At 39.5% G+C, this 60,948-nt stretch overlaps 2 protein-coding genes across 16 annotated transcripts; one reads left to right on the forward strand and one right to left on the reverse strand.

Annotated features, from left to right (window-relative positions):
* The first annotated feature begins 13,675 nt into the window (after positions 1–13,675).
* TM4SF20 (transmembrane 4 L six family member 20) lies at positions 13,676–26,646 on the forward strand. Its single transcript, XM_008145083.3, has 4 exons — positions 13,676–13,858; positions 20,162–20,227; positions 24,156–24,301; positions 26,238–26,646. The coding sequence occupies exons 1-4, from the start codon at positions 13,676–13,678 to the stop codon at positions 26,494–26,496; spliced, it is 654 nt and encodes a 217-aa protein (XP_008143305.1). The 3' UTR covers positions 26,497–26,646.
* Positions 26,647–29,557: 2,911 nt separating this feature from the next.
* MFF (mitochondrial fission factor) lies at positions 29,558–60,145 on the reverse strand. Of its 15 annotated transcripts, none has more exons than XM_054723572.1 (12): positions 59,959–60,145; positions 55,980–56,091; positions 55,056–55,233; positions 53,822–54,042; positions 52,420–52,589; positions 48,630–48,718; positions 45,809–45,883; positions 41,838–41,996; positions 38,380–38,412; positions 36,784–36,843; positions 33,779–33,863; positions 29,558–30,394 (listed from the first exon to the last, which is right to left on the reverse strand). In XM_054723572.1, the coding sequence occupies exons 3-12, from the start codon at positions 55,091–55,093 to the stop codon at positions 30,263–30,265; spliced, it is 1,062 nt and encodes a 353-aa protein (XP_054579547.1). In that variant the 5' UTR covers positions 55,094–55,233; positions 55,980–56,091; positions 59,959–60,145; the 3' UTR covers positions 29,558–30,262. The 15 variants fall into 15 exon arrangements, with proteins under 15 accessions (XP_054579547.1, XP_054579548.1, XP_054579550.1 ...); XM_054723573.1 differs by lacking the exon at positions 59,959–60,145 and adding an exon at positions 59,868–59,927; XM_054723575.1 differs by lacking the exon at positions 55,056–55,233.
* Positions 60,146–60,948: the final 803 nt, after the last annotated feature.

The raw sequence follows: 60,948 nt of genomic DNA on the forward strand, positions 1-60,948 counted from the left end.
GGGTCTACACTGTGAGTACAGGGTCTATATGTGAGTGCAGGGTCTATACCAAGCATGTCAAACTCAAAAACTAACACAGGCCAAATAAACAAGGCATGCAGCTCGTCGGCCGTGAATTTGACATGCTTGGTCTACACTGTGAGTGCAGGGCCTACACTGTGAGTGCAGGTCTACACTGTGAGTGCAGGTCTACACTGTGAGTGCAGGGCCTACACTGTGAGTGCAGGATCTACACTGTGAGTACAGGTCTACACTGTGAGTGCAGGGTCTACATGTGAGAGCAGGATCTACACTATGAGTATAGGGTCTACACTGTGAGTACAGGATCTACACTGGGAGTACAAGTCTACACTGTGAGTGCAGGGTCTACACTATGTGTGTAGGGTCTACACTGGCAGTGCAGGGTCCACAGCCATGAGGCGTTTGCTATCACTGCAATTACAGTTTAGTAGCAGAAGATCAAACATAAACAAGTAAACAATATGATCCTTTTAGGTACTAATAAGCGATGAGAGAAGTAGGGTCATGTGAGCAGGAGTATGGGGTGGAGGAGTAGTTAAACGACCTCTAGAAAGAGCTGATCTTGGGAAGAGGTGGGGGTGGCAGTAGAAGAATCTGCTCTTCTGGTCAGTTTCCTTCGCTCCCATGCCTCTGGGCTCCCCCTGCACCAGGGCTAGAAGCCTGGGAACTGTATTTCCAGAACCACTCACTGAAGTGTTTTTCTGTCCCTGAGAAGTGGTGGTAGGAGAGGAGGCCACCGTTCCTCCTCTCAGGTGCAGGTGGATGTGCGGGCTGTAGCAAATGCAGGGTTTGGTGTTGCAGGTGCCACAGCTCAGACTCCCCACAGGTCAGCTGCCTGAGCAGCTGTGCCCATCAGCAGCGGTTTCCAGACTCCCTGATTATCTGGTGCTGGGCTGTCCCTGCGAAGCTAAGATCAACCACCTCTTCCAACCCTTTCTTGTTAAGCATCGGATTCTCTGAATTAAATCTTTCTCTCCTTTAAAACAACTGTTAGTGTGGTTTCTCTTTTTCTGGTCCGATTCCAACTGGTACACACAGTGAGTGCAAAGTTCTAAGCTAGGAACACATTTATTGGAGAGAGAGAGAGGCAGCTGTGCTGGAGTGGGGGAAAAACGGTGAGAGAGCGGGGAGATTGAAGCCAGAGAGCATCTGTGCCCACCTCAGGGAGGGCCTCCTAAGGCACCCTAATAATTCTGGATTTTATTCTGGAAACTCTGGTAAGGCACCAGGTGTTTAAGGTGAGAAGGAAGCAAACAGGAAAGGGAAGAAATGAGCAAGAGCAAAGCAAAGAAACAGACAGAACTAATGAAGTGTAAATAATAATAAAGTTTAGAATAAACTTGCTCTGGAAAAGAAAAAATAGCTAAGAGGTAATTTGATAACTATTAGTCAATACCTGAAAGGCTCTTTGATTTCTTGTGTTTGCCAGATTTTTGGTTTTGTTTTGTTTTACCTATTCTGTGGTCAAAGGAGGATCAGGCTCAAACTAAGCATTCGGGTTCATTACATGGGGTGGAAAAAAAATCCCTGACTGCAGAGAGAGGTTAAGTAACTTCTTGAGAATCTATAATGATAAGATAGACAACTAATGGCTTCTGGTGGATGAAACCTAATTGGAAGACAATGTTGAGTGTCCCTAGCAATTGGATCCACACATAATGGAGAATTGGGTCTCATGTTTAGATCTACTCCATGAAAATTTGGCCTTGAACCTAATGCTGTATGGTGATTTCCTTAGGGATGCTCAGGAAGTCCAGTCCCTGGAAGGGCACAATATACAATCTGCATGTTAAGGAAACAGAAAGTCTGGAAATAATATACTTTATCATTGTCATGACTACATTATAAATTACACTAATTATGATAAGAAGTCACTAGTCATCACATATTAAAAAAGTATTTCATGACCATGTGATGGTTCTGTGGCAGGCAACAGGTAATAGGCCTCTGGGTAGGCAATGATAAAGGGAACAGGGCAGTCACAGAAGGCACTGATGGCTCAGCTGTCCCACTGATGCAGGCTCTCAGTTGGCCAGGTCAAGGTTTCAGCTTCAAGCTAGTCACAATGATGTCACAGGAAGAAGATATGAGACGTGACCTCCAACACCCTCATCTGTCATCTGCCCAGGTGGACACTGGCCTATTCGCTTCAGGTCCCACCAGACTGTTGGTCTCTTACCGGGCGTTGGGTGGTGGGACCTGTTAAAGAGTGCGTTTCTGCTTTGAAGGTGGAAGCCAGGGAAAGCAAACCCAAAACCCCAGATCCTAGGGCTAAATGCAGCAGGAGACCCAGGTATGGGAGAAAGGGCTGAAAACAAAAAGTGGACCAAGCAAAATGGGAGGGGGGCTGGAGCAATGCCAGAGGCGTAGACCACGCCCTTTCTGTCTTCTTGCACAAAATGGACAGAGCATGCCGCCTAATGTCACTGTGACCCGGCTCAGAATCCCAGCTCTAAGTCCCCACTCGTGGGACCTTGGGCAAAGTGCTTTACCTAATTGAGTCTCAATATCTTCAACTTTAAAATGGAAGTACTGGAGGTGTTCATTATTGAGGGAAAATTGGTACAGGGGAGAGAAACTTGGAAGTGAATCCATTTAAACAGGTACTAAAGTTTCACAGCAAATGGTTTAGTAACAGTTTGATCATAATCTTATCTTCAAAAATGAAACTAAAAATTATGCCTGCAGATTGTTTTGTTTTATAGTGAATAAAGTATAGGTTATAAATGCCACTATGTGATAATTTCTAGAGCAACCAATGGCTCCGATTTGATTGCAGGGTTTGGGGCAGGTTTTCCTGAGGATTCTCTCCACGCTGGAGGAATCCATCAGTTTTTCTAAGGGACCCTCCTAGTACTTTGATGGGCAAAGAATTCCCTTTCTATGATGTGCATTCGGTTGTCAATATAGTCCTTTCCAGAACAGATAGGGAACAAACAAATATAATTTAACTTTATATATCTTTAAAAAAATATATACCTCATTTTCATTTCAGGCAATATGGAAGACCAGAATACCCAAAAAGCCTTCCCGCTCTACAAAACATTTAGAATCCTGCCCAAGAGACCATCAGTTCTTCTTTTTTTTTTTAAAGAAAAAAAATATTTTTATTGATTTCAGAGAGGAAGGAAGAGGGAGAGAAAGATAGAAACATTAATGATGAGAATCATTGATTGGCTGCCTCCTATACACCCCCTACTGGGGATCAAGCCTGAAACTCGACATGCCCTTTACTGGAATCGAACCTGGGACCCTTTATCTACAAGCCAAATCGGTTAGCGCCAACTAGTTCTTTTTTAAGTGCAGTTCTGGCTCCGGAGAATCAAGGCAGTCCCAGGGGAAGAATGGAAGGGACTGCAAGTTCCATGTGCAGCTGCTTTGGGCCTGGGGAGGAGGGGAGACCTGAAGCAGAGACCCCTGTGGGAAGTGGGGACCCTCATAGGGTCACCCTCAGTGAAAGGAGGCCTTAGAAAATCCCTCCTGAAACAAAGTAACATGTTCAGTGTGGTGGGTAGGTGGGGAATTTGCAGAGCGTGTTTGGGTATGTATCTTTTCAGACACGTGCACACATGCATGTCTGAATAAGTTCATGTTGCTCTGTAACTTGCTTTTTTTCCTCTTAATTTGCCCAGATATTTCAATGTGTACTATATACATTTATCTCATTTTTTAAAAGCTGCTTCATGGCTCCTATTGTGGATATAATTTAATTTGAAATTAGAAAACCATCCCACACTTCCAATATTCCTTATTTAGCTTTACTTTTATATTGGACTTACCACTCACTCAGTACTCAATATTTATTCTTTGTATTTACATTGTTTCCTCCCATGAGTGTGCGAGCTTCGGGGGCAAGAATTTGTGTTGTGTTCGTTCACAGAAATGTCTCCTTTGTTCAGAACAGCCTATCACACCAGAGATTCTCAGTAAATGTTTGCTGAATGAATTGATCAATGAGCTACATTTCAACCAATTCCCCAATGCCTTACACGTTTTCATGACTGTAACCAATACTGCAGACATCACCATCTGTGCTCCCACATGCACAAAACTGCAGTCTAACCTTCTATATCTAATGAAGGATGGTCACCAGATTAGAAACTACGGGAAACTACCTCTTATGGCAAGACAATCCTTATGATTTCACTCATGTCTATTGCAGGTATAAGTGACTATCAGCATTGCCACCCAGATATTTTCCTTTCTTTTGTATTTTGTTTGTTTGTTTGTTAATCCTCACCCGAGGATATTTTTCCATTGATTTTCAGAGTGGAAGAGAGGGAAAGACAGAGAGAAATATCCATGTGAGAGAAACACATTGATTGGTTGCCTCCTGCACGTGCCCCGACCAGGCCCCGGGTGGGGGAGGAACCTGCAACTAAGGTACATGCCCTGGAGCAGAATTGAACCCAGGAGCCTTTGGTCTATAGGCTGACGCTCTAACCATTGAGCCAAACCAGCCAGGGCTCCTGGAGTTTTTCAATATTGCTCTGCCACAGAGAAGACCCAAGACTCCAAAAGAACCCATGTTAATTCCCGATTCTTCCTTCATCCTAATCCATGTCCTTCCTTCAGATGTCTACTCCTCTTTCCTCTGGGACATGAAGGTGGAGAGAGCAAGCTCTTGTCTCCTTTTCTGATTGCTCCAAGTTGAGCTGATGGGCAGCAGAGCTGAGCCCAGGTTTGTGTGGTGACGGTGGACTAAAATCAGGATCTCATTAAGTTAACAATGTTCATTTTCAGGGTGTGATGTTTCCAGACAATGAAATGTGGAAGGTGATACAGGATCAGGAAATGACCACACAATGGCCACCTAAGACATGAGAAAACTATTTGTGAGAAAAACACATGAAGACGGAGGGACCAGCATAAGCTGAAGTCTGGATGGGGCTACCTCGTACCCCAGTGCATCTCCTAATACATCCTAATAGTCGCTCCCAGTTTCACATTCAACAACATTCCCGAAATGATATTCTATCCTATAGCATCCCATGAATAAAAGGAAGGACTATTTATTCCATTTTAAAGAACATGCTCATGTCTTTCTTAGTACTTTCCTGCCTCAGGGAATTTGGGATGAATAATAACCAGCCCCCATTTTCTAAAAGGGGGCAACTTCCTATGAAAGCAGGTTTGAAATGGATTTATCCAAACCTTACCTCCCATCCCTGGGGTGAAGGAAAGCAGCATCTTGGGATGCTTCATCCTAGAAGATGTGGTTTTGAACATCATCACTAACTGCCCTGCAGGAAGGATTCCTCGCCTGTTCCCTGGGCTGTGGGGACTTCTTCCTCCCCGACCTGACCATTCAAGGCAGCCAATCACCATAAGCACAGACATCCGAGAGCAGTCTTCAAGCCTCCTTTGAGGGTGGCCCCTGTCTTCCTGAAGTGACTCATGCCTGCTGGCCCCCCACTGCTCCCTGCACTCAGTCCCTCCACACCCTTGCTGTCCAGAGCATGCCCTGCTCTCCGAGCTGGTGAGCCTCTTTTGTACTCGGCTAGGATACCGTCCACTTTTGTTTGCATGCAAGCCCAACCCTCGCATGTGCAGGGCCGAGATTTGTGTACAAATGGAAGCCTGCGAATCGTATGACTCAATAATAAAACGATAAATCAGAATAATAGGTTGTTAAAATGTGCTCTATACTCTTTCTTATCAAATATACCTTCATAACAACCAAATGAAAATATGCATAAATATGTGATTTTTAACAAAATATTAAAGACTGAACTTAGTCACTGTTGCATTATGTCTGGGTATTCTGTTGACGGGTCAGGATGATGGGATTAGTAAAATAGAGATACACATAATTCACAAGTTATTATATATTTATTTAAGACTGTTACCATCATTTCAGCAAATTATTAACTTTAGAATAATAAATGTTTAAAACATAATTTGCAATCCATTGACAGTAATGATCTACAGAATTAAAAATGAACTTTATAGTATTCAAACTAAAAATTTGCATATATTTTTATCAAAACAACAAAATATAGAAAGTGTGAAGTAAAAAAATATATTTTTTAAAAATCTTCAAAATTATCTACAAAATTAAAAGACAAAATTTATAATTAATAAATGTCTACATTTCAAATAAAAATTATTTAAGTAAAGCTGAAATATTCATTTACTTTTTAAAACATTTAATTAAATTTTAGCAAATATATTATGAAAGTGAAAGTGTTCATCAGCCCAGTGTTTGATGTCCATTTCCTGCCAATGTGAAGGATCAATAGCCTATTCCATGCAAGTTATGTCTAGACCCACATGTAAACAGCCTGAGAAGGATATGTTTAATACTGTAAACATTGCTCAGCAGCCACATGCACTGTTGTGAATTCCACAGGAACATGTGAGCACCTGCAGAACAAGGAACTAGGACACCAGGAGACGCAGGAGAAGGACGCTGGCCTCTCCTTACTGGAAATGACACTTTGTTACACAAGGATATTGTGTATTATGCTGAGAGGAAGGATGCGACCAGTCCACTGTCCTTTCTCCTGCCTACAAATCCTTGCCATACAAGGCCACCCCCACAGACTCTGAGGCCATCAGCCCACAACCCGCCAGGACAGGCAGAGGGTTCAGCTCCTGTTTCCAGGACACAGGACAAATGCTGTGGAGAAGCACTTCCCGGGGCCTGAGCTGTCACCCCACACAGCAGATGTTTAGGCTCACAGGCTGAGCTCTGGATCCTAAGTGGCAGAGGGGCCCTTGTGTTCTTTTATTTTCAAATATGTTTTTACTGATTTTTAGAGAGAGGGGAAGGGAGAGGGATAGAGAGATAGAAACATCAATGAGAGAGAAACATCATCAATTGGCTGCCTCCTGCATGTACCCTACTGGGGAGGGAACCTGCAACCCAGTCATGTGTCCTGATCGAGATTTGAACCAGTGACCACCTACTTGGTTCATGGGCCGATGCTCAACCACTGAGCAACACCTGCCAGGCCCCTTGTGTTCTTTAACAGATTTATTTTTGTGTGCTTATGATCTATAGGACCCTAACGTGCAGGGCTCCTATTGCCCAGATCTAAGAGTGCTTCTTGGGTGCATGGAAAACTCCCATGATTATGGAAGAACTAGAGGCCCGGTGCATAAAATTTGTGCATGGGCGGGCAGGGCGGTGTCACCTTAGCCCAGCCTGCACCCTCTCCAATCCAGGACCCCTTGGGGGATGTCCGACTGCCGGTTTAGGCCCAATCCCAGGGATTGGGCTTAAACCGGTGGTCGTACATCCCTCTCACAATCCTGGACAACTGGCTCCTAATTGCTCACCTGCCTGCCAGCCTGGTTGCCCCTAACTGCCCCCTGCTGCTGGCCAGGTAGCCCCCAATTACCCCCTCCCTGCCGGCCTGGTTGCTCCTAACTGCCCCCCCCCTGCCAGCCTGGTCACCCCTTACTGCCCACCCCACCAGCCTAATTGCCCCCAATTCCAATTGCCCCCCTGCCAGTCTGGTTGCCCCCAACTGCACCCCCCCACTGGCCTGGTCGCCCCTAATTGCCCCCCCCCCACTGGCTTGGTCACCTCTTACTGCCCCCCTATCGGCCTGGTCACTCCCAACAACACCCCTCTGCCAGCCTGGTCTCCCCTAACTGCCCCCCCTGCTGGCCTGGTCACCCCCAATTGCCCCCCCCCCCCTGCCAGCCTGGTCGCCCCTCACAGCCCGCCCCCCTGCTGGCCTGGTCGCCCCACGCAGCCTGTTGTTCAGTCGTTTAGTCATCCCTCACTAACCCCCCTGCTGGCCTGGTCACCCCACGCAGCCTGCTGTTCAGTCATTTGGTCATTCCTCACTAACCCCCCTGCCATCCTGGTCGCCCCACGGAGCCTGCTTGTTCAGTTGTTTGGTCATCCCTCACTATCTCCCTGCACTGCTAGCCTGGTTGTAGGCAGCCATCTTGTGAGGGCATGATGGTTAATTTGCATATCACCTCTTTATTATATAGGATTATGCCCCCTGGGAAGGAGGGCCTTCCCTGGAACATGCCTCTAAAACAGAGCTTAGCATATGCCATTGAAATGATTAGTTTGTACATGTCCTTCTATGAGATAGGATCAGGGTCTCAAGGTCTGCATGGCTCTTAGTAAATGCTATTCTTGTTAAATGTTAAAATGTAGCCTAGCATTTTGCAGATGCAGCTGTAATTAGGATGAGCTTGACAAGAATTCAACCAGATAAATGTAGCCAACTGCAAAGAAGATATGATATGCAGTTAACCAAAGAATGCATATAAGCATGCTCCCTTCTGGGAGACGGAGCTTTGGGTGTGAATTCCTATCTCCTTTACTTGCTACAAGTAAAGAAAACTACCTAATAACAATCATGTCTTGTTCTTGAATGGAATAGCCCAGTGGTTGGCAAACTCATTAGTCAACAGAGCAGCAAACCGCAGCTCCTGAGCTGCATGTGGTTCGCGAGCCGCAGTTTGCCGACCACTGGAATAGCCCAAGTCCCAGACCCCCTGAGTTCGGTAACACTCACATTCTAAACCATTCCAAAGCAGTCTCTTGGTGGGCCTTTACCTTACAAACAAGATTTATCTCCACTTCACACTCTGTTGTATTTTAGAGGTAATACTTGCTTAAAGTGTCAAGTAAAAAATTATATTGAATATGTTTTTCCAATTGCTCCTACTCTCCTGTTTAGGTGTCCTGGTGGAAAGTTCTGGGCAAGAACCATGGTTCGCATCCTGGGTCGCACAGCCTGGCAGTGGGCCCATCTATGCACCGTGGGCCATGCTGTGGGATTGCACACGGCTTGTGCACCAGCTGCTCCAAGGTTTGACTCTGGCACCCAAAGCCTTGTGATTTTTATAGTTCTTTTTGCTACCTTTTGAGTGACTCTCACCACAGCTCCTCTTTTATTTGCAGAATCTGAGTACTGACCTGGAACAGTGGAAGCTTTAAAAAGGATGGGAAAGGCCCCCTAGACTCTTCTCCTTGAAGCTGGGACATGAGAGTTTTGGGAAATGTTAGTCTTGAGGCCTCTAATTGTTAGACAATGCCACCCCGTGTCTTTGTGCCATCTCTTACAGGATCAGTGAAGACTTTGAGTAAACATGAAAAAGATTCCATCTCACATGCTTACAATTCACATTAAAACTTCAGAGTCAACCTTGCATTGGTTGTGCAGAAAATGACTAAAATATTTCAGACTCTCATAGTTCTGTTGTGAATATTTCTTTAAACAAAGCAATTTGGAAGTAAGCTACCTTAGGTGGCCAAAAGTCCTCAAGGAAGTAAACCAAGGACACTAAAAATCGCCCAGGGAAACAGATAAACAGGGAAGTAGTCATGTGCTTGAGTCAAGCCCAAGCCAAAGGTAGTATTTAAGGGCTCCCCAGCAGAGCGGGTATCAGACCTCCCTCACCTTCTGAGTCTCCCTCCTCACCTCTCCTGAGTCCTCTCTACTGACACCATGGGGTGCTGTGGTTGTGGTGGCTGCGGTGGCTGCGGTGGTGGCTGTGGCTGTGGTGGCTGTGGTGGCGGCTGTGGTGGCTGCGGTGGTGGCTGTGGTGGCTGCACCACCTGCAGATGCTACCGGGTCGGCTGCTGCTCCAGCTGCTGCCCCTGCTGCCGTGGCTGCTGTGGGGGCTGCTGCAGCGTCCCCGTGGTCTGCTGCTGCCGCCGCTCCTGTGGCTGTGGCTCCTGTGGCTGTGGCTCCTGTGGCTGTGGCTGTGGGAAGGGCTGCTGTCAGCAGAAGTGCTGCCAGTGTAAGTGCTGTTGTCAGAAGCAATGCTGCTGCTAGGCGGCCCGGCCTCCTGGCAGGTGCTGCAGGGGGTGGTATCACTCCTGTGCTTAGATGTTTAGACATCCTGAACTTTCATCTCTCTGGTTCACCTACCTATTGAGCTTGTGATTTAATAGAAAGATACCTGATTAGAAGTCAGAAGCCCCCAAATCAAGTCCTTGCTCTGCCAGAACAGCCTGATTATGAAGGTCACCTTAGCTTCCCTGAGCTTTACTGTCGTACTTACTCATCTGTAAAATGATAAGCTTGAGCTAAGAATCTCTAAAGACCTTTATACTTTTAGTGGTATTTAAACTGCTGAGTTCTCAAAACTAAATCCACAGGTTCTCTACTCAATAGACACTTTTATATATGTTGGCTGTAGTGGGCATTTATATATACACAGTATTTATAAAGTATATATATAAACATCTCTCAATCCAACTCGATCTATCAATTGTATTGCAATAAGAACAGGCCACAGCTTGCTCCTTAGGGTGTAACAATTCACATTAATGAGCTCAGTGGGATGAAATAATGCTTTTTAATGTATTTAATTCTTTTGAAATATTTACTTTTCTGTTTGTAGAACTCCTGCACTTGTGTTATTCCTGACCTTGGTTGTATACTGTATGCTTCTTACTGTTTTAGTATTCTCTAATACTCCTAAATATAATTTCTGAATAAAACACCAGGAAAAAGAATTTCACTGTCTTTGATTTGTTTTTTATGTTGTTTTGAGGAGGGGTGGGAGTTGCAGACTTTAGGAAGGTTCTAAGGTGAAGAACAAAAGGATACACTGAATGTATTGAGGTAGGTGTGCAGGACTGTGGTGTGCAGGGAGGTAGGCGGGGGAGTGATGGGCTTAGGGAGAGGATAAAACAAGATGCTTTTGCATCACCTCTTGTTTTCACCAATGGTACAAATAAGACTTGTCCGGGACTCCATTCTTCCTCAAACGAATTCTCTCCTATCTCTTAAAGAAACAAATCTTTCTAATACTCTTGAAGTGTTCTCATTGTAACGAAACAGGTAGTTTCAACTTGTTTTTAAAATGTTACATATCATTCTAGACATGCAAGTCTAAATGTCCAGACATTCTAGACATCTAAGATATGTAAGAAATACAAACATAATTCAAATTATTTTAAAAGGACCTATTACATGGTCATCTCAGATAACTTAGAGAAAATTTTCTTCATACAGTTTAAATAAAATCACTTCGGTAAACTGTTTTGCTCAATATCCATTTTTATGTCCTTCTAGTATGCCTTTCTGTATGGCAGAAGCAAGAATGATGGACACTACATTTCCTAGAATACTCTACATCTAAGCTCTGGATATTGCAACAATTAGATCCACCCTTGAGAAATATGGAAGACAAAAATGAGGTCCAAGTCCTCTTTCTGCTACTTTTGTCTGTTGCTGTTAAGAGAGACTGGAGTGTTGAATTTTCTGCACTGCAGCGATGTCCCTGGGTCCAGTTACTAGTTTTACGGAAGTGAAGAAAACAGTTGTAGTGTCAGCAGACATCACAGGCAGTGCTCCAGAGTTTAGTCAATAGCCTTGAAGATGTGTAAGGGCAGGAGCTGCAACAGAGGCAGTGGCTTCCTGGACTGTAGCTGCAGTGGTGTGTGCTTGAACTTGACCAATTTCCCTGCCTTTCTGACTACTGCAGAGGCAGCAGCAGCCCTGGACCATTCAGCATTCCTGTCCTGTAAGGCATTCCCAGGGGACAGCCTAGAGCCTGCCCCACCAGCCCTCCGAACAATTATGTATCCATAATCCCCCAATTACATCTCTTCTTGCTTAGCATAGCTAGGAGAGTTTTGGTTTTCTGCACCTGTCAGAAAAACCCTTCTGACCATCTTTTTTTGTGTCAAATTCTAGCCATCCTCCTTTTCTGAACTCCTTTTGCTGCTTCAGTGTGGTAGGGGACAAGATATTTGTATATTTCTATCCTTGATTTTAGGAACTTTCAGTTTTAGCATTTTTGTTTGCAAACAAATGGAAGCCCACGTACAGTAGTATCAAGGCGATAATTTATTGTAAGAACGTAGAGGCATCTCACAGAAAACAAGGACAGGACCTGCAGTCAGTAGGTGTCTACCTGGAGTTATCTACTCCAAGGAGTGGAAATAAAGAAGTAGAAAGCCTTAGAGAAACCAGGCAGCTACCTTTTCTCTGCCTCCATCTAGAGCAGGGGTGGGGAACTTTTATCTGCCAAGGGCCATGTGGATATGTATAACATCATTAGAGGGCCATACAAGGTTATTAATTTAAAAATTAACCTGCTCTATTTGGTCCAACATTTAGTTAACTCACCCCTAATGCCTAGGCAGGGCCAGACCAAATGATCTCGTGGGCCTTAAACGGCCTGTGGGCCAGATGTTTCCCACCCCTCACACTTCTTCCTGCACACCTGCGTCTTCACCATCTCCTCCTACTCATTTTCTGCAGACTGCTTGTTTCTCCTGGTGCAGCTCATTAATTTATGATATGGTAGAATCTGCAGGTTGCCTACCCAGTACCCTCTGTCTCCTACTTTTGTAGGATGGGGCACTATCTCTAACCCCATTGTACCTGAACTTACAGATGGACTCCACCCCTTCTTTCCCTTCCTCCCTTCCTCCCTTCCTCCCTCCCTCCCTCCTTCCCTCCTTCCCTCCCTCCCTCCCTCCCTCCCTCCCTCCCTCCCTCCCTCCCTCCCTCCCTCCCTCCCTCCCTCCCTCCCTTCCTTCATCATTCCCAATAGCATTTGCTGAATCCGTGCTATGAACTGGGATGGGAGGAAGGCATGGTAAATATTAGAGCTGCCTAAAGTTCATTTTGCTTCTGGATAAAAGTTGGTTTGTATTTCATCACCCATTTGAACTCAAACATAACTGAGTGACTTATTTGGCCAATAAAGCATGAACAAAAATGCTCAGACTCAGTATGTGGCTCATCGTGTCTTTTCACTCTGCTTCTACAATTATGGAAGCCAGAATGGAGATGATGGGTGCCTCTGTGAGTATGGGACTCTCAGTAACTACCATGAGCAGAGCCTCCTTGTCAATTCATGATGGACAATTAGCATAAGTGAGAACTTTTGTATTTAAAGCCTAGTCCACTGACAGACCTTTGCTTGGGAAGCTCACAAACTAGTAGAAAGACAATTAGGAAGCTTGGTCTAAAAATATTCTGTAAATGACCAAGTAAGTACTTAGGGTTTAAAGAAAATAAAACATCATCTCTCCTCCAGCCTCTCTCCTACTCCTATGTTTCATTCTGGTGTCCATACTTGAACACTTCCAGTCTAGTAGCATTGACCAAATCTCCCACAAGTCTTAAGTGGGTTACCTCTAAATGAGTTAGTCTGCAAGACTGGAATAATATGACATGAAGAAATTTAAAATTTGGTGTATTCCCTAAAATTTTGATTAATCAAGAACATTTGCAGCAGAGGAAATACTTTACCCCCAACCTCCTATTTGTTTTCTTGTTAAACAATTTCAAAGTAAAGAACTTCACTATTTGGTAATAATGTCAACACAACAGGAAAAAATAGTTTATATTAACTGGGTATTCTTGCTTTCACTTCTATAAGGTACACTGGTAAAATATGTTAGAGGAGCATTTCTTAACCCCTTCTTCCTTGTTCTTAGTTACCATCTGCCTATTTTCATGCATACATTTATCTAACAGAAACAATAGACCTTTTCCCCGCCTTCCTTTCCCAACCTCATCATAATATAAGCTTATCCTTACTTCCTGTCCTCACAATAAGGTCTGCCCTCTTGGACTCTAAACCAATTCTCGAAATTAATTTTCATAAGTGCTAAACTTTAACTAGGTCAGGAGGCTCAGGATAAAGGCAACACAGTGCCACACAAACAACCACTGGAACAGCATTTCTAACTGAACCAGGGGTGACCATGACCTGCTGTGAAGGATGGACATCCTGCAATGGATTCAGCCTGTTGGTTCTACTTCTCTCGGGAGGAGTTCTCAATGCAATACCTCTCATTGCCAACAGAGTTGAGGAAGGCAAATTTTTTCAAAACCCCATCTCTTGCTTTGAGTGGTGGTTCCCAGGAATTATAGGAGCAGGTCTGATGGTGAGTAACTTTATTTGACTTGATGCTTTACCAAAGGTGCTTTACCAAAGTCCTACAGACCATCGTTCAGACTTACAGTGAGCTGAGCTGTGTCTTGACTTAAGATACAGTGAGATGTGGTGGTATGGTATTCATTTATATTGGTTATCAGTGAGGAATGATAACTTAAATATGTGGTACAGGCTAGGGAGCTTGGGCAAAAAAAAAAAAAGTTAAATTTGATAAAAGTTGGTTGGGCTGCCCTGGCCAGTTTTTCTCAGTGGTTAGAGTATCAGCTCAAGGACAGAAGGGTCACGGGTTTGATTCCTCGGTTGCAGGTTTGATCCCCAGCCCTGGTCGGGGCTCGTGTGGGGGGCAACCAACCAATGTGTCTCTCTCATGCTGATGCTTCTCTCTCTCTGTCTCTCTCCCTTCCACTCTCTAAAAATCAATGGAAAAATACTGAAGATTAAGAAAAGGAGTTGGTTGGGTTATTACCTAGCACATTTCTTTGCACATGGGGCTCCTCTTCCAAGTTTATAGTTAGTGTTAGGGAAGTTTTGAATGAATTCCCTCAACTTTCCTTTGCTGATGCCAAGCTCAAGGTATTCACAGGGAATACAGCAGGTGTGGGAAGAGCTCAGTAGGAATGAGAAGAAACATTCTGGATGATGATATTGTGCGGCATGAATATGGCGTTGCCTGCACCAAAGGGAGTTGGCTTAAGAGATTTGGGACCTGAAATTCTGGCTCTCTGACCTCAATAACGTCTTGACCCAGGTCTTACATATACCAGGACATCATGGTGCTTGTTGAATGTTAAGTTTGATAATTACTGGTTGGTCTATCTTTGTTGATATCTGCAGCAGAGCAGTATAATACATAACCCTCCAATGCACCGATCATGAATCACCCGATAGATTTATAGACCTTCTCCTGGGAATTCTGATGCAGTGGCCTGGGTAGGACCCACCTGTGGAGAGGAATAAATACTGTTTTTGGACCTGGCAGAGAATCTCAGCTCTAGTTCTGTCTCCAATATATTACTGTTTGCAAGTCACTTATCCTATGATTTTGTTTTCATACTCATAAAATGGGGGTGTGGATACCGAAGTTTGGAAATTCAGCATTCAAGAGGCTGCTTTGTTTGTTCTACCACTTGGGTGCTACCTAATGAGACTGGTTAATGTCAGAAAAATGAGCCTTTGTTTAGATGTGTGTTCATGTGTGTGTGTGACAGTTCAATTACCTATATTATCGTCCTTAATGATGATCAGTGACTGCTGCTGGTCTTATCCCCAAACTAATGTGGAAACACTCTTGAGTGGTTATACATTCATCTTTAGAGAAATGTTTATTCTTCGGCTCACACACTGGATTTGAGAACACTCTGGCCTCAAAAAGCCACTCCAGTAAAGCACCCCCCAAAAGTTGGTGGTTTTTGTACCTTTAATATCATGAGCAATGTATTCACCCTGCTTGGTAGAAAGGGGTTCTTACAGGAAAAGCTTTGGGGAAATTGTGGGCTATTTCTTCCAATTGCCACGAACGTTCTCTTTCAGGCTGAGAGAAAGCACAGAGCCCAACACAGTGACGAGACTACAAATCTTGTGTCTGCTCTGCCCTTCTAGATGCTTCTGTCTACTTGAATAGTGTGAGCTTCCTTTGCATCGGCTTAGACAGAAGCCAGGCACAGCTGGCCAAGACTTATCAACAGTGACACTTCCCATGAAGCTCCAATAAGTCCCCATGTTAAAACAATCCATTTAGAATGACTTGTGTAGCTTTAGATACTAATGGACTTTCCCACAAGAAAAATAAATTTCTTGCCAGCATGAAAGGAGCCTGATGAAGAAGGCAGGGGAGCAGGGAACAAAGAAGGAGAAAGACATAGAGAAAGGCACAGAGAGAGACCACTGCTAAGTGCTAACTATTGGGTTCATGCTTTACAATGTTATCTCATCTACTCTCTATAATAATCTGGCTGAGTGGTTATTAACAACTGTATTTTAACAGACAAGCAAACAGAAGGTTAGGAGGGCTAACAAGATCACACAGTAGTTGTGAGACCCAGTTCCAGACTTATCTGACTCACAAGTTCTGTTTTCCACCAGGATTAGCACCATAATCCACCTGTTTCAGGCTAACCAAGGGAGAAGGTGCACTTCATAACTTAATCCATAAATTTAAGTCACCAGGAAACTGAAGCACAGAAAGGTTCTATAAACCTGTGAAAGTTTCAGAGAATCTGTACTTCCTTGTTCCGTGACTAAATTTACTTTATTGCCCCCCATAAATACTAATGAAGTCTATCTCTATTACTCAGTGTGGCAGAATGCCATCAAAGCATCAAACAACTCTTTGAAAAGTTCAATAGGCACTTTACAGTGAACCTCAAACTCTAGACTAGGTTCACAAGCAAACAGGTGGGTGACAGAAGGGCTCAAACACAGGTGTATTTTCCTGGTCCTCAGCGATCTATACTGTATAAAGTTTTAATGGTCTACAGCTCTTCTGTCCTTCATTATAACAGATACATCTTTATTGATGTACTAGTATAATGTGAAAGAATACCTTTTCAAAGGGAATTGTGTCCTTTCCAATATCTGTCAAAATACTGAACTCTCAATATACTTGCAAGTACACAGAAAAGTGAATAAAGAACTGTCTGTGTGATAAACACTTTTGTTGTAGTTTTTGAAATCTTTCCAAAATTGCTTTAAGATTTTAAATTGGTATTGCTTCAAAAACAGATTTTGTGGGAAGAAGTGAACAACTATGGAATTAATTACTGATTACTTCACAAAATACATTCACTGTGTTTTTATGACTTACCCAAAACAGGTGAATCTTTTTATCTTTTGAAATCATGACTAAGAGTGTTATGCAATTATCTTCAACTACTTTATGTTAAATGAAAAAAATCAATAAATATCATTTTTCAAAGCACTAAAAAGAGAGTTAAGATGTTCCTAAGAAAACACAGGGGTGGGCAAAAGTAGGGTTATAGTTGTAATACAAATAAATAATACATAATCCTATAAAAGGGTAATACACAAATCTACTGAACAGTGGAACGACTGGTCGCTATGACACACACTGACCACCAGGGGGCTGACGCTCAACGCAGGAGCTGCCCCCTGGTGGTCAGTGTGCTCCCACAGGGGGAGCATAGCTCAGCCACAAGCTGGGCTGATGGTTGGTGAGCACAATGGCCCACCTCCACGGCAGCGCTAAGGATGTCCCCCAAGGGCTCCCAGACTGCAAAAGGGCGCAGGCCAGGCTGAGGGACGCCCCTCCCCCCCAACCTCCCGAGTGCATGAATGTTGTGCACCGGGTCTCTAGTTAATGAATAATAATACAAAAATAAACTGTGTTTTGCATACTCACAAGTACAAACTTGCTTTCCCATCCCTGTATTAAGGCCATTTGATATAAGATTAATTGTAAGCCTGATCTTAATCACGCTTATTCATTGAGTACACTTATTATACAATGGTAATTCATCAATTATTAAAGTCTTAGAAAAAATGTTGAATGTTAAACTTAGGTGTTTGTGTAACAAGCATTTGCAAAATATAGTTTTTATACGTGTGATGAGCTGTGGCTTTGGGTTGCTCTCAGGGTCAGGCACTTAGAGGATCCCTAGGGTTTGAATTGTGTTACCGAGTTTCAATGGTCCACAGCTCCTCTGTACTGCATTTGTAAGTCATACACTCACTTCTATGACTGCATAGAAGGATGGATTTCTCTAAGGAAGAATGAACAATACTACTTCTTTATAAAAGCAAATGACTGTCAGGGCTGTTTCACAAAAACTCTTATGCATTCAAATGTGCTTAGGAATTAAAAAAAAGAGAGTGTTCTCATAAATACTAATTTTGACAGATTATCTGGAAGATTTATGACTCAGTCACACGTATACCTACACACTTTCTCATATTTTAATATCCATCCCTTAAAGAGGCCTTCAACGTCTAAAGCTCTGAACGGGCAAAGGAGTTGAAAAACAGTGAGTTGTGATGTAACAAAGATGTGTTGACGTGCCATGAAGTTGACTGGAAGGGGATTCCCATAAGTTATTGTTACTTTATAAAACCCTTTGCAAGGGAAGGGAACTATCAAAGTAAATATTCAGCATCTCTGAAATAAAACCTAAAAAGTCAGCAGAGTTTAATTTACATCAATAAGCAAAATGGGATGATTCATCCACTTAAGCTGTAATTTAATGTTGATCTAACTTTCTTCTAATAGATTAATTTTCTAAATCAGCGACTGACAATTTTTTTCTGTAAAACAAAACAGATCATGAATATTTTAGGCTTTGAGAGCCAGACAGTCCCTCTCACAGCTATTCAACTGTCTGTTGGTGTGAGAGCAGTCGTAGACAATATAAGTGAATAGGCATGGCTGAGTTCTAATAAAACTTGATGACAAAGAAGTGGTGGGCCATATCTGCCAGTTCCTGTAAATAACTGTTTCTTAAGCTCAGAAGGCAGTATAGCTTATGTGTATGACAAAAGAGATTTAGTCCATTAACACTGACAACCCATTTGGGGGCTATATTTTTCTCCCTTTTCTTCTGGGCTCTTAGCTCCACCCCAGAATGGCTGGGCTGCCCTACATACATGTGACCTTTGAATGATAAAGGTGTTGGAATTCAAGGTAATATGTAAGCCAAGTTTGATAATAATACAAAGTGTTGTCCACAAGTGCCATGGGGTCAGCACATGGTCAGAGGGGGTGAAGTTTGTTAGAAAAGCTGCCTTGTCAGGCATTAAATGTTAGACCTGCTCTGGAAAAGCAAAGGTAGATGTGGTCTTGGGAAAAAGAATTTGGGGAAGGAACAGAGGACAATGAGATGAGCCAGGGTGGTGGGGGGAGGATGAGAATGAACCAACGCTGTGAAGGAACAGAGGCATTGTCCAGTGTGGATAGCGGTGAAGAGTCTGGGCTTTGGAAACCAAATGCCTCGCCTCAAATCCAAACTCTTCCACTTTCTTAGAGAAGTTACTCAAACTTCCTGTGCCTCAGTTTTCTCATTGTAAGAGGAGGATAAAAAGAGGCCTGCCTCACAGGATAGTTGAGGCTGGAATGAACTGAAACACGTACAGCACCTATGACAGTGCCTGGCATGTTGTCAGAATTCAATAAAATGTTAGAAAATAAGGACAGAAGGAAAGAGAGAACTAACTACTCAAAGGCAGCTGTGCTGAGGTGGCAAAAAAACCCCCACCTTACGGCTAAAATTTCTTAAGTGGAAGGGAAGTAATTTACAGCCCACTCTTCAATGATACAAAGCTTCTTCCAGTAAGAATTTCTAGTCATAGCTGCTGACTAGATAGGACTAAACATTTAAACTAAGTCCTCAGAATGTGAGGTTGCTTCTTACAGCTTTCCTCAGCAGAATATATTTCCCTTGATACAGAATGCAATATGTACACGATTGCGGAACATCAACGTAAAGGCAGGCCATTGCATATCATGTGTAAAGGTGTAGAAAGCAGAATGTGGAACCAAAAATATTTCCCAAATCCTAAGCTGGGAACCAGCGAGATGGCAGTGACCTGGCAGTGAGAGGAACGTTAGGGAAGAGAAAGGAGTGGTGATGGAATTCTTAGTTCCCAACTGCCAAGCAAACAAAACCAGCAATTTCCTTTCTGGATGCTTGCCAGATTCAGACAGTTTTTGGGAAATTAGACAGTGGCTGCAGATTATAATAACTAAAAGGAAAAAAAAGTGAATTTTAGATGACGTAACCAATTCTTTCAGAAATACTCCTTCCAACATAATGACTAAATAACTAACTCAATTTAAAATCCAAGTCTCTCTAGCCCAGCTGGTGTGGCTTAGTGGTTGAGCTTCGACCCATGAACCAGGGGGTCAAGGTTCGATTTCCAGTTAGGGAACATGCTGAGGTTGCAGGCTTCATCCCCAGTAAAGGGTGTGCAGGAGGCAGCTGATCAATGATTCTCTCTCAAGATTGATGTTTCTATTTCTCCTCTCATTTCCTCTCTCTGAAATCAATAAGAAAATATATTTAAAAAAATAATAAAATCCAGGTCTCTCTAAAGATGACCCAGAGTGAAGTGATGTAGATGGGAGAATTTGAAACTGCTCTTCTGAAATCCCACCATCCCTCCTGGCTCTTTAATCTTTAGGGTTCAAATGGGGATCACAAGATCAAGGACGTTGCCACATTTCCTTCTTGTTCTCTTGAGCCTTGATTTCCCACAACTGCTGGTAAATAGAAGGCAGAGATAACTGCTTTCTCATCTGATGAGAAGTAGTAAGACTCATCTTTCCTGTTGATGTAATTTCCAGGCTATTCCAGCAACAGCAGTGTCTTTGGCAGCGAGGAAAAGAGCATGCTGCAACAACAGAGGCGGGGTGAGTACCAAGCGGCGAGTGTGTGTGTGTGTGTGTGTGTGTGTGTGTGTGTGTGTGTGTCGGGGGGGGCGGGGGGGGGAGGCAGAGTGCACCAACAGTACGGACAGCTGAGCAAAGCCACTTGGGCTTCGGAAGCTACCAAATCTCTGTGTGGTTCCAGTGGTAGGACCACGTCTTAGGAACGTCCTACTAGGATGCTTATATGATGATATAGAAAGTGTGAGGGTTTGTTTTTTTTTCTCCATAAAAATGTAACTTTGGAGCCAGCCTCACATCTCTCCCCAATCTTCAGTTTCACGATCTAAAGGTTTTCAAAGGAAGGAGATTTAGAAATCACACCCAGAGCTGCAACCAATTTCAGAATAACAAGACTTGTTATTTTTGTGCTGTGTATAAAATACTTAAGGAAAATGGAACCTCAGTTCTCTCATGCATATGAAAGATTGGTTTGCTAGGCTCGGAATGCTCATTGCTTGTATGTGATTAAAGAAGACACTAGTTATTTTTTCTAACATTTAGTACATACCTACTATGAATAAGATTTTAACTAAAAGGAAAATAATGAATACTTATTAACCTTGTGTCACTATGCTCAGAACAGATTCAAATATGTTATCTTATTTCTTTCAAAACCCTTTAGTTTTGAAATATGATCCACTTTATTGACCGAGAAACTGATGCTCAGAGAAAGCACATAACTTGCCAGTGTAGCACAGCCAGGAAGTGAACTTTTATCTCAATCCATCAGACTCTCAAGTCACAATGTCTACACTACTGATACCAAGAACATTGTTAATAACACTGTGTGAGGGCTCATAATTCTCTAAGGAAGGCGTAGACGAATAAATGAGCACTCACAGTGAGTTCCTGGCTGAGCTTGAGGTTTTTTGTTTTTTTTTTTAAATATATTTTATTGATTTTTTACAGAGAGGAAGGGAGAGGGATAGAGAGCCAGAAACATCGATGAGAGAGAAACATCGACCAGCTGCCTCCTGCACACCCCCTACCGGGGATGTGCCCACAACCAATGTACATGCCCTTGCCCGGAATCGAACCTGGGACCCTTCAGTCCGCAGACCGACGCTCTATCCACCGAGCCAAACCGGCTTCGGCTGAGCTTGAGGTTTGAAAGCGATAGTTCTCAGCCTGATGGGGACGTTAGAATCACCAGGGAGGATCTTAAAAATATCTCTCCCCCTCTACCCACTTCCCCTGAGATGCAGCATCAGTATTTTTCAAAAATACCCTAGGTGATTCTAATGTGTTCCCAGGGGTGAGAACCACTGTTTAAAGAGATTCATATTTAGATTAATATTACACATTTATATTTTTAAAAATTACCCTTTTCTGTCACTTGATATCTAGGGTTATAACTACTTTGCTAATTATTTATAGTCTCTCTTTGTTCCTGATACATTGCAGGTAGTCAGTCAATCTTAGTTTTTAGTTTCCCTTCCCTGTGCTTTTCTTTTTAAACTATTATCCCTTGGAGTTTGACCTTGAATTACCTCTATGTTGTACTTCAAATATTCTTTTTTTTAAAAAAAAATATGTTTTTATTGATTTCAGAGAGGAAGGAAGAGGGAGAGACAAAAACATCAATGATGAGAGAGAATCATTGATTGGCTGCCTCCTGAACACCCCCAACTGGGGATCGAGCCCACAACCCAGGCATGTGCTCCTGACCGAAATAGAACCCGGGACGCCCCAATCTGCAAGCTGACACTCCATCCACTGAGCCAAACCAGCCAGGGCCAAATATCCTTGAGAAAGATATCCTGAATTATTTCTGAATCCTCAAACTTAAAGATATCAGAATACTTATATAGATTTTTCTCTCAGATCATATTTCCATTAAGAATATCTCCCTGCCCCCCGCACATATCCTTTCATGTCAAATTTGTCATCTTTTCAATGACCATTTTTCTCTCTCCTTTGAGGACAGTGAGTTGAGAATAACCAAACCACCTTTTCACGCGGGTGTTGGGCTTGACTTGCTGGCCGAGGGTGGGGGACATCGTGTAATAATAGTGGTGCTGGTCATTAAATCACCAGTTTATACTGATTAGGTGCAACCAAGTTTTTAGACACTTTTCTCACCAGCCATGTGAGGACTGGTGTTTAAGTCATATATTGTATCTTTTTTAAAAAAATATATATTTTATTGATTTTTTTACAGAGAGGAAAGGAGAGGGATAGTCAGAAACATCGATGAGAGAGAAACATTGATCAGCTGCCTCCTGCACCCCCCCCCCCCCCGCCCACTGGGGATGTGCCCGCAACCAAGGTACATGCCCTTGACTGAAATCGAACCTGGGACCCTTCAGTCCGAAGGCCTACGCTCTCTCCACTGAGCCAAACCAGTTAGGGCCATATCTTGTATCTTTCAAGTAGAAACCAAAGCATCATAAAAGTGGCAAAGGCTAGATCTTGGGAGGGAGGGAAGAGGTGGTCCCCAAGACTTGTCCTCTATCTTAACTGTTCCCACTATTTCCCCTACTTGAACTGTTCCCTGCTCCTTCCCTTTATCCATTTATTGATTTTGCTTCTGAAGACTTAGGTTTTCCTGAGTCATTTAAATGAACCCCAAGTCTAGGGGAAATACAGATGTTGGAATCACTTTCTAAAGCCAGGCCTCTCTGCAGTGATGAGAAGTCAGAAACAATAGATGACCAAAATATAAACACAGTGACGCTTCTTGATGAGCAAATTGAACAGTAGTGTGGGGGAAGCAGGATTTGAATCACACTCCAAACCCATCATTCTGGGCTTTTGGCTGGAAGAAATGTAGGTTAGTGATTAGACCTGAGCACTGACGTTTACCAGCTGTGAGGTCCTGACACCTTGCCAATCTCCCTGAACTGCATTTTCTCATCCATAAGATGGGAATAATAGCATCCATCTCATGGGGTTACTGAAAGGATAGCAAAGCCCAAGCTCCCTCGACACATACTATATGCAGTCACTCTGCCTACCCTTTAAAGGCAGGTCTGAAGAATGCAACAGGTGACCCCTCTGGGAGCTGCAGTATTACCCCATCAAAGGAAAAGAAGTCCTTCCCTTCATTTCTGCAGATTTACAACAGTCATAATTAACAGAGACTAACACAACACTCCGTCGAAACAACACAGAACTTCTTTTTTGGAAACCAGCTTTCATTTGGACCATAACACTTCCTATCCCCAAATCTCATGCTTGCTTTCCTGTGACTGATTCACAAAATGAAAGATGCTTCCAGTCTTTCCCTCTGACTCAGTGGTGCTGCTGCACCAAAATCAGGTGCATGCACCCTCTGCCCCACACGCCCCTGCTCTCAGGGGGACATTTGCAACGTCTGGCAACATTTCTGGTTGCTACACCTGGGTGAGTGTGTGTTACTGGCACCTGGTGGGCAGAGACAGGAATGCTGCCAGATACTGTACCATGTACAGGAAAGGCCCCACCAGCAAAATGCCCGCAGGCCAGTTGTGCTGAGACCGAGAAGCCCTGTTGTACCTCGATGCTGGACCAATCACTGCAAAATGCTGACCTCAGGCCACTTTTAAGATCAGGGCCACGTCCAGTCTAAAGATTCAGGAGTCAAGAAAGTGGACATCAAAGTGTGGGTGCTGATGATCTAGTCAAGGTTCTATGAAGCAGGAAGTACACAGAATATGACAGAGGAACCAGACCTCAATGCTCCGTTAAAATGGACAAGGTTCAGAATTTTCAGAAAACACGGCAAGACCAACACTCCTTTAGTGAGTCAATAAAATGGCAGAGACTTTGCCCTCTGCCTTCTTCTATAATTCACACCCAAACTAACTGTGATCTTAAGATCTAGGGCTACAAGGTGGCCAGAGAAGGGCAACCGTAGATCTGATGCTGAAACTTGAAACAGACCAAGAACATGTAATAACATGTGCACATGAACTACCTTATTTTTCAGATGTTTCTTTCATCATTTCTGAATGTAATCACAATCATTGGTGCTGTGTACTGCGTGCTGGTATCCCTGCAGGCTCTCTTGCACGGTCCTCTCATCTGTAATTCTCCAAGCAACAGAACCTGTGAATTTTCAGTAGACAGCTTAACGTGAGTGACCTTTCCCTGATTGTCTTACACCGAAGCTACTTAGATTAGAAGTGTGGTGCTCACACAGCGCCTTTTTTTTTTTTTTTTAAATGAAACTACTGGGACAGATTCTTAGGGATTTAGCACATTAATTCCAACTGGCAAAAGCTCATAAAAAGTGGAGGAATCACTACATTCAGAATGTTTTGGGTATGGTCTTGTTTAAAAGGATAATTGACTCAGATGGCTTATCCTTGCCTTAAAAATGTATGGCAATACACAGCAGAAGCTTAACTTTCACCTTTGGAGAATGGTGATGAGGAAGCCCTGGGGAAGCACTGACTTCCCACAGTTCTGTACTCATGAAATGTGTAAGCCCGAAGCACAGATTACTTCCATACTTTAAAAAATTGAATAGAAACCAAATAAATAAAATCTAGAGCCTTACTTATAAGCCCTAAAAGAAACCAAGCAGCAGATGGATTATGGGGACACACTATAAATAGATGTATGGATAGGAATGAATTAAAAGTTTATGTCACGTAGGAACAATAATGAAGAGTTACAAGTAAATGGTTCCTTTCAGTCTCATAAGATGGTTTTGTGCCTGCACCTCAGCACAATGTGAAAAACGGGAACAAAAGAACAATCTAATTCATTACTTCTCTCTATATTAGAGAATAACCAGAGATCCAGTTACATAAAAAGTTTTCCCCTCCTTTTCCTTTATCTTACTACATTAAAAAAAAAAAATCTCTCAAAACTTTCATACCAGTCATTAAGATTCAAAATCCAGACATTCCCTTTACTAACGGATCTGAAGCCTAAAATTAGAGAGATTTCAACCACAGAATGCCGCACATGTTCATTCAGTCTGTAGCAGATGACAGCTCACCATCAGGCTAAGCTCTGGAGGTAACAGAACTCAAGGTATTCCCACTCTAGTTGGGGTGATAGACAGTTACAGAGTGAACAGTTACACAAGAGGGATCCTAGGCTTGCTGCAAATTGCAAGGAGCACTCTCATATTCCATTTGCTCAAACACTTGTTTTCCCAGGTAGACTTGCAGTTGCTGGTACCCAAAATGCAAATTCACTAAGAATACTTAGTCTACTGTATAGTGAATAAAAAAAAACATCACCTCAGGGCAAAATATTGTTTTTCATAATCCATACCTTGTTACAATGGGCACAAATCACTTTAATCAGTCATATTATTTTTCTTTTTATTGATTTACTAGGGTGACATTGGCTGATAAAATTATATTGGTTTCAGGTATAATCAGACATAGTATTTAACATGTCTCTTCTGAGTGAAAACGGTACCTCTGCTTTAAGAGCAGATGCCACTGTGGTTTTGAACTAAGAATCGAGCTCCTTCAAAGGGGGAGCTCCTTTATTTTCACATCTTCAGCAAGTGGAAGAACGACTGCATAGTCTGAACCACATGCAATTGTTAATATTCAACCATTTTTGACATAGAAAACATTTGTTTTTTGTTAATCCTTACCTGAGGACATTTTTCACATTGATTTTTAAAGAGAATGGGAGGGAGGGTAAGAAGAGAGAGACATCCATGTGAGACACACACATTGACTAGTTGCCTCCTGCACATACCCGGACCAGGGCTGGGAATGAATCTGCAACTGAGGGACATGCCCTTGACTGGGAATCGAACCCGAGACCCTTCAGTCGAGGGCCAATACTCTACCACTGTGCCACACTGGCCAGGGCTACACAGAAAGTTTGTTGAATGATGGGATAGTGGGATAATGAACAAAAAGCTTTAACCTAGTAGAGTACATAGACACATGCTCAGAAAGTCTGATCTTATAATTTCAAGGCACATTTCAAAAGTACTTTGTTTTACCATACTTTCCCTTTCTTGGGCACAATGTTGCATTCTTTTGATGGCCACAGAAATTCTTAAACATCTTATCTTTTATTTTTCTGGAAGGACTCATCCCCAATCCTTCGATCTACAGTGGTTCTCCAATGCATCTTGCGTAGCTCCTAACAGTTTGAATTCTTCCACCACGACCAGTGAACTGCACGTCAGTCCTAAAGAAAAGAGGCACAGGACTATCCATTTCTCAACATTTGTAGGCCTACTGCTTGTGGGGATCCTTGAGCTCCTGTTTGCACTCAGTCAGATTGTCATCGGTTTCCTGGGCTGTCTGTGTGGAGTCTCCAAGCGAAGAAGTCGAATTGTGTAACAAAATGGAAATACAAGCAGTTTGAATCATCTGAGAATTACATTTAAAAGATACCCTTTTAGAAGTTAGAAGTTCATTAACGGAACATTAGCTAGAAAGCTGTATTAATCCTCTAGTCCAAAAGGGTGTTTTTAAGGTGATTAAAAAAAAATCGGCCTTTTACATTTAATATTGGTAAATGCAAACCACTTTCATAAGAAAAAGTAATTATCACCAGTAGTTGACTTTGGAGTGCAGTGAAGAGAATCTTTCAATGTGCTTTGAATCCTTTTATGCTGTTTGAATTTTTTAATTCTACATTCTTGTGTGGAGAGGAAGAGAGGGAGGGGAAAGGAGATGGGTGACGGAGGAAGGGAAGACGAGAGGGAACAAAGTTATCTTGGAAGTCAAAGTAGGGGACCTTTTCCCTGTATTTCTTTATACTTTAAGAAAAAATAACTATCTAACCTGAACGTAATCAAGATTTTAGACCAAATTTCTCACTTACTGGAAATCGAGGGAAAGAGATAGATTGAAATTCTAAAGGTAGGACAGTAAATAGACAATAGCTTTCTGTTTTCAACAAGAAAATGTACAGGGAAAAAACAAGTGGAATGTATTGAGGAAACTATTCTATATTGAGAACAAAGAGATGTTATTCAACTAAATGTACTATGCAGACCTTGTGGGGGTAATAGGGCAAAGTTGTACAGGATTGGTTTAATATTAAGGACTTATTGTGAATATTTACGGCTGATAATGGCTTTATGGTAATATAGAAAATGTCTTTATTTTTTAGAAATGCATGTTTTTGTGTTTGGGGGAAAATGTCATGTTTTTAAAATACATCAACCAAAAAATAAAGCAATGGAAAAATGTTCATTGTCATATATAGGGACAAGAATATAGAGAGTCATTATACTTTTTTATTTTCCTGTTTGCATTTTCCACAATAATTAAAGAACTATAAATACCTAGAAAAAAATCAGTGTTTCAAAAACTGGTTTCTATATATCATAATCTTTAAAAGACATAATAAAAGTGTATTTACCATATTAAAATGATATAAAATACTAAAAATCTACAATTTTCTGAATATAGATCATTCCTGCATTTTCCCCCCATTCATTTATGTTCACTGTGCCTCAGGTTGTAGAAATAACTTACAATACTTACATTGTAGCTGCTCCTCAAAATTACCGTATTTTCCGGCGTATAAGATGACCCCCAACTTTTCCAGTTAAAATATAGAGTTTGGGATATACCCTCCCTATAAGATGACACCCAGCGTATAAGACAACCCCCGACTTTTGAGATTTCCCTGGGTTAAAAAGTCGTCTTATACGCCGGAAAATAAGGTAGTAACATACAGGCACTTTTTTTCTGAATCCATTTGCTGTGCAAAGACCTCCTCATGCTCTTATAAATTCCAATTTATCCTTAAAGTTTAACTTACATTATTTCCTACTTGAGAAAGCTTCCCAGAGTGCATGATTCCAATAAATCAAGTTAGCACGTACCCAAACGACTATTATCATACCTGTCACAATGTAACATAAATGTTTTTGCTTGTATGTCCATCATTATAAGACAACAGGGACCAAATAATGCTTCTCATCCATTAATTCTTCAGCTCCTTCCTGCTTCAGGCCTCTCCTTCTATCCAGGCCCCCCAACACCCCTCCCCGCAACAAATTCTAATCTCTGGCTAAGTCCTCTTCATCTTTCAGCACAAATATCCCTTTTTCTGAGAAGCCTTCCCTAACCACCTAATGACAAGCAGGTGTCCCTTTACCCTCCCTTAGCCCTCTTTCATTGATAGTACTCACCACAATGGTGATGGCATTTTTATTTGTACTTGCTTCTTAAATTTCACTTTCCCCCATAAGATCATAAGCTCCATGGGTACAGGGATATGTTTCTTTTATTCACTCCTGGTATACTCAGTACCAAGTACAGTGCCTGACACAAAGTAAGGCCACCACTAGAAATATTCTGTGGAATCAATGAATGAATTCTATCTTGGCTACTAGAAATATTCTATTGAATAAACTGATGAATTCTATCTTTAGTACTTAGCTTTCAGCGAAGATTCAATACTTATTAAATGAATGCCAAACTGCTATAGCCATAGAATGAAAACACAAGTGACTAACAGGACAGCTTACACTATGTTGCTGAACAACACCAGGGGCAGCGACAGTGCACACAATCTTCACATCACCCTAGATCAGTGGTCGGCAAACTACGGCTCGCGAGCCACATGCAGCTCTTTGGTCCTTTGAGTTTTTAACGAAGGCCAGCTTAAGAGTACCCTAATTAAGTTAATAACAATGTACCTACCTATATAGTTTAAGTTTAAAAAACTTGGCTCTCAAAAATTTCAATCGTTGTACTGCTGATATTTGGCTCTGTTGACTGAGTTTGCCGTCCACTGCCCTAGATGACCCAGTTCTCCACAGTCATGAAGAGACAGACGTAAGCCTCCCATTCCAGAGGGCACAGAAAGGATGGCTCGAAGTAGCACCATCAGCTTAAGGAGCTGGTCATTTCCTTGCTATTTTACTAGTAGTTTGCTGACATGAATTAAGTCCCTAAAAGCCTATGGACCACCTGTGTTTAGGTATCTTTTGGGGACATGCCAGCTTTGCCCTGGCACCTAAACTTACAAATGCATATTTGTACACTCCCCCTTCCCCATGTACTTAGTCATTTACAAACTTTTTTATTTCTCACTTCCACCTCCATGTTCAATCTTGTTTTGAAATCTTTACACTTTAATTTTTTACTGTATCCGCCATGTGAAACAGTCTCCCCTCTTCCTACCTTTCAGCATGTATCTCAAATTGCTTTTCCTCAATAAAGTTGTTTTTATCACCCTCTAATTCTTTAATAAACATATTCCCAGCCTCCTCCATTGATCTGTCAATTCCTTAAGAGCAGCAGATAGAGTCTTGCTCCTGCCAAGCCCTTAGCTACATGACTCGAGCCTGAGACAGAGACTTAGGTTCATATAAGATAAGAGCATGTGATAGAGCTCACAGCACAGTATGATGAAACAAAATCTTCCGATCAACAAATATTGCTTTGGTTGACAGTTTATTAAATACACTGCAATTGTACCTTATTCTGTAGTTTTTTAAATCATTCACACATGAACTTAGTAAAAATGTCCCTTATAGAAAACCACCTGAAAAACTAAAATAAAAGCACACATATTTTACACACATATTAGATAAGCTGTTGAAAATATCAGGACTTATTTTAATAATAAAGGTGAAACATGAGGTGACTTGATTTTATTAATTCTACCACCAGACCATGACTTTCAGATGTGTTAATGCTGAATGTGGATGCGAGCAAGTTTATTAACAAAACTGTTTAACAATGTTTGGGAAACAGATCAAAGTCAAGGACTTTTCTTTTACAGATACTTTTCTAAATCTGTTCTCTACCCTCCCCCATTCAGAGAATTACCTGTGCAAACTGATGTGGCAAAAAATTAATTCCTTTAAAAAAACAAATCAGAGCCTATTTACACAACATGCAAAGAGAGAATTTTAAGTAGGCGTTATTGCAGGACTAGTTACAAGGGAATACAGCTAAGTGACAGAATATACCTTTACCTCTGCAAATATGAGTCTTTTCCTTCCCTTCTGGAAGAAGTACATTTTTAGGGCGTGGACTATAAAATGGCATATTCAATGCAAACACAGAAACAAAGAAGTTTGCAAATTCTTTATATTTCCAGCTGTTGAGACAGTATTTTTTGAGAGCTGAGGTTACTCTAGCGGCGAAACCAGAGCCAGCTATTAAGCAGCCAGAATGCTACCGTAATTGAATACATGACCATTTCTCTTTTAGCCCGTTCCTTGTTCTCCTCTTCTAGAAGTTGTAGACGTCGATTTAATTTGATTATCTAAGTGAAAAACAAAACCAACAAGACAGAAGCTTTAATGTAAGGAGTGATCAAATTCTTATAAAGTAGTATAATTTGTCAAAATAATTATTATAAACATAGGGAGTTTTATTTGGAGCAATATAAAAATAAACTATATAGAAAAGTTACCTATGACAGCTAAGATGCACTTAAATACTCTTCTCCCTTTTCCTTTTCCAAATTTCTGAGTTAGAAAGGGTCTATTTTCCTTCCCTCTTTTTTTTTTTAAATCCTCATGCAAGGATGTTTATTGATTTTAGAGAGAGGCAGGGAGAGAGTGAGGACGGGAGAGAGAGAGAGGGAGGGAGGTGGAGAAAGAGAAACACTGATGGGAGAAATATCAATTGGTTGTCTTCCACATGTGACCCCACGGGGATGGAACCTGCAACCCATGTAGGGCGGGGATGGCCATTCCAATCATCTGATTTATCAGTGCTAAGCAACCACTTTTCTGTTAGGGCCAATTCAGTAAACAATAAAAGTGTTTAAAAATTACCTTTCCCACTACTCAAATCAGTAGTTTATTTGGTTCCATGGGATACTATGTTCTAACACTACCAATCTTATTTTACTGTCAATAGAAAAGTGGCACTGCTTTGAATCATTAAGATATTTCTATCTGAGCATTTCTGAGTAGCTTTTTTTTATTTTTATTTAATTTATTTATTTGAAATATATTTTACTGATTTTTTACAGAGAAGGGACAGGGAGAGAGAGTCAGAAACATCTATGAGAAACATCAATCAGCTGCCTCTTGCATGCTCCCTACTGAGGATACACCCGCAACCCAGGTACATGCCCTTGACCGGAATCGAACCTGGGACCCTTGAGTCCGCAGGGTGACGCTCTATCCACTGAGCCAAACCGGCTAGGGCCTGAGTAACTTTTTTTAAGAACATTTTTATTTATTTCAGAGAGGAAGGGAGAGGGAGAGAGAGACAGAAACATTAATGATGAGAGAAAATCAATGATCGGCTGTCTCCTGCACGTCCCCTACTGGGGATTGAGTCCGCAACCAGGGAAATATGGCCCTGACCAGAATCAAAACTGGAACCCTTTTGTCTTCAGGCCAACACTCTTACCCACTGAGCCAAACCGGTTAGGGCCCAAGGCAGCTTTTTAATACCCCCCACCCCAAAAGTGGGTTACATTTTGTATCCTGAAGCTAGTGACCCCTGAGCTGCTCATCACTACGCTAAATGGACTCCATACTGTTGGGTTCCCAAACGAGCAATGGAGCAAAGAGAGCTGTAGAAGTAGCAGCTTCCCTTACTGCCAGGTCATAAAAACAAATATAAATTCTGTAGAATCTTCTGGTGACTCCATTTATGTTAATTATCTTAGAAACTCATAGTTTCCCAACTGGCTTTCTACTCCTTTTAAAGTCTCAAAGCATATGTGCGAGCTATTTATCCTATATAATAAAAGCCTAATATGCAAATCGACTGAACGGGGAACAACCGGTCAGCGGGGGGCGGGGCTAGCAAGTGGGCAGCACCAGGCCAACCAAGGCAGGTGCCAGTGGGCAGAGGGAGGGGACTTCAATTGGGGGTGGCAACTGATGGCAGTGGGGCAGAGCCAGCCACTCACCGGCCGGTGCTATCTCCCTATCAGCCTGCCGGTTGCCTCCCACTGAGGACAGTTGTACCATCAGTTGGACATTCCCTGAAGGCTCCCAGATTGGGAGAGGGTGCAGGCCAGGCTGAGGGACCCTCCCAAGTGCATGAATTTTCATGCACTGGGCCTCTAGTCTATAATAATAAAAATGTAATATGCTAATTAGAATGGACATCTTTCTGGACATGAAGCTGGGGCTGAGAGGGAAGCCCAGGTACCGGGTGCCTGCTGGTGGCCGGAGGGAAGCCTGGGTCTTGGGTGCCAGAGGGAAGCCGGTGCCGGCAGCCGGGGGAAGCAAGGCCTACTCTTGCATGAATTTCGTGCATTGGGCCTCTAGTTTATAATAAAAGGCTAATATGCAAATCGACCGAATGGCAGAAAGACCGGTTGCTATGACGTGCACTGACCACCAGGGGGCAGATGCTCAATGCAGGAGCTGCCCCCAGGTGGTCAGTGGGCTCCCATAGGGGGAACGCTGCTCAGCCAGAAGCCGGGTTCACTGCTGGCGAGCGCAGCGGCAGTGGCGGGAACCTCTCCTGCCTCCATGGCAGCGCTAAGGACCCCTCGGGGTGGACATCCATCGAGAGGTCCCAGACTGCGAGAGGGCGCAGACTGGGCTGATGGGAAACCCCCACCCCCCAGCCACGGATGTCAAGCCTTTAGTTTATTTATAACAACTGCATCTTTGTCTGTCCTATACTCTAAGTTAAGGCTTAAATGAACGCTGTGAAAACATAAACTCAAATTACACTTTCAGAAAACAAGGTTGTTGGTATAATTGTGAAATCAATGATAAAGGTCAAAGAAACCACTTTCTTCAATAGGTGAAGTATAAATAAATATGAAATATGTAAGAACTTATGATATAGCTTCCATTTAGGTTTCAACAAAATAAAAAAGTATTTGCTTCATATTAACTTTGTATTATATTAAATCTTTAAAATGATATTGATTTATTCTTATGCTAAAATATTTCGTTTATTGATCTTTACTTAGAAATATTTTACTTTGAATTCTTTCCCTTCCACATCTATTTGGCATAGACACAATTAGAATATTGAATATGCTTTCCCCACATGTGCATATCTGTATGACTCTAGAGGCTGGGAGTACATATTAAAAATATAGATATTTTTCTCTCTCATCATTGATGTTTCTCTCTCTCTTTCCCTCTCCCTTCTCTGAAGTCCATAAAAGTATTCAAAAAATACATATGCAACTGTAGTTCTAAGAAAGACCACAGAAAATGAGAAATAGGCATACAAAGACCCTCTGCACACTGAGAGCAGTTTCCAAAACGCAGTTCTCAAACACAAAAACACAGGCTCAAGTGACTGTTCCACATTTCCAAAAGCCAAGCAAGCCTTTATGGCTTTCCTGGTTTGCTAAAATGTCAAAATTCTTTGTTATTCAGCAGAACTACATCAATCCATTCGGGCAATACTGTTTTATGCTGATCAAAACATGTAAATGGTGGTTTAACCCTTTGCACACGCTTGCTTTTTTCTCGATTCCTTTATTCTAATGCTAACCGTGTGGAGTCACACTTGACATCCGAGTGCAAAGGGTTAATATATCTTTAATCAAAATGGGAAATTCAATTATGGTTTAATAAGTAATTTGACTGATAAAATGTTTCCATTCATGACTTCCACAGGAGAGAAAGTGATGAAATGTTTGGAACTGTCACTTTAAACATTATATGAATATCACTTAGGATTATATCTTATTTAATATATTAAATACCTGTCGTCTTAATGAAACTGCATCTACAACATTCATGTCATCTGCAGTTCCTTCAACTGTTGCATCTATATTTGAAATGCCATACCTAGCAGATAAAAAATAAAAATACAATTAAATATTAGAACAGAATTAAGAGTACCTGACAAGTCATGTAATGTAACGTATAGTGTTCAAAGAATTGTTCAAAAGTTTGGAATTACAATATAAACTCCTAAAGTATTTTACAATCTGAGTTGTTACTAATAAAGGAAAGAAAACAACTTAAGATAACAACTACCTTAAATATTGGCAAATGTCTTGAAACTTTGAGAATAAGAAGAATCCTGACTAAAGATACAAAAAAGGAGACACTTTTCAACTCAGAGGGACTGGCATTGTTAAAATAGGACCCGTGGGTGAAAAGACTTGAGGGCTGCCACTCTAGAATATAACAATATACAATACTTAGACAAACTTATGTCCATATGTGGCTGCAAGGAGCCCCTGCTGAGACTCACTGGCAGGGACACTAACTCCAGCTAGCAAAATAAGACTGATCATTTTTATTTCTCTTCCTCTTCTCATTGCCTTTTCTTGTCATTTCTACTCTTCTTATTTTCCAATTACTCTCTACTGTAAAATCGCCTGAATACATCTTGTCACTACAATAAGATCCAAAACTAGCTCAATAATCAATAATTAAGAGGCTGTGTAAAAAATAATAATACTGGAAAGCCACTAAGACAAACTCCAGAAAAAGCACACAAAAAAGTACTTCTTGTTCAAATGCAGTTACTTCTAAAAGGACACTGATTTTTAAATGAATGACAATAAACTTCTGAGAAACAAATACACACAACTACTCTTCCTCTTTGCCTGGATTTCCACTTTTTAAATATATTTTTAATGAACAGTTTTATTGAGATATAATTTACACACCTCACATGTTTATATCCTATTTTAATCCTGTATGGCTATTTCAGTAAAATGGCATATTAACTGTTCTGAATGAGCAGAATATAAATAAACTGAATTTAAAAGTTACTCCTATGCAATCTACAAAGTTGGCACATAGATATTTTCTAATATACCAAGTAGGTCTCCATTATAAAAAGCACCTTACCACACAAATAGGTATAAGGAGAAATATAGTTCTTATGCAGACATGTTAAAAACAAGTCTATTCAGAAAATTCTTTTGTTTCAAATACAATTTAAAGCCATCCAAAAACACCAGACAGGATGCACTTTCAATAACATGATAGTACTAACTCTAGATAATATAGAACAATCTCCAAATGTGCCTTTGATGGCTAAACTAACTTGCTTTCTCATTAACTGCCCCTTTCCTCATGGGGACAGAATGAATGTCCTGGAATACTGAGAGTAACTGCAGTAGTTAGAGAAGTAAGCTGTAAAGTTAGTAGATGCTACAACTATGGGATTACAAACGTCTACATTAATCATTCCTTTGAACATTATAACAGAATTAAATGATTAGTAGAAAAAATAAGGGCTGGAGACACCTATTCTCTACATTTTATCCTCAAAAAACAAACAAACAAAAAAACCCCCACAAAAAACCCCACAACTGTTCTATTTCTGTGAGGTCATGCAAGAGATGAATAATTGGGGAAAAATTCAAACAATTAAAAGGTCAGGGGACCTGGAATGAACATAGAACGAAGTACAACTGAAAAGGATTACTCAAAATTTAAATCCTGAATTTATTAAGGGTTTCAATATCTGTAAAAAAATCTTCATTTGCAAATAAATTTAAGGATATGGCAAAAAATTTATATAATTTAACTTAAAACCAGAAAAAAGTGTAAGTCAGATCACTGGTTGAAAATAGAGACAAACTTAGGAGTAAATTGGAAAACTTACAACGGATGTGGTTAGTGCTGTCAGAAGAAACAGGTCGGCAGAGTGGGAGAATCCCTAAGGCACTTCCAATTCTTCTAACCTGAACTACCTACAGTGGGAAACTGCCGGTTCCCTCTTCTCTTGCCTAAAAATGAATGTGCCAGCTTCCTTTCATCACAGAAATAATGCTGCCAGTTTTAAGTCTAATGCTACAGATAATGTATTTGTGCTTAAATAAACAAAATAAACTCTGAAAAAATTACAGTAATGGTATCTGTGAACACTAACCAAATTCCTCCCCCCTAGAACAGTGGTCGGCAAACTGCGTCTCGCAAGCCACATGCGGCTCTTTGGCCCCTTGAGTTTTTAGCAAAGGCCAGCTTAGGAGTACCCTAATTAAGTTAATAACAATGTACCTACCTATATAGTTTAAGTTTAAAAAATTTGGCTCTCAAAAGAAATTTCAATTGTTGTACTGTTGATATTTGGCTCTGTTGACTATTGAGTTTGCAGACCACTGTCCTAGAATATGGGAAATGGGGATTTTGGCATGTGAGAACCTTAAGTATTTATATGTGCTATTCTATCTGCCTTGTGCTTAACAGAAGAAATTATTACTCAGATTAAGCATGTGTGAAAGGGGCAAAAATAAGAGAAAAGCTGAAATCAACAGATGATAAAAATTCTTAAATTCTCTTTATGTTTAATTTACCCAAACGGTCAATGCTGATTTTCCCCAATTTAAGATGATGCCTTACCGACAGCTTTCTCTATACATGGAAGATGATATTATAGAAAATTAAATAAAAAGAAAACGCTGGACAGAAGCTCAGGCAACAATGAAAAGGATGCATATAAGACAAGATTTAAGGTGACATTTTCCATTTTAGCATGATCTCCTATAAGTTAATGAAACTGGATTTAAATAAAAACATGAGGATATACGATACTGTAGTACAATTAAGTGTTTTCCTCACTCTGGTGGCCAAATGTCACGAGTGACTACTCACTGTTCTCAGAGAAAAGCAGGATGTACTCATTGATAAAATTGTAGAGGCTCAAGCTACAATATCAAGGCATGGCTACTACATACATTATTGCCTGCGAAATACAAATTCAGCCAGCTATTCACCCTGGTAGGTACAAAGTCTCAAACTTTACCTGACGTTGTCATGATGAGGATTAGAAGTGGCGGCAGCAGACCCACCACGCAACACGGGTCTAAGGCAGGTTTTTGGAGAAGGCACAAGATAGAATCAGGAAACAGAGAAGTAATAAAATAAAAGCAAAAACAAGACAAATAAATGTCAAATAGGATTATATTGTATGTTTCAATACAATATATTTCAAATACTTTAAACATCTTTGTCTCCCAAGTCCTCCATTTTCATAAATTTAGTATTTTCAATGGGTTAAAAATAAAGGAAATCTATAGTTAACAAAATAGCACCAACATATAAAATAATTTTTGGGTGCTTGTAATTTATGAAATTCAAGACAGAGGACAACTCTGTTTAAAAAGTATAATTGCTCTCTTCCAGTTGGAAAAAAGTCACACCAACTTTAGAAGCATGTCAAGAACCGGTTAGAAGCACCTGAATGATCATGGTTGCTCATCGATAGCAACAGCCCATCACGAAAACTAAAAATTTCACATTACTCACAAATCCCACAATTGCTTCCTTCCCGCCTCTTTAATTTTGATTAGTGCCTGATATCTTAACGTGGCTGTGTCTCATTCAAACCCTGAGCTCTCCAGAGCAACGCTGCAAGCCTCAGTTCTGGAGCTGAGACCGGAGCCGTGCTGTGAGGGACATACTACAGCATATTCTAGAAGCCACAATACTGAGTCTGATCGTGAGACAACCAGGAGCGACATACAGGGCTGTTGGAAATGAAGACTAAGGTGCACTGGAAAACTTTGTGGGGATTGTCACTTAGCTCAGTACATACTTGGTTTCCAGAGGACAATTAGTTCCTTACCTAGGTAAGCAGAAACCTTTCCAAGAAATCTTATTTTTTAAAATCAGAAAACAAAAGTTCCACAAGGTCACTGGTCAATTCCCCAAAAAGTAATCAGCAATATTTACTGAACACAGAGAGAAGGTTGGGGTATAGGATCCATATAAGGATTTTAGGAATTCTTACATTCTATTTTGAATGTCTCATTCTCTAAGTACTGATCAGGTTTAGCCTGAATTTAAATACCAAGGCAATTCTTAATTATAGTAAACATTTAATAGCAAATGCACTAGTTTTTGTTTGTTTGTTTTGGTAAGTTGACTTATTTGTAGAATTTTGGCTATAATACAAATCATTGTCAGTTCAATTTATTAAAGAAAGTTTTAATGGTTAGCTTATACTCTTCCTGTTGCTTTAATAAATTTCTACTGTTGCTTTAATAAATTTCTGGAGCCTAGAGGATAAGAGAGTCAGAGACTTCTGGGGAAGACCTGCTAGAATTCTAATTTGTTCACTAAAGAACAGTGAGAAATCACATACGGCTTGAGACAGGTTTTAAACCCATCCCATCCTACTAATATATTTACTCTGTGGCATTAGGAAAACGGTTACTAGTTAACTACAATCTTACATTATACTAACATGAGAATGTTTAAATAAAGCCAATGCTATGTGCTACCTAAAGTTTTGAAAGAAATTCACACTAACATGCTCAAATGGATCTGTCATATTCAGTATGTTCCACCACAGAGATTTCCCTTTTATAATGCAGAGCCAGAAGATAGTTACAGTTACCTTTCACAACGTATTTCATTTTGTCTTCTTACACTGGCAATTGACACATATAATATAAGAGTAAATTAGACAGGCATTTGGCATAGTACCACTTTCTTCCATAAGTATAATTTAATACATTACAAATCTTTTGTAAGTTTGATAATATGTTCAACAGTATATTTTGTGATTAATGTGACAAAAGGGAATGAGACTCAAGGCTCTCCAAGTTCCAGCATTAACTTGGATATTGACCATCTTGAGTAAAAAATAATCTGACTTAACAGAATATGTGTTTCTTGTTTTAAAAAATGAAAACTGCTACAGTAAATAAATAATTTAGTTGGGGGACCAGGAATTATATACATATCTTAAAAAGATAAATTATAAACAACGAACACTATTTCAACTACATCTTTGCATTCTAGGTTTTCCAACTAATATATTTATACGGACACTTGCAAAAAATATAAAATTATGTACATGGTGGTTTCTTACATACTCAAAGCTTATAGAATATACAAAAGAAAACTGTATAAAAATAATCAAGCCCCTTCTAAAAATAAAACTTAAACATGCTAAGCATGGCTAACTAATATGTCAGTGTTTAAATAATGTTCTTACATAGAAAGTCTCTTCTTAAAAATGTTAATATTTTGCATTGGAGAATGAGATATGGCGCTCTAGCAGATGTCAGAAGAGTTGAGCATTTCCTAACCAACCAAGGGCTAAGTCATAATAGCATCTAAAATCCAAAGAACATACCTTGTGCTTGTCTGAGGTGCTTTGATAAGTTAACTTTGTTAATGTGTATATATATTTTACCTTTGTCTTCATGTTGAGCTTGGTTTTAGATCATATAAGTTCTCATAAGATGAGAAAATGAATATGTAATACATAAACCTTTCAACAGTGTCCCTTCTTATGTTAAGCAACTGTGAATCTGCATTATTTTATGATAGTAAGGCAGACTATCTTCTTCCTTCTTCCTTTCCCCTCCCTCCCTCCTGACTGTCAAATAATTCTAGCTTAATTTAACTCTACCTAATGTGATGGCATAAGACCAAAGATAAGATATTACATTAGCGTAACAGCCAAGAGAAGTAAAATAGAAAGGAAAAAATGATGCACAAAGCAAGGAACATAAAAGTGCTTGAAACTTTATAAGCAGTATCATTTTAAAACCATGCAAGTAGACCATTATCCAAATTTCACATTCCTAGTGTTTATATCTGAAAAGTCATATGAGACAGTTCTTATAGTAGAGATAAATACTGATTTGGCACTTAACAATTCTGATTAGATCTTGTTCAGCATTTAGATTGCAAGAGATTAAAATACAACGATAAAAAACAAAACAAAACCCTTTCAATAATGAAAGCATCCAATAAGACTAATAAGAATCTAACCTGCTAGGCTCCAAGGTAACAACAATGGTGTGTGCCCAGGAGCAAAAAATTAATGCAACTACTTTATGTATTTAAAAAAAAAAATCTCATTTAACTGAATAAAAAAAACATAATTCCTTCCCAGAAAAGGGATTTTAAAGTTATTTCATTACAATGAAAAAATAGATAAAACTTAACTTAGGGCTCAAAATAGTTTTTCATAATATAAAAATACAAAGTAAATTTTACATTAGTAAGATTTCTGATTTTGTACTTGTGAGCTGGAGTCAAAATGTTTTTCCATTATTAAGAAAAAAAATCCAACTTTTTTACAAGTTCCATATAACTGCATTGAACTGTGTGTATGTACGGGGCTTTATCATCTAGCTATTATTATTTAATTTACATAGGATTTATAAGTATCTTTCTCATTCATATATTTTCACTGTAATAGCATCTGACATGCTATAATTTGACCTAATAATCTGGTCTCTTCTAAGGACCGACTGTAATTAAAAAGTTAAAGAGGATACCAGGTAAAGAATGAATTTATTTTAAGGAGGGTGGAGAAAACAGGCCTTCGGAAATACTAGTTCTTAAGCTCCAGGTACTTTATATTCAGTCTCTTTTGAAGGATCTCCCACCACACTGAATAAAATTGGAGGCCATTATCCCTACTGTGAAATAAAAGTGGTGGTGGTAGGCGATAGGGGAGAGATTCCTCACAAGAATCCAGAAAACTAGGTAATATTATTACCCTTCATATTTTCTTAATTTAATAGATGAGAAAAATAAGGACTAGAGAAGATAAACAATCTATCAAGGGTTATCATGAAGCTAGCTACTCAGTGGGGTGGATCAAGTAGGAATCTGAGTGACTCCCTAAATATATGCTTTTTTTCCAAACCATACTGCTTCTTCCAGGCCTCAACTATTCTAAGTCACATCAACTTTAGAAGCATATCAAGAACCGGTTAGAAGCATAACCTTGAAGCTTCAAAGAGCATAAAAGGGACTTGAAACCCTTGGGGAGATTATATATATGTGTGTGTATATATAAAATTTCCCCCCTTTAAGCTCTTTAAGTCACTGGGCCCAAATGTACACTACTAGACCACCCTGGAAAGGTTCAGAAACTCCTGTTGAGCAATATGGACAACTTGCCTATGAAATATGGGAAAAACCCAAGGGCTTGTGTGAGGATCAAAGCACTCAATAAGAAAGTTTGTCCAGAACAAGCCATACACATATCAGTTCCTCAGGTAGGAAGTCAGGTTTATGGAAGAGCCAGAGGAATTCACTGGGGTTTCTTCAAATTGCAAAAGTCAACACTGACTCTCAGAGTTACTAGATAAAAAGTTAGGAGTGAAAAGAAAACAGACTGTACCTTTCCCATACTTTGCCAGAAAGCTTCTCAAATTTCAACTTTTAAAAAACACTATGTAGTAATGAAGTAAGGACAAAAATAGTGGCAAGAAATTTATTTGTATGAACAAGTCTTAAGTACACTACTAATGATTTTACTTGATGTTCAAAAGTTATCAATACGGAAAAAGTTCAGATTTTCAAAAAGACAAACAGTACCTGGGATTTTCAATATAGGCCTAGAAATCCCTATTTAGAGGAATTAGAAAAAAAAAGTCCTGGCAGCTACACTGACATCAATGTTTCAAATCTGTTTCATTAATCAACCACATTAGTACCATAAATGATGAAATCAAAAGACTTACTAAAGAAAATTAATACACTCCCATTCAACATCCTACACTCAATCCAATAGTATCCCTAGCATAGCCAAAATGGACTCAAGTACTTAGAACAAGTCAACAAAATCTTTGGAAAAATTGTTATTCTTCCTGTGTGTAGTTATTAAGTAAATACTTTCCCTGACTGAAGAAAAGCTAACAGAATCTTATGAAATGTGAATTTTGGACAATAATTTCAAATTAAAAGAAAGCAAAGCAAACTGTTTAAACCACTGCATCTTAGAAAGAGACGAAGGTGCAAACAAAAAAGAAAGACACCACAATCCACTAGAAGGAGCCAAAAAGTATGCAACGAAGCTGGCGAGAATCTCTGATGGCCAGTCACCTGCGGTTTTCATCCAGCACATCCAAGATCTGCTGGTAAGCCCTACGAGTAGAAGACTGGATAAGCGACAAAATGCCACGAGCAGAGGAAAGATTAGGTCCATCTTCAGGTAACATTCGGGGAGGACAGACCCGAACCTGTTGTGGCGATGGTGTCACACTGTTTATATAAGCACAGCAAATGAAGAAAAAAAACAAAAAACACTCAAGTCAGATTTTTATAAAACTTTAGCTAAGTAGTTTCCCCAAACACTTATATTTTAAGAATCATTTTAATTTTCTTGCCCTTTTCTCCCACCCGTCATTTCCCCCTAAGAAAACACAATCAAATAAGTTAATATTTCAAACTGTCTTAAAAGACCAGCTATAATGCAGCATCTGTAACTGGGTAGCCTTAAACATCAAGTTTAAAAAAAAACACGAATTATCAAAGAACAACTTTGGAGAGGGAAGAGCACTACAGCAATGAGTGTGCTCATCTGCTGGCTTTGGAGAGGCAGTGTTCTTTATGGATGTATATTCCATTTCAGTAAACCAAACCGCTAACGAGCAACCTGCAGGAGACTGGGTGGTCGGACAATAGATAGAAAATTCTGGTATACCGATGTCAGACAAGTTTAAACACATGAATTGAAATTGATTCCATGAAAATGCTATTTCAATTATTTCAAAGACAATGAAGCAAACTGAGTTTATGAGTAAATTTAAAGATGAGTTCAAGTTTTAAAAGTTATAATGAAAGTATTTTAATTTTTGGGCTTCTCTTTGCCAGTAATCTTAAAGTCTTTTCCACATGAGCTACGATTCAGTTTCTGTGGCTCCACTGCCAGTGTGTCCCACAAGCTGAACACATATGAATGAAGCAGTTTTACAGCTGTAACCTGAACTCTTAAGATTGGTGTATTTTCAGAGACTTATTTAAACCTCATTCTGTGATTATGTCCAAAATAAAACAAAATAAAATGGAGCACACAGTGAACTGAAAAGAGAAAATCTTGTATTTTGACTTGTGTAATCTTTTCTAAATTAACATGTATTTATTTGGAAACCACAAAATAAGTGTGGGATAATTTTTGAAAAGATAGCTGTCATCTAATATTATTCCCACAGTCCCAGGAAATTAAAAACAAAATCTCCACAATTTTGTGAATAACTTTGAAAGTCTTAATAATCCAAAATGAGAAGTACAATAAATATGAGAACCATGTTTTCCAAAGACTGCTTAGAAGAGAAAGATCTAAGCCAAATCTTGACATATTGAGAAACTAATGTCAGGGCTGATTCACCATAGGAAGTAGGCCTAATGATATCAAAAGAAATGCAAGTTTTCAGATGCAAACTCATGGACAGTTACCCTAAAAGTCTGTCCAGAGACCAGAAATATTCTGGAATGTACATAAGCCAACTTAGCAACTGCCCCATTGTACTTGGCAAAACCCATATCCGACATCCCAGAAGAGTAAAAAGAGCAGTCTGCCTGGTCACAAAGTCTAGGCACTAGTCTGTCACTCAGAATCCTCTAGGCAGCCCGGGAACACCTGCAGCTCTTGCTCTTTGTGAGAAACCAGACTGAATTCATGTTAGAAAAGTGTCACAAGAGGCAGGAATAAAAAGGGACAGTTCCGTGAAAGAGCTGCCAACATACCTGGCTAAATTTACCTAAGCAAGTTTTAAAAGACCAATTAGTACAATATTTATTGATATAATTAAAGTTTTTGTCTTTGCATTTTGGTGCTGAAATTAAATACTTCTGCATATCATTCTATATTAGTAAATAAATTAGTTACATACTACTATATTAAAGTCTATAATAATGAATATTTAGAATAATCTTATAGCAACAATGTCAATAAACTAAATGCAAATCCATGAAAAAAGTTTGATAGATTTTTGCCCATTAAAAATTAAAAAGAAAGTATTTCCTTTGAGAGAAATCATTTTGTCAGTAAAAGCAACAGGAAATTAGGTGTATTCATAAAGTAGTCAAGCATAAACTATTTTAAAATTAACTGCAAAGAATTCTTAAGATAGAATGCACAGAAGGTAGAGTTCTAAAAGTCTGTAGGATCTCTTTCAATTCTAAGATTCTATGATCATATGAAATTGTAACCTGGTAATAAGTGGGAATTAAAAACCTTATATGATCCTCAATTGTAATTTAAAAAATATGTAGAAAGATAAAATATAAATTAAATCTATCATTACTAGTAAAGATATTTCATCAAAGACCAACATAAAAAACCTATTTGGATTTCTGATGGTTTATCAAAGAAATTATATTTTCAAAGATTAGTAAGAAATATACATTTTTATTAATTTATACTGCAATCCCTCATAAACAGCAAAAACAGAATAGGAAGTATTTTTTAAACTGATGATCACCTTGGGCAGTATTTTGTATAGATTAAATGCCCTTGATTGTTAAAATTTATTTTCATCTATAGATGAACAGAATTAGCCTAATTAGAAGCAATAAATACTGCAGCAATCTTTTTAAAGCTTTGAGCTGTCTTGCAAATCTTTTTTAAAATAAGCAAATATAAGAACAAAAAGAATTAATCCCCATTTTAACTATCAGTCTGATTCAAGCTGGCAGGCCCACCACCTAGCATGGGTTGGAAAGGGAAACAGTGAGTGCTTTTAGAGTTAGTTCCATCTCAGTCCACTCATCCACCCAACCAAGGAAGAGTGACTTTTTGGTTTTTGGGTTTGTTTGTTTTTTTGACAAGTGAACTACTGTGAGAAATAAAAAAGTAAACATATTGCAAAGGCACTGAGATTATTTAAGCAAATGTTATAATATTAGTAATTTAACAAAAATGCACTTTGATGATAAACTGATCTTAGTAATGTGATAAAACAGCAAAATCTCACCTTTATCTTTTTCTTTTATGAAAGATTAGACAATTTTGAAGAAAGCACCCATGTTTACCATGCTATTTCATTAGTAATAGCTCTACCTCATGCTTACATAAAATCGTATGACACGAGTGTTAATAACACTAGCCAATGTCAAAACTCAAATTTAAATGAAAATTTACTTGGCATAATTATGTCATCATTAAAAGGAAAGTCCAAAGTTAAGTACCTCTTTCCTGATGGGCTTTCATAGTAATAATGTTTCTCAAACTGTGAGGATAATCTCTTTGGGGAGGCTCTAGCCTCTTCCAAAAATGAAAGGTGCAATAGGAAAAGGGGGAGAACAAATTTTCATTGGAACATGAATCTTGTGTCATTTCTCTTGAAATTTTATATACAGAGAACACTAATTTGTTGCCACTGTTTAAGGCAATTTACTAGTTCCTAGAAGCACAATAAGAGAACCAGAATAAGGGAAAAATCGTTGGTTGCCAGAGTGGCTTTTGTTGCTTAAGAACTATATTAGTTTTTAAATTCTTGTAACTAAATGCCAATATTTTCCTTCGCTCCATGGGTCTAAATGATTGCAAAATATTCTTTCTAGCAGGATTTTAATCTATGATATACATTTTTAAAAACCTCAATGATAAACCACACACTCCATTCTTCTGACTCAAAATGAAACAAGATAGTATGCTAAAATAAAATTTAAAAAATTGGGATCACTAAACTTGGTTAAAATTGAATCAACAGAGACTATTCCAACCAAAGCAAAATAAAGAAAGTGAAAAAGGATGCTTGGTCCTTAAGTGTAATTAAAAAAAAAAATTGAACTTATTGGGATGATACTGGTTAATAAAATTATATAGGTTTCAGATGCTTATGTGTAAATTTGTCCATTTCACTTTCACCATTATGCCCCAAATCACACATAACTTTTTTAGTTGGTCTGGTTTGTTTTTCTATATAAAGTGTATGATCACAGTTTGAGAAATCCTGTAACAGAGGTACTAAAAAGCCAAACATATTATATGCCAATTATATTAGTATGACATAAGCCTGCAAAATAAAAATAACTCCTACTCGTGAAAAGCAGAGCAGATAAAATCTTACGTGTATTCCGGTGCAGAAATCGGTGCCTGGAACCTTGAAATTTTATTTCTTGGGGCAGAATCTGATCTGTGCCACCTTAAATAATAATTATGCTTCTTTTACATATTCAGTTTTTATAACACAAAGGAAAAGCTAGATACGATTCTACTGGTCAGAATTCATTTTTATATCTATGGCTGACCACACGCAACCCTACTGTCTGTTGAAAGTAATTAAGAGAACAGAGGCCAGTGCTCTTGTTCTTATACCCATATGCACTTCTATTCTTCAAGCCAAGGAATAAAAGTAAAGGTAGGCAAAGGTTCACGCACAATGACACATAATTACTCTCATATTACAAAGAAAAGACTAACTTAGGTAAAGACAGCAATAGTCTTTAGCAGAGGTAAAATGTAGCTTTATTAATAGTTTCTTCCTGACCACGTTACCAAGTTAAATAAAGTTCCTAAGGTTAATTAAATGTAGATTCTTAAAGATGAATTCAATTATAAGTTGCAAAAATTAATAATGGTAGAAGAAAAGGCAAGGTCACATTATTACTAAGAAGATAGTTAAGTAACTTACTTAAAATGACATGGTAACATATATAACCACCATAATAAAAAGTATGGATAAGTAAAGTAAGCATTTCAATATTAAATTTATAGTTAAATATTCATGTTGTTTTTACTACCAAAAATTAACACATGAGGTTTTCAGTTTTATAAAACATCTAGAAAATGCCATTAAGGCAATTAAAAAAAAGAAATAAAATATTAGTTAAGTCTGTTAATCTTTTCTTTTATGAGGAACTTACGTTATTGGCAACTGCAAAAATATCTTATGATTTAATCATCTACTCTAAATCACAGAGTAGGCTGGTTTTTATACATAATACAGCTGTTTCCTTTCTTTTTAACTGAACTCAGATACCAATAATATATATGTTGTGAGGAAAAAGACAAAAGTGATGCTAGACTGATGCTTTTATTTCATTAGTGTGAAACTTCAAAATATTAAACACCTAAATAAGCCATATCTTTATATAACAGAAAAGTTTATTAAAACCTTTGCTGCCTTAAAAAACATTACAAATAGAAAATAATAAAAGCTCTGAGGTTATGTGGAATCATTCTGAGGGCACAAAATATCAAGAAGCTACCTTAGCCATAAACTATGTAGCTTTTTCACCATTTGTATAATATGCTAGAAAAATGATTTCATAGGCTGGTTGATATCCCTGCCAACCAGACACCTTCAAGGAAACATACAGTTATAAAAAATTTCACATTAATAGTGGTTTAACATTTCAGATCAATCTTCCCTAAAGGATATATATATTAATTTGAACTTACTTTCCTCCTGTGTCAGAATAACTATAACTATTCCAGGGGGCATTTAAAGATTCCCCAAGAAATCAGAGAAGTTACCATTCTGGCACCTAACATAAGAAAAGAGAAACCCTATGCCAGTGGTCCGCAAACCGCGGCTCACGAGCCACATGCGGCTCTTTGGCCCCTTGAGTTTTTAGCAAAGGCCAGCTTAGGAGTACCCTAATTAAGTTAATAACAATGTACCTACCTAAATAGTTTAAGTTTAAAAAATTTGGCTCTCAAAAGAAATTTCAATCTTTGTACTGTTGATATTTGGCTCTGTTGACTAATGAGCTTGCCGACCACTGCCCTATGCCCATCAAAGACCATCACTCTTCCGTCAGGTTCAAACTAGAACTTGATATGTTTAATATAAATGGTGGTACTTGTATTGTACTCTAGTTATTTTGCATAGAAATTTAAATGTTTTGCTTTTACCTAGATTTGCAAGAGAGAAATGTTTCATTTCCTAATTCTTTTGCAGTTCCCAAAGAAGCTAACATTGTAATGCTTGGCATCAAATTTGGTTCACAATGAATGAGTTCTTAATAACTGACTGAATGGTTACTGAGGAAGACATATTAATTTACATTAAATATCTAAATCACCTATTTTAAAAAGCCAAATTACCAATGGCTTTTAGATTTAAAATACTGACCAGCAAATAAAGGGATGTTTAATTTTATTAAAAACCCATTAGTTTTGATAAAACAACAAAAAAGCACTTGCCTGATTTAAAGCATCTTATAGTGAGGGAGCTTTAAGATCAGGGTGTGATAATTTAGCCAAATGAGAAAGAGTTTTAAACAAATAGTCCTTTAAGCAATATACTTGTATTTTTGGAAAATAAAAGGAAGCTAATAATTCAATAACTTGGTAGGCAGGAAGCCAAAAAATAATCCTGGAAAGGAAAAAAATCTACTCACCTATGGTACATTGTTTACCACAGCTCATTAGAAGCAGAGCTAGAAAGGGTTAATTAATTCACAATCTTATGACAAACTGAGTAACTTGGAAATAAAGATTTTCCTTATATAAAGTGTTTACCTTTTCTTTATTTTTTAACCTACATGCTAAACAATTTTAAAGGATGCACAGAACTGCGCACTTAACATTTATCAGTTTTTCTTAAGTATACTTTATAGAAGATTCCCCAAATAGGCAATTCATTCTTTGCTAAGACTACCATACACATAAAAGATAACGCTGTTGAAAAATGTTTACAACTAACAAATGGTCAGGTTTTTAAGGTTATTACAAGTATTGCAATTATGTAAAAGTAATGCAAATGCAAAACAGATTTTAAATGCTATTAGAAGTAAATTGTTTCTTAGGCATAAAACACATCCTTTTCTTTTTTTAAAAAATAGTTGAGAATTAAAAAATGTAAATTATTTAGAAAAAGATGAGACAGACAACATCTATGGAGAAAACTTAAAGGAGACACAGTACTTAGTGGTTGTACTCACATGGAATCAGTTCTGACCAGCTGTCCATTTTGGCGAACAGCATTTTCACTCATAGAGCGCTCTCTTTTTAGCCTGCCAACTGCACGGACCTGTTAGGCACAGACAAAGGTAAGGGAATGGGAAATATTCTTAGTAGACTAATAGCTGCTTAGCATCAAAAGAACCTTAAACAAGGCTACTCACAAAATTTACAAAAAAGAAAAAAAAAGAAAAAAGAACAATTGCTGCTAGGCATGTGTAATATAGACAGACATATTATTTAAGAACAATTCTCAAAAGCTTTAAAGGCACATATATTATAGAAAATTTATATTTTTATTATAAATAAATGTTTCTGGCTTCTGGGGTTTAAACAAATTCAGATTTGGTTGGATATCTGAAAAGTAGACTAAAAAAAATGCAGGGGCCTGATGCGGCGGGGGCCAAACATGGCAGGGATCTCCCCTTTTCACGTCCAGCTCGGAAAGAGAGATGAACGAACCGGTTCTAAGTGGAGGCGGCCAGGGATTGAGAAATAATAGAAATAAAGAGAGAAGACACAGAGATAGATTTAAAGCTGGGAGCTGGGTGGGACGCCGCCATTCTCTCTGATGGAGAGGCAGCATGAGGATGACCCGAGCCACGTAGCGCGTTTATTTTTATAGGCCCAGATTTACATATCTAGTCCCGCCCCTGCCGACACCTGGGCTGCTATGAAGTCAGAACTGATTAACTAACATGTCCAGCCTTATTAGGGAAGCATGTTCCCAGGGCGTGGCTCTGCCTACGCCCTGAGTTCAGCTGATGATAATTAAGGAAAATGCCCATGTGCCTTCCCAGGCGGCCCTCTACAAAAACAGTCTTCCTAGCTTAAAGGCTTTGGCATTCCAGAAATAGCCACAATTTCCCATCCCACAAGCTCTTCTTACAAATGTATCATTGACCTCTTTTCATTAGGAATGGGATCTATGTCCACTTCTCTTGAAATTGGAAAGATGGATGCAATGTGGCTGATGCTTGGTCATAAGCCATAGTAAATTTCTGCCTTTTTTCTCAAGACTGTTCATGTTTGCAACAATGGCACCATGATGTGAGGAAGCATAAGAAGTCATATGAAAAGGCCTAGCTGAGATCCCAGACACCAGCTACTATTAAGTGACATGCGTAAATCTCAGATGATTGTAGCTCAAGCTGCCAAATCATCCCCAGTCTATAAGACTTCCTGCCTTAGTTCCACATATTGTAGAACAGAAACAGGTTTTCCCTATTATGCCTATTGCAAATTCTTTACTCACAGAATCCATGAGCAAAATAAACAGTGCAGCTGCCACTGTTTCATGGCCCCCTTATAATCATTATCATTAAGCAGTTACTCCAATTTTCCTCTCCCACAACCCCCTTAAAACCACTAATCTGCTTTCCATATGTGGAAATTGCCTATTCTGGATATTTCATGTAAGTGGAATCATACAACATTCAGCCTTTTCTGTCTGGCTTCTTTGTCTTAGCGTGTTTTCAATGGTCATCCATGTTGTAGCAGCTGTAAGTATTTTATTCCTTATTATGGCTAAATAATATTCCACTATATGGATATACCACGTTTTGCTTATCTATTCATCAGCTGATGAACATATGGGTTGTTTCCACCTTTTGGCTATTAGAAACCTTTTTGCTTTTCATGACTTGAAGGACACTACTGGCATCTAGTAAGTAGAGATCAACAATGCTGTTACAAAAGGACAACCCTCAAAATAAAGAATCATCCAGTCCAAAATGTCAATAGTGCTGAGGTTGAGAAACCTTGGCATATGCTGTAAAATGACTACTACCGAGTAAACGATTCAGGGATTTCACTTGATAGATATTGAATAGCATCTAAATGAATCATCTATGATACCTGCACATAAGGCCTTACTGCACTTTTATTTCAATCCATTTTCAAAAAGCTACTAGAACTCTGGTTCCTTCCTTTTTCCTTTGCTCACTGGTTAATTGTCTATTGAGGGCTGCCTGACTCTTCTATGGAATTGAAGCACAGAGCATCATCATTGCTTTCCTTCAATACACAGCTGGTACTGAAATCAGAAACTCCTCTCTTGCATCTCAGGATCTGGCTCCTGTCACAGGATTTTAACTTTCATAACAAGATTTACACACTGTGCTTTTAACATAATAGAACAGATGTGCTAAACACATTACATGCACTACTATATTTAATTCCCACAAGAATCTTAGGCACTTGGCATTATTTCATCTTTATTTCAGAGATGAGCATTGGAATTGTTAAATAACTTGCCCCAAGTCATGTGGTTAATAAGTAGCAAAGCAGGTCTTCAAAATTAGATCTAATTCTCAGCCAAAGTTTTTCACCCTAGCAATAATGTACTCTGTGCACTTATCACATTTGACTAAATATCAAAATTAATGCAAAAGCAAACCCATATAGACTTAAAATCTAGATCTACTGAGGGTAACCCTAGTGGTACTTTTTTCCTCACTCAGGCATAAAGTAATCACTCAGCAGAGTGGGTGGCTTGTTTCCAGTCAGTTCTTTATACCAACTAGGCATAGGTGTCTAAAATAGTGGAAGCAGGAAGATCAAAAGAAAAACAAAACTAGAAGAACATTAAAGGGAGGGTTGCTCTCCTGGCAGAATCCTTACTCCAAGATAATACTATTCACAGGTGTAATTTCTGGTGGGAACTTTGGGGAGCCGGAAACTGGGCCTCCAACTAGGAGCATGCTGTGGTTATCTTTTGTCTTGTGTAACGATCTTCATAACTTTCATTATTCCTTGCTATTAAAGAATCTTTGTGTGTGTGGGTATCTTTCCCTCACTCATACCACTATGCAGGAACTATGTCTCACAATGTAGTATCTTACAATAAAACTCAAAGAAATATTTCTTAAATAAATACAATTCTGCAAATATCTTAGTGCCTTTTCCATCATGTGAACACTCAAATTTAGTGTCTTTCACCAAGCAAATACCTAGAATGTCCACAATAATATTTTGTATATTTTACAAGTATATTTTCTCTATTACCTCGGCAGAAACTTCCAACTTAAGAAAAGACTATACCTAGTACTAGGAAATGCCACTTCCCTATGTTATATAGGTCCTTTATCCTCCTTGGAAAGGACTCTATGAAAGATGAAAGACAGGTAGTTCCATTATCAATAAAAAGATGTTTCACATTGTCTCCTACTAGCCTCATAGCACAATTTCAGAAGCTATAATGAAAAAGTTGCAATTACAGAAATCATCACAGAAAATAAGTTTTACAAACTGACCCTGAATCAATGGCAGAGGCAAGATCTGAATATGGCTACTAACACCTTATGAGTCTATATTGCCATATTTAGGTCAACATAGCTATTAATGTTATATGGCACAGTAATTAACTCAGTAGAAACTTTTCAGCAAGCAGGATAATAGGTAGTATCAACGGAAAAGGAGCCTTCCGGGTTGCTCTGTATGCCAGACTGCTTTTGTAACAAAGTGATGCATTAGTCTCTTCCTATGATAAACTTCCCAGCTTTTTCTGTATCACTGAAGGTGTAGTGCCTAGGTTCATGATTTCCCCAAAATTTGCTTTCTCCTGAGACATGATTTAAATTAAAAATAACACAATAGCAGAATATCTTATTTGGGATATCTACAGACCAGAATTTATAGTAATTAATGGTCCATGCAGAAGGCTTTCATTACATGTTGCTAATGATATGATTTATAGCCTCTTATCTCCTCTTTAGCTTTTGCTTTTTTCTCTATTATTTCAAATTCAGTTGATGTTAAAACTCTACTTACTTCTTCATTTTGGGGGGTTGAAGGAGGTCTTTCTAAATCCAGAAAATCTAGTGGTCTTTCACTTAGTGTAAGTACACGAGGTGGTGTTTTTAGTGCCAGAGGTTTTAAAGAAGTTGACTGGATGAGGTCAAGATCTCCTGGCCTTGAAAATGGAATGTCTTCATTGTTTCCTGGGAGTAAAAATATAAAAAGGTAAGAAGGGAGGTTTTAAAAAGCTAGAACTTACATTAAAAGAATAAAATATTTTTGTATTTGCCACTACATACCCACTAGAATGGCCAAAATTAAAGACTGACAATACAATATGCTGACAAGGATGTGGAGCAACTGAAACTCCCATACATCACAGATGGGAATATAATTGAGCACAACCAATTTCAAAAATAGCTTGACAGCTTTTTATAAAGTTAATCATAACTTATAATATGATCTAGCAACTCCACACCTAGAGATGTAAAACACATGTCCTAACAAAGATTTGTACATGAATATTCATAGCAGCTTTATTCCTAATAGCCCCAACAGCAACAACAAAAAAAACCCACACACAAAAAAAACACCCAACTCATTGTCCCTCAACAGGTAAATGGATAAACAAATCATGGTATATCTACACAATAGAATTATTACTTAGTAATAAAATGGAATGAACAAGATAAAAGCAATAACAGGAAAGAATCTCAAAAACATAACACTCAGCCAAAAAAGCCAGACCCAAGAGTATACAGTGTATAATTCCAACTCTAGGAAAGACAAATAAATCTAGTCTCTGATTATACAGATTATGGTTGCCTGAAATTGAAGGATAAAAATTAAATGAGATGGGCCACGGGGGGATCTTCTGGGGTAATGAAAATGTTCTATAACTGGACAGTGGTAGAGGTTACATGGGTGTATACATTTGTTAAAACTCATCAAGCAGTGCCCTAGCAGGTTTGGCTCAGTGGATAGAGTGTCGGCCTATGGACTGAAGGGTCCCGGGTTCGGTTCTGGTCAAGGGCACATGCCCAGGTTGCAGGCTTGATCCCCAGTGGGGGGGCGTGCAGGAGGCAGCTGATCAATGATTCTCTCATCATTGATGTTTCTATCTCTCTCTCCCTCCCCTTTACTCTCTGAAATCAATAAAAATATATTTAACTCATCAAGCTGTACACTTAAAAATTATACACATTATATATAATAAAAATTATACACATTTTACATTATATATAAAATGTATTACACCTCAATAATTAGTTGATTAAAAATATTGTTTGAAATTTCACACTATTGTAATAAATAAAATTTTTGAAAAAATTGTAAGTTGCATTTTCTAACCCCAATGTTTTGAAAAACCATAAAGTTTTCCTAAAAATATATAAAACAAAGATATGCCAGGCACTAATACCCAAATGTAAAATACCTGCTACGACAATCCTCTCTGGAACCTGCATAATCACACTGGCATTTGGAACTCCTTCTTGGAATTCTTGTTCCAGGTCAGCATTTGGTGGTGCTACCTTTAATTTTTCCGGGACCCTCATTCGCTGACTAATACCTTCGGTGTATTCCATTTCATATTGAATTCGACTAATTTCCGCCATCTCGGCAGCAGTGGGAGAAGGAAATGCTGCCCCACTCACTCTGTGGGCAAAAAAAATTAAAGACAGTGTGACTGAGTGTGAAAACGTTAGTCTTCTCTGCATTGTGAAGTTAGATGACAATACCTTATTGAAAGAGCAAAAAGAGACTTCTCATTTCTGAGTACTGAATACATAAAAAAGAAAAATAAAAGGTGAAGAAAATGTTTTCTTTAATTTAATGCCTTCTCTCCCTTATCAGTTGAAACTGCATCTTGAAACTATTGTTTGGGAGTAAATTTTAAAAATTATTGTATAACCACAACACACATTTGTGCATGCGCACGTGTGTACACACACACACACACACACACACACACACACAGAGTATAGATATGCATGCTGCTTATAACTAAAAAATGCCTGAAAGAAAACTTAAAATTAAAATTTCCTAATCAATTATTGGAAGAAAAGCTGCTGGGACTTAACAAAAAGGAAATTTGAAATTGCTGTCATGCATGGAAAAAAAAAAGATGAAAATCAGATTTATAAGGCAAATGTACTAAAAAAGATGCAATCCCTTGAAAATCACAAAATACAAATTAAAGCATCTCTTGCTGAATGTATATCTGATGACTGGGATGCAATGAATACCAATATAGCATATGCATTAATAAATCCTTAATGTATACATTCATTTTGAGGGATTGAAAGTTTCACATTATTAATTTGTATTTAACCCTTTGCACTCGCTTGCTTTTTTCTCGAGCTGCTACCGATGCTAACCATGTCGAGTCACACTCGACATCCGAGTGCAAGAGGTTAATATCACATTTACATGTATATTATTTTAAAGCATGACATGCCTTTAAGTGGAAAGGTGGTACAGATGCATTGAGTAACCTGAATTAAAGAAGGATCCATGCTCCAGGGAAATGCAGTAGAAAGAAAGTTGCCCCAAAACACAAAATGCTGATAAAAATGTAAAAGAGCATGGTTAGCCTATGGCAATTAGCTTTAAGGCCACTATTGCTCAAGCCTATTAATACCAGCTCAACTGAATAAAATGTCACTGACCTTCCTATTGGTGGGTCACAGGTTTTTCTTTTACTCATTTTTAATATAGTTAATACACGTCTATAATAGCTATTAAAATACTGCTACCCTGTAGTTCAGTTTACTTTACACAACAATTCCCCTACAGATCTGAATTTTTTTGGAGGTGTACATAACAACACGGACACTGCTTTTCCAGCTGTAAAAAAGAAAGAATAAAAATCAGTATTTCAATAATTCATTTCTTAAGAAAACTATGAATAAAAGAAATATCTACTTAAAATAATTTTTGGATTTCAAGAGGTTTGGGGCTTAATCTGAGAAACAAATTTTCAAATCCCTTTTAAATAAGTTATTCTATATGGTATTAAGTACAGTTACTATTTTATGATTTTGCCAACAGGATAAAGAAAAGCTAATCCAATGTATATACAAATGAGAAGTCAGATTAGAAAAAAAACCACTTTGCTGTACAACTCTACTCATTACATTTTGAAGGGAAAGAATCCTCTTCATTTTATTGACTAATGAAGAAACCACAAAGAGAATGTAAAAGGCAGAAATAAATGTATTTCAAGAAGCTTTAATATTTGATGCATAAGTAGTGTTGTTTTTTTAAAAAAAAATAACTCTGAAAACAAAATCATACTAAATTTTCAGCAAAAACATTTATACCCAAATCAAGGGCAATAAGATATAAAGGACAGTATAACTTTAAGTCATAGGTGGGATATTTCTTAAGCTCCATGTCAGAGATGTATTACACACCTTAAACTCCACTTCACTGAGACATTTAGGAGAGTTCTTAGAGATTGCTCAACTGGTTAATTACGACTGTGAACTTGCTTTTTTATTCTTTACTCAAATGTATGAATTTGAAGGATCTGACATGCAGATGTTTTAAAGGCTAAGAAAAGAGAGCTAAAAGAGAAAATCTTTACTCACAAATGTGTACCAACTACAACTTGCTACTTGGCACTATCTGCTTCTGTGCTTCATAGTAAATCCTTTAACTTGCTTCAGTGTGCACGTGCTGGATATAGAGCCCCTTTTGTCCCTGGGGGAGAAAAACAGGAGCTAATTGAGAAACTAGATGATACCACATTAGGAATTCATTTCTGGAAATTCTCCAAATGATAAAAGTCATCAAAGATGCACAACCTTATATTAAAAAACCCCACAAAATAAAGAAACACTTAAAAAGCTTACAACCAATTTTATAATTTTTTAAAAATTTATTGATTTTTAGAGAGATGAAGGGAGGGAGAGAAGCGGAAGAGAGAGGGAAGGAGTTAGATGGAGGTAGGTAAGGAGGGTGGGAAGGAGGAAGACAGACAGACATTGATTCACTGCCTCCCGAACATGCCCTGACCAGGAATGCAAACCGCCTCCTTTTGGTAAACTGGATGATGCTCTGGCCAACTGGGCCACCAGACAGGGTCCTACAACCATTCATTAGTTAAGCAAGATAAAATAATAGACTAATTATTTCTGATTTGAATTTAGAAAAATGTAGCAGATAAAAAATATATATAAATTTTAAAGAATCTTAATACATATATATATACATATAAGTGTATATTATACATACATACACATATATATCTTAGGAAGTAACAAATGTTATTTAAATTTTATTTAGAATTTAATTCCATACATAACAATTATTTAGTATTTAATTTAAACCAATATTACGTGCATGCGGTACAAAGCACATAAGAACATACAAAGAAAATAAAGTGTCCACAGATCCTGTCCTATCACCACTCAGGTCTCCACAGACAATCTCTATAATCAATTTTTGTGCATCATTCTAGTTGAGATACTCATCCTATACTTGCATGAATCAGAAGCACAACCTTATATTAAAGGTTGATTGTATTTAGAAATAACACTAAAAAGACGTATAGTCTTGGGACATGAAAAATTGAAGTTTTATAATAATAGTCTTGGGACATGAAAAATTGAAGTTTTACAATAATAAACAAGGCTCACAAATTGTAGAATATTATCTCCCTGAAATGTGCTATTCTCTACACTCCATTTACTGAATTTCAGTCTAATTAACTTTTCACTGGGACATTCTATTCTATAGCAACAGCTCATCTTACGAGAATCTGAGTTGGTCAAGTATTACAGACTTAGATCATAAAGGTGGACATGAAAAAGACAACTTCTGGAAAAAGCTAAATTACTCCTGTAGCCAATCGGAGTTACTTAAATTAAGATTAAACGAAACTTTTCTACAAAGATTTAACACTGAACTGTCCCAATTACTAGGATTCTGCTTATGTAAAATAAATCAAAATCTAATTTTTTACTTTCCCTCATTAGACTATGACATTTTTGGTAATACATTTTGACAATAAATAAAATTCCCATTTGGAGTTAAGATATTAATTCCCGAAGTTTTCTCCCTTAGAATCTACTAGGTAACCAGTACTGATATCCTATATAATAAAACCCTAATATGCAAATGACCAAACTGCAGAACAACTGGTTGCTGTGATGCGCACTGACTACCAGGGGACAGACGCTCAACGCAGGAGCTGCCCCCTGGTGGTCAGTGCGCTAGAAGCCGGGCTCACAGCTGGTGAGCGCAGCAGCGGTGGCAGGAGCCTCTCCCACCTCTGCAGCAGCTCTAAGGATGTCCGACTGACGGCTTAGGCCCACTCTCTGCAAGCCCTCTCCCTCAAGGGCTCCCAGGCTGTGAGAGGGCACAGGCCAGGCTGAGGGACACTCCCCCCAACCCCCCTCCCCACTCCCGCTCCGAGCGCACAGATTTCGTGCACCAGGCCTCTAATTCTGTTATAAAACTAAGGACACAAAATTTCTCTCAGAATCACAGATGATCATAGATCTCTACTTTCTAAGCCCAGTGGTTCCCAATTATCAGTAATTTACCAACTTCATGGTTTTACCCATATTCACACAGCACATTTACTCTTTGTTATGCTAATCTTTTCTTTAACCCAACTTTTTGAAAGGAATTTTACATCACTACTTTAAACCACAGTTTAAATACACATAACAAAAACTATTATGAAAACCCTCAATCATACACCACCTAGAATCAAGTCAGTCACGTCCCACTCATGAAAAGTATCCCAATTTGGGCGCACAATGGTTCATGCTTGACTTTCTTATTTTCTATGTCAAAACACTGGGACCCAAAGAAAAAGCATGGGGAGTGACAGAAACAAATTGGGTCAAACTGATCATGGTAGCACAGATTTATATAATTGTCTAATTATATATTTTAAAAAAAAAAGGTCCAGTTCTTTATCACTCATTGTGTGGGCCTAGTTCCGTGGTCGGCAAACTGCGGCTCGCGAACCACATGCGGCTCTTTGGCCCCTTGAGTGTGGCTCTTCCACAAAATACCACGGCCTGGGCGAGTCTATTTTGAAGAAGTGGCGTTAGAAGAAGTTTAAGTTTAAAAAATTTGGCTCTCAAAAGAAGTTTTCATCGTTGTACTGTTGATATTTGGCTCTGTTGACTAATGAGTTTGCCGACCACTGATCTAGTTCAAGGTTTTAATCTAGGTCACCTGTTTCAGTTCTTTCCAAGCAACTATCCTTAAAAGAATGTTTATTAGAAAGTCAGGGTGTAGCAATCCAAAATTAACTTTAGCTTAATAAAAACCACTGAAAACTTGAAAAATATAAATGATCGAGTTTTAAAATACGGTTTTGAATCCACAGAAAACAACTTGAACACCAGAAAGGAGGAGAGTACAGCCAAACTTGGTAATCCTAAAATAAGGCAGCCCTATCGGACAGGAAGGAATAGAACACACAATTTCCTTTTGGAAAGAATAGCAAAACCAATTCACAAGCGTTTGAAACCAAAAAGATAGAAGCCCCCCCAATTTAACAATTTAACTACATGGGGAAAAACTGCTAAGTACAACGAACTGGTTCCAATTCTTTCCAAATCCATTTTCCTAAGGGATTTTTCTTTGGGATCTCATTAGCTAACGACATTGACACAGAAGCAAATGCTTTTCATCTAGGGAGAGAAACCACAAGTTAAAATTTGAACTGCAGTTAAAATTTCTCCGTGGATGAGAGGCCTGGAAACAACTGGTTCTATATTTGGGAACAAAGAACAAGGGCCCCAGGCTTTTCTTATCTTCTGCAATTAAGAGGCACCTCCGCTTCCGAGAGCCTTCTCCTCCCCGGAGAGGAGGCGCCCGGCTCTAAGGCTGCAGGACAGGACTCGTCCCGCAGACCCAGGGCAGGGGGCTCGGCTCGGCTCGGCTCGGCTCTGCTCTCTGCTCCCCGCTCCCCGCTCCCCGCTCCCGGGAGGGAATCAGTCCCGGGAGCAGCTCAGGCATGTGCACCTGCGAACCAGGATGCTCACAGGCTGGGCCCGCCTGGGCCTCTCGCGCCTGACCCGGCTTTCAGCAAGGCCTTTCTTTTCCAACACGTACTTTCCACAAAGTCAAAAGAAAAACAAAACAACAACAAAAACTACTTTTCAAGACGGCAGGTGTCTAGCTCAAGGTCACATACTTAAAGATGCCAAGGCCTTGACCCGGAGAGAGGGAAGACAACCAGCAAAGCGCCTTGTTCAAGCTCAGGACATCCCTCCCTCCCACCCCCAAGCTGTTTTCTAGACGGAAAAAATAAAGTCCAAATGTTTCGACAATGAGACAGCGACCTAGAAAGGGTGAAGAGGTTGCTCTAAACGTTTGCAGGGCAGTTCCCCCTCAGGGCCAGATGGGGAGGCCAGGCCTGAGAAGGCGGAAAGATCGGGGTTGAAGGCGAAAAGCCCAGGGGTCAGGGGTCGGGGGTCGGGACTCGGGCTGGGGAGGCACCAGGGACGCACCGGGGCTGACGCGGGTCCCTCCGGCAGCCGGAGGATCCCGGCCTCGGCGCCCGGGCTGCAGGTCGCGGGTCGGGAAGACGTCAGTACTCACCCCTGGGCCCGCTGGAGGGTCCCCGGCGAGGGCCGTCGCCCGCCGGCTCCTGGGGGCTCGGGTGGGCGCTCTCGGAGGCCGTTGGCCGAGCGCACGGAGGCGCCCGGGCAAAACACCGGCCGGAGCGGCCCGCAGCGGGCCGGCAGAGACGCGAGAACGGCCGGGGCTGGCCCCTCCCGGGACCCGTAGCGCAGGCAGCGCCGTGGTCACGTGACGCGGCGCCGGCGCCGTGGGCCCCCGCGGGCGGGGCCGTGACTCCGGGATCCAAAGAATGCCGGCGGCCTGTTTCTGGCGCGGGCCGCGTACCCACCGCAGGGGACGCCTTCTCACGGTGGGTGTTTGGTTCACGCTCCTGTAGAGTTCGTGATCTCTGAGAACCTCGTGTCTACAAGGAAACCTTCGGCAGCCAGTTAAGGAACTACTTCTCAGGGCCGCCGGCAGCCGGAGCTCTGGGGTGTGAGGCCTGGGAACCTGCCGTGGTCGCCAGCTCTGCAAGTGACTTGTTAAAAACTTAATTTAGTGGCGTGACCTTGGTTAATAACATTATGTAGATTTTAAGTGTTCAGTTCTATAATCCGTCGTCTGTATATTGCATTGTGTGCCCAGTCTTCCGTCTGACCCCCTTTTACCCTTCACTCCCTCCACCCCCTTTCTCCTGTTAATCACCATCCCTGCAGGTGATTCTTGAACACTTTAGTGTTGATGACTGTTTAGGTTCCTTAACTCTCTGACGCCTTCCTTGACGGTGACCCTGGTTTGACGGGCTCCCCTAATCTTTCAAGATGAGAATCCCGGAGGACTTAGGTTTCATTGTAGTCTGTCTTGTTTTAAGCTTTGGAGACCTCTCTCTGGATCTAACCATCTTTCCTACTTTGTGTGACTGGACTTGAGCCGAACAAAGACCTACTCGAGTCCTAATTTCCCTGGAATTAAGATATTCCAGAGATGTTACCATTGTTCAAAATAATTTGGGAGGCCCTCTGAGAATGG

Source organism: Eptesicus fuscus, chromosome 11, assembly GCF_027574615.1.
Source record: "Eptesicus fuscus isolate TK198812 chromosome 11, DD_ASM_mEF_20220401, whole genome shotgun sequence".
In the NCBI taxonomy this organism is placed as follows: Eukaryota; Metazoa; Chordata; class Mammalia; order Chiroptera; family Vespertilionidae; genus Eptesicus; species Eptesicus fuscus.

Excerpts from the sequence above, each read along its gene's own strand:
- TM4SF20 (XM_008145083.3), top strand. The coding sequence starts at position 13,676 with ATGACCTGCTGTGAAGGATGGACATCCTGCAATGGATTCAGCCTGTTG. Across the intron at positions 20,228-24,155 it reads GCTGCAACAACAGAGGCGGG|ATGTTTCTTTCATCATTTCT; the intron begins GTGAGTACCAAG and ends CTTATTTTTCAG. Across the intron at positions 24,302-26,237 it reads TTTTCAGTAGACAGCTTAAC|GACTCATCCCCAATCCTTCG; the intron begins GTGAGTGACCTT and ends TTTTTCTGGAAG.
- MFF (XM_054723572.1), bottom strand. The coding sequence starts at position 55,093 with ATGAGTAAAAGAAAAACCTGTGACCCACCAATAGGAAG. Across the intron at positions 33,864-36,783 it reads CCTCATCATGACAACGTCAG|GTATGGCATTTCAAATATAG; the intron begins GTAAAGTTTGAG and ends TTTATCTGCTAG. Across the intron at positions 30,395-33,778 it reads CAGTTTCATTAAGACGACAG|ATAATCAAATTAAATCGACG; the intron begins GTATTTAATATA and ends TTTTTCACTTAG.